Source organism: Pinus tabuliformis, chromosome 2_2 (assembly GCF_031772625.1).
Source record: "Pinus tabuliformis cultivar Carrire ecotype Pingquan chromosome 2_2, CPIR1, whole genome shotgun sequence".
NCBI classification, from domain to species: Eukaryota; Viridiplantae; Streptophyta; class Pinopsida; order Pinales; family Pinaceae; genus Pinus; species Pinus tabuliformis.
In genome coordinates this window covers 1,073,189,734-1,073,261,822 of record NC_142300.1, presented here as the reverse complement: position 1 = coordinate 1,073,261,822, position 72,089 = coordinate 1,073,189,734, and the positions used below count along the sequence as shown (strand labels likewise).

At 37.9% G+C, this 72,089-nt stretch overlaps 1 long non-coding RNA gene and 2 pseudogenes across 1 annotated transcript; all 3 read right to left on the bottom strand.

Moving 5' to 3' along the window:
* Positions 1–38,476: 38,476 nt before the first annotated feature.
* LOC149197109 (uncharacterized) lies at positions 38,477–66,444 on the bottom strand. The gene is made up of 2 exons (XR_016254741.1): positions 66,049–66,444; positions 38,477–38,909 (listed from the first exon to the last, which is right to left on the bottom strand). It is a non-coding gene; the product is annotated as an uncharacterized LOC149197109 (long non-coding RNA).
* Positions 56,249–57,114, bottom strand: LOC149197111 (coatomer subunit alpha-3 pseudogene; annotated as a pseudogene).
* LOC149197110 (coatomer subunit alpha-2 pseudogene) lies at positions 56,574–59,660 on the bottom strand (annotated as a pseudogene).
* Positions 66,445–72,089: the final 5,645 nt, after the last annotated feature.

Here is a 72,089-nt window from a genome sequence, read left to right as displayed (position 1 = left end):
TTACCACAGGAAGGAAGTTCGTCAGAGTCATATCCGGCCGTCTATTCGGTCCCACCTCCAAGCAACCTAGTTGTTTCCTTCGACTTGAATCAACTAGGCAGACCCTGTTTACCGGCTAGTATACCATTTCGAATCATTTTTCAAATATATCAAATGGTTATGGCCGGCACCATCATAGATGAAGGGGCTTCTGTGAGTATCCTTTCCTCGACTGCTTGGAAAGCGCTTGGTTCGCCATCGCTTTTGCCTGAAATGAGAAATCTAACAGGCTTTGATAAAGGAACCAGTCGACCTTTAGGAATCCTTCCCAATGTGCCGATAACATTGAAAAGGAAAACCGTTCAAATGAACGTGATGGTAGTCCAAGGTCCCTTAGATTATAATATACTCCTTGGGCGAGACTATATTTATTGCATGGGAGCGATTGTCTCCTCACTCTTTAGAGTAATGTGTTTTCCGCACGAAGGAAGAGTGGTCAAGCTCGTATACCAGCTTTCATTCCCTGGCTCACACATAGCTAATAGTCGTACACCATTCCTAAATGGTCCTTTCACGCAAGGAATGTCTCAACATCTAGTCCGTCAACCCGATGAGCGTGAGTAATTCGGGGTGTGATTGAAACCCAGCGGGCATGCACCCTGGTCTGCTTCAGCAGGAAAACTTCAGGTATAGGGTAAGTTTCCGTGAGAGATATATGACTAGTCTGACACTCCCCTCCGTGATTGGAAATGGGGGTTGGTCTAGAAAAAGATTCACTTGTCAAAGTTATGTGGGTTGACGGACCTCGCCACTCACCTTTGTTTATTTTAGTAGACATCGCCGAAGAAGTGTTTCATTTGCACCATGAATAAAACAATCTTTGGTAACCTGTAAGAGGTAGTTCTCTCTCGGTAAAACAAATGTTTTGGCAGATAGAAGAAGGGGTAACCTTGAAATTCTATTTTATACCTGGGGGCATGCAAACCTTTTGGCATGCAAGCGAAGAGCGACCATTTATTTTTTAAATTTGTAGGTCCTCCCTTTAAACCCGTAGGCTAACCCTTTAAACTCGTAGGATTGGTCATTTCCTAACTTGCATAAAGAAAGGATGTGGGGAAAAGATCAGAAAAATTGCCATTTTTATATGAGACATTTCTATTATACGACTGGATTGATCGAGCCGTTTTAATGTGGACTTCATGCTCGTTAAAAAATAAATATAAGCAATGAGCACATGTTCCTCCAGAGTTTAAGCTCATTAATAAATGAACCAATTTCTGGTAAATAACCATCGTGAATGTAAGATTTCAGTGTTTAAAGCCTTGGGCGTGTTTGCACCATCACCTCCGTTTTGCATTGGCCGATCATTCACCTCCATTTTGATTGTTTACCCATTTTGAGGAATAGCTGCGAAGAGTGATCATGTTAGCCGTCCTTGTAACACTGTTGTGATTGGAAAATTCCAAGCCTTACCTGGAATCAGCTGCTACCCATTTCATCACTCGTTCCTCAAAAGACGAGTCTTCTTTGAGCTCTTTTCAACTGACTCGAAAAATATGAAAAGATTGCCGAGCTATTGGCTTCTCCAGCTCGTTAAAGCGACCGGAAGTGCTATCCCTCCTTTAGATTTTAATCTTTTTGGACTTGAGGGATCATTACACAAAAAGATTGAGCGTTTGTTTTGTTCAGCTCGTTAAAAGAATCGAAAATCCATCCCTTCTGTATTGTTTTATACTTTTTCAGACTTAAGGGAGTAGGTGACGAAAAAGGAATATTGGAGTTTTCTTTACATCCCTTTTCAGACTCTCTAAAATTGAAAAGGACCGAGTTATCTTTGTCGTTAAACTCGTTAAAAGCATAATAGCGACAAACTTGTCCATGGCAGACAAGAACGAGTTTCACTATCACTAAGCTCGGTAAAACAAAGCGATAGGTTTGCCCGAAGGGCAAGTTATAGAACAAGCATATGTTATCCTCCTCAAGCTTGATAAAAATAAAGAGGTACTGGTCAGCAATGACTGGGGAAAAATTGGGAAGAAAACTTGAAGAAACTTTGTTGGTAGCAGGTTGCTCTTGAACATGACACTTTCACTCTGCTTCCATGTCAGGTTGGGTTGTTTCATTTGCCGGTCGCCACCATGGTCACATCACGCCATCCACCTTTGGGGTTAATACTACCAATCCATCATGTTAGTGTCGCCAATATGTTCAAGAGAAGTCATTTAGAGAATTCACCCAGGTCTCGCCCACCACAATACACTTATACTCCATTCTTTCATGACCGCCATCCTGAACCGTATATGATCAGACAATTTTCACCTCCATAAGAATCATTTGCTCTGTTCCGTGTCATTGATGTGGGATTCATTAAGGCCCTCCTATGACGGATCACTTCTTGTCGACATCAGCTCATTATCCAAGAAGTTGATCTAGGAATACCCCCCAGTACTTTGAAGCTTGCATGCCTTAATGGCAAGTTTCTCACTTCCGGCGAAAGGTTTACATCAATGGCCTTCGACCGAAAGATTTTGCGTGGTGTTCGACGCCAAGTCCTTTATTCACACCACGTAGATTGTACTGCAGTACCTTGAGGGTCATCATCATTATCAGTGATTCCTCTCGCGCTTGTTAACAGCTTACATCATTGGCTGGTATTCAGACGATGTCTTTCCATGTTCGACTCCAAAACATTTTTCACATGGATTGACTTGTACTTTGAGTGAAGATCGAACGCGATTGAAGACCCCGGATCTAGTTTCATCCATCCGGGCTGCGATATATATTAAGGAAAATAAAAACATCAAATGTACAACATTACGGCACAGATAATCCTCCAATCAAAAGGATGATGGCTCTATCCGAATCATCAGTCTATACTCAGAGAATTGTTTGTCCTATGTACATGAAAATGAATTTATAAAGCTGAGCATGGGAATGCCCGCCTCAGCTAGATCATGAAAATATTATGAAGATAATGTATTGTGTTGTATCCTATTACAGGTCTCCTCTCGGCTTGAAAGAACTCCGGATCCTCATTATAAAGCATTTCACCCGACATCGAAAAAAGAATTAATGACCACATGCTTTAGGGGGCAACTGTTATAGATATTTTTGGGCCCTACAACCCCAAGCATAAATATCCATATCTAAGGGCTCCTAAGTCCCTAAAAGTGTTGTTCCAACCCCTAAAGGAACAAGGTAAACTGATTACAGCTTCTCCCAGAAGTTCTCCATGAAAAACTGCTTAGAATGGGTCAAATCAGGATCAGTGCACTTGCTCCATGGTCAAGGTGCACTGCAGCTCACCTAAATACACAGTGGGGGTGCGTTGCAATGTAAAAATCCCTTCTAGGGGGTGCGCTGAGTGAGAAAGAGACAAAGGGCAATGTCATTTTGCAAGGTGGAAAAGCATGGAATCTTCCATAACTTTCTCTTGTGACACTTGCCTCTCTCAATTCGACCAAGGATGAGTAAGAGATGCTCAATCTCCAAGTGGAAGCAAGGACTACCAGTGGGAGGACACTAATAAAAAACACAAAGCTGACTCATCCCCCTTACAGATATCTATATATGGATCTGTCTTCCCAGAGATCAAGAGGTTGGAATTTGGCATCTTGTAAGGAATCGCTGTTAGTTTCTTGAGGTGATATTAGTGTATGTTGGGTGATCTAAGCTTTGTATGAGGTGAAAAGAGGGATTTTCTTGTCAAGAGGATGATGTTGGGTCGGAACAGCTGGTTGTAACTCTCTTGACTCTACTTTGATTATCAATAAAGCTATTCTTGTTTTCTTCCATATTCTTGTGTAATTTATGTTTTATGCATTTGTATGGTTAATCTATATCTGACCCTAGATTATTTATGATAGTAGATCCATGTTCTTGCATAGTTTTGTGCTGCTGTGATCTTGCAGGTACTCCGTGAAGCTGGATGTACGAGAGGGCAAGCAGTGAAAGAATGTAAGAAGGGAGGAGAACCGAACAAGGAGTCAAGTGAAAGACAGAGGTTGGCCTCCTTATTATTCTTCCATCTATCTATTATAAAAGAAACCAAAGTAGACTTTTCTTTGTTGTTTCTAAGGTAGCTACCACACCTTAGTGGGATAGAGCAGTTCTATATAGACACTTTTCCCTATAACAAAATGGTGACTCCACTGGGGAGCGAATAGATTGTTTGTTCATTTACATTTGTTTGCTTTATAAACACACAGACGGAGCCTGAAACTAAGCCAGCAAGCCTTCGAACTGCATTCGTTTTACGAATGCAAAGTAGATCAACGCTACTTCAGTCAATCTCTGGGTTTGTTTATAACTTGAACATTTGATCTACAATCTCTCTACTTTCCCTTTGTGGTGGCCTTAGTAACCTCATTTAGATCTACCCCTGATTGTCAAGTTACTGATCATCATTTTCACGGCCAAAAACCCTGAACTGAACTGCAAATTGTGACCCGGAGCCTGTTCAAAGTCTTGTCTCTGGACCAGCGCACCCTCTGTTATGAGAAACTGCATTTCAGTGCACTTCCCGAGTGAGGAACCTGCGCTGCAATTTAGTTTCCCTGTGTTACAGGTGCGCTGATCAGATTGGGCTTTGCCACTGGATATTGGTTTCTAGGTTCACTCCTTTCAGTTCTATTCTTGAATTTTGCAACCTATGATCAGTAAACCTCTATTTGAAACCCTTTTCCTTGAATATATTCCACCTCTAATGTGCAAAGAACTGTCTGTTTTTGAGTTTATTTTAGTCATTTTCAGTTCTCATTTGTAAAAAAGTAACATAATCGAGCTGTCGTTAATTGATTTGAAAGTGTCGTAACTGTCGTTTTCAGCCATAGACAGCAATCCTCCTGTTTGGTAGTCGATTATATGATTTATTGTTGCATATGATTTGGATTGGTGTGATTTTTAAAGTGTCGAAAAGCAATATTTCCTTCCAAAATCGTTGAGTGTCTCTTTTACCCTCACTTATTTTTGGAAAGAAAGTTGTTAAATCGCTGTCGGTTTAAAAGTAATTCAAATTTTCACATTAAACTTTCTTTTTATCATCTACATATTAAGAAAGTCGAAAAAATACATGCATGTGCATTTACATTTAGACAGTCTGATTGGTTTGATTTAGGAAAAGTGCATATAGTGTGTGCTCTTTGCTATTCGTTGAAAAAAATCTGTCTATCTCTCTTTAGTAGCTAGGATTTTCATGGCGTAAAGAAGATAAAAGTTTGTTTATCATCTTAGATTGCATTTTAGGAATTATATCTATACATCACGTGGTGAACCCAAAAGGCAAATTTCATAAACAAGATCAACTCTAAAATAAATTGAATGAATCTAACAATGCTTTGGAACTTAACGCAACATCTAGAGGTCTAGGATAGAGACGTGTTCCGGCGTCGTAAAACGTGGTAACTATCGCTTTCACTGTTGGTTGGGTGATTCCTCCACTTTGAGATGACAAGTGCCAATACAGACCTGTGCTCCCACGTACCGTCGAGTATATTTTGGGAGACCACTATAGGCTTTATCCTTTATCCATAGGAAGCTGTGTCTGCTGCCTTATCGATCGCAATGCACCGAACACAGCATTCGGGAAGATTGACTACCGTACCGTAAAACATATTCTGCAGTTTTGCGATTGGTTTGGTAAACCCTCTACCTAGATCTCCAGAGCAATCCCTTTTGTTCCTTTTCAGACTCTTTAACATAAAAGGTCCATCTGAGCACTTGTCACTTCAGTCTCATTAAAAATCAAAGGATACTAGAGTCATCTTTTGTTTTTTCTCGACTCTTTAAAATTGATAAAACAAGTTGTGTCAAAGCGTCTTAAAATTTATTTTAAACGGAATAATCACCACCTTTCCTATGTTGATCTTGGGTTGAGAAAATGGAGTCCACCAACCAATGAATTCCCATTGGAGGTAATCCTAGTCCCTTCTCCTCTTGGGGAGATATTGGTGCCCCCCACATGGCCACATTGTCACTTCCAGGGTTGAAAATAGGCTTGCCGGTATGGCTCTTCTCAACCTCTGTCGTTATGAACACCGCAATTCCTGAACAATCAAGTCATCAGCTAGACGATCCAAGAGTTACCCCCCAAACCTACACTTCATCCAATTCTTCCTCTCTTCCTTCCTCTTCGCTTGATGGAGCTGGTAAAGCCAAGAATCAAGTACCTAAGAAGAAGAAGGAAAAGAAGAAGAGAGAGAAGAAGAAGAAGGAGCCGAAAATGAAAGGGGGCAACAAATCGTTATCTAGCGAAAATCCACACAATGCACCGACTAGGCCTAAATCGCCATGTGTCATTTGCAAAGGAGACCACTATCACAGAGATTGTCCCTGTATCCCTCGGATCCTAAGGGACTGGTCTCCTCGTTTGCACAATCCAGTGTCGTCAACCTCTGATAATCATGTTGAAAGCACACCATCGACTAGTGAGAGTGAAGCTCATGGACAAAAAGGAAAATATAGATTTCCTTGTAAACTGTGTGAAGGAGATCACGCCGTCCACCGTTGTCCCTTCTTAGACGAGGCTAAAAGAGTGCTGGAAGATCGTCCAGTTTCGCCATTACGACTTCCACCTGGATATAGAAAACTCTTGCCGAGTCCATCACTAGTCGAAAATCCGCTTGGCCCGCTGAAGTGGTCAGCCGAAGCATCTATCGTTGAAGATGAACCGTCTGAATCCACACCAGACGAAAGTCAAAAGGTCGAGACGACAGTTGACCCGGTCTTGCCTTCAAAGGTACCATCTTTGGATGATACCGTCACCAAAGAGAATAAGGATGACACCATCCAAATTCTTTTCGTGAACACAGACTCCGATGAACAAGGGAACAATTTACCCATTCCTTTACCACAGGAAGGAAGTTTATCAGAGTCATATCCGGCCGTCTATTCGGTCCCACCTCCAAGAAACCTAGTTGCTTCCTTCGACTGGAATCAACTAGGCAGACCCCGTTTATAGGCTAGTATACCATTTCGAATCATTGTTCAAATATATCAAATGGTTATGGTCGGCACCATCATAGATGAAGGGGCTTCTATGAGTATCCTTTCCTCGACTGCTTGGAAAGCGCTTGGTTCGCCATCGCTTTTGCCTGAAATGAGAAATCTAACAGGATTTGATAAAGGAACCATTCGTCCTTTAGGAATCCTTCCCAATGTGCCGATAACATTGAAAAGGAAAACCGTTCAAATGAACGTGATGGTAGTCCAAGGTCCCTTAGATTATAATCTACTCCTTGGGCGAGACTATATTTATTGCATGGAAGCGATTGTCTCCTCACTCTTTAGAGTAATGGGTTTTCCGCATGAAGGAAGAGTGGTCAAGCTCGTAGACCAGCTTTCATTCCCCGGCTCACACATAGCAAATAGTCGTACACCATTCCTAAATGGTCCTTTCACACAAGGAATGTCTCAACACCCAGTCCGTCAGCCCGATGAGCACGAGTAATTCGGGGGCGTGACTGAAACCCAGGGGGCATGCACCCTGGTCTGCTTCGGCAGGAAAACTTCAGGTATAGGGTAAGTTTCCGCGAGAGATATATGACTAGTCTGACACTCCCCTCCGTGATTGGAAACGGGGGTTGGTCTAGAACAAGATTCTCTTGTCAAAGTTATGTGGGTTGACGGACCTCACCACTCAACTTCGTTTATTTCGGTAGACATCGCCGAAGAAGTGTTTCATTTGCACCATGAATAAAACCATCTTCGGTAACCTGTAAGAGGTAGGCCTCTCTCGGTAAAACAAATGTTTTGGCGGATAGAAGAAGGGGTAACCTTGAAACTCTATTTTATACCTGGGGGCATGCAAACCTTTTGGCATGCAAGCGAAGAGCGACCATTTATTTTCTAAATTTGTAGGTCCTCCCTTTAAACCTGTAGGCTAACCCTTTAAACTCGTAGGATTGGTCATTTCCTAACTTGCATAAAGAAAGGATGTGGGGAAAAGATCAGAAAAATTGCCATTTTTATATGAGACATTTCTATTATACGATTAGATTGATCGAGCAGTTTTAATGTGGACTTCATGCTCGTTAAAAAATAAATATAAGCAATGAGCACATGTTCCTCCAGAGTTTAAGCTCATTAAAAAATGAACCAATTTCTGGTAAATAACCATCGTGAATGTAAGATTTCAGCATTTAAAGCCTTGGGCATGTTTGTACCATCACCTCCATTTTGCATTTGCCGATCATTCACCTCCATTTTGATTGTTTACCCATTTTGAGGAACAGCTGCGAAGAGTGATCATGTTAGCCGTCCTTGTAACACTGTTGTGATTGGAAAATTTCAAGCCTTACCTGGAATCAGCTGCTACCCATTTCATCACTCGTTCCTCAAAAGACGAGTCTTCTTTGAGCTCTTTTCAACTGACTCGAAAAATATGAAAAGATTGCCGAGCTATTGGCCTCTCCAGCTCGTTAAAGCGACCGGAAGTGCTATCCCTCCTTTAGATTTTAATCTTTTTGGACTTGAGGGATCATTACACAAAAAGATCGAGCGCTTTTTTTTTTCGGCTCGTTAAAAGAATCGAAAATCCATCCCTTCTGTATTGTTTTATAATTTTTCGGACTTAAGGAATTAGGTGACGAAAAAGGAATATTGGAGTTTTCTTTACGTTCCTTTTCAGACTCTCTAAAATTGAAAAGGACCGAGTTATCTTTGCCGTTAAACTCATTAAAAGCATAATAGCGACAAACTTGTCCGTGGCAGACAAGAACGAGTTTCATTATCGCTAAGCTCGGTAAAACAAAGCGATAGGTTTGCCCGAAGGGAAAATTATAGAACAAGCATATGTTATCCTCCTCAAGCTTGACAAAAATAAAAAGGTACTGGTCAGCAATGACAGGGGAAAAATTGGGAAGAAAACTTGAAGAAACTTTGTTGGTAGCAGGTCTCTCTTGAACATGACACTTTCACTCTGCTTCCATGTCGAGTTGGGTTGTTTCATTTACCGGTCGCCACCATGGTCACATCACGCCATCCACCCTTGGGGTTAATACTACCAATTTATCATGTCAGTGTTGCCGATATGTTCAAGAGAAGTCATTCAGAGAATTCACCCAGGTCTCGCCCACCACAATACACTTACACTCCATTCTTTCATGACCGCCATCCTAAACCATATATCATCAGACAATTTTCACCTCCATAAGAATCATTTGCTCCATTCCGTGTCATTGATGTGGGATTCATTAAGGCCCTCCTATGACGGATCACTTCTTGTCGACATCAGCTCATTATCCAAGAAGTTGATCTAGGAATACCCCCCAGTACTTTGAAGCTTGCATGCCTTAATGGCAAGTTTCTCACTTCCAGCGAAAGTGTTATAGACATTTTTGTGCCTTCCAGCTATAAGCATGAAATGTCCATAAACCAAGGGATCCTAAGTCCCTAAAAGTGTTGTTCCAGCTCCTAAAGAAACAAGGTCGACAAATTACAGCTTCTCCTTGAAGTTCTCCACCAGAAACTGCTCAGAACTAGTCAAATCAGGATCATTTTAGATGCTCCACTAGCTAGTTGCATTGCAAAGCACCCAAATACACTGGCTAGGTGCATTGAAACACACTTGAATGCACTACCAGGGTGTGTTGAGCGGGAAATGACAAGTGGCAGAGTCATTCCACAAGGTGGAGAGACAATGGAAGCTTCCAGAATCTTCTCCAATGACACTTGCCTCACTGAATTCGACCAGTGATGAGTAAGAGGCTCTCAGTCTCCAAGTGGAAGCAAGAACTGACAGAGAGAAGCCACTAATCAATTCATGAGCTGACTCATCCTCTTTGCATACATCTATATATGGATCCCTCACCAAGAGATCCAGAGGCTGGAATTTTGTACATTACAGAGAATTGCTGTTGGTTTTGAGATAGATATCAGAGTATTGGGTGATTTATGCTTTGTTGGAGGTGAAGAAGGGATTCTATGCTGGGAGGTTGATGCTAGATCAGGAATCATCGGTTGTAACTCCTCCTGGATCTTCTTGTTTTATCAATAAAACTATTTGAGTTTCTCCTACATGCTTGTATATCATTGATGTGTGTTATATTTGTATGTTTAGCTTAAATCTGATCCTAAGCTTTTTATGAACATAAATCCATGTCTTTGTGTAGTTTCTTTCTTCTGTGAACTTGCAGGAACTTGGTGACGCTGGGCAAGTGAGGGAGCAGATAGCTGGAAGCTGTCAAGGAGAAGAGAGATTGGATCAAAGGACTAGCGCAAGACACAGGTTGGTTCATCCTATTCATCTTCGTTTATAGTTCATAAAGGAGAATACAAGAGTAGTTTTCCCTATTTGTTTCTGAGGTCTCTGTCACAACCCAGTGGGATAGGGTCGTTCTGAATAGACACTTTTCCCGAAAACAAATGGCGACTCCGCTGGGGATCGTGTCTAGTTAGTTTGTTTGTGTTTCTATTGTTGTTCTTCTCATAAACATAGGAGTAGCGAATCGAACTGCATTTGCCATTTACAAATGCAAAGTAGACATCTGCTACTCTAGTCCATTCACTAGATCTATTTATGATCTGAACAGTTGATTCACAAATGATTTGATTACCCGTTGTGATAGCTCTTAAACCTCTTGTAAATCAACCCTCTCATTGTGCATTACTGATTGCTTTTACCCGGCCAAAAACCATAGATTAAACTGCAAACCATGACCCAGAACCCACAGAGAATTCTCGTTTTTGCTCCAGCGCAGGCTCTGTGAAGAGACTTTGCATTTCAGTGCAGTTCCCGAGAGGGCTACCTGCGTTGCAATTCTGTTTCTCTGTGTAGCAGGTGCGTTGATCAGCTCAGCCCTGTGCAGCTGAGGTTCTTTGCTCACTTTTTCTAGTTTTGCCTCTGATTTTTGCAGCCTGTGATCAGTGTGTGTGTCTATTTAAAAGCCCCTTTTCTTTGCCTTAATTCCTCCTCAGTTGTATAAAATAAATTGTATTTGTTTTTGTGTGTTTGTTACGTCATTTACAGTTTCCCATTGCAAAAGTAAACTAGTCATACTGTCGTCCTTGGATTTAGATTTGTCGTAAGTGTCGATTTTGATCTTAGGGGAAAGTTTATTTGTTGTTAATAGTCGATTACGCTTTTACTTTTTCCTTTGGCTTGAATTTGGGAATTTCTAGTGTCGAAACAAGTGTTTACTTAAAAATCATAAAGTGTCGTAATCGTCTCTACCTTTTGATTTCGAAAAGAAGCTTGTTTGTGTTTTTCACTTGAAAGCGAATTCAAATTTGTACAACAACTTTCTTTTTAGGCATCAATATTAAGAAAGTGAAAAAAAAATACATGCACAAGTGCATTTGCATATTGACAGTTTGTTTGGCTTGATTTAGGAAAAGTGCATTTACAGTGTGCTCTTTGCTCTTTGAGAAAAGATTGTGTCTTTCTTTTCCCCTTGTAGCTAGGATTTTCATTGTTTAAAAGAGATAAAAGCTTGCTTATCATCTTTAGATTGCATTTTAGGAATTACATCTACATCTCATGGTGAACCCAAAAGGAAAACTTCCTAAGAAAAATCAACCTAAAATAAATTCAATGAACTTAACAACGCTTCGTAACTTAACGCACAACATTTAGAGGTCTAGGCTAGAGACGTATTCCGGCGTCGTAAAGCCTGGTAACTGTTGTCCTCACTGATGGTTGGGTGATTCCTCCACTTTGAGACGATAAGTGCCAGTACGGACATGTGCTCCCACATACCGTCGAGTATATATTGGGAGACCCCTATAGGCATAAAACCTTTATCCATAGGAAGCCATGTCGGTCGCCCTACTGATCGCAATGCACCGAACACAACATTCGGGAAGATTGACTGCCGTACCCTAAAAAGTATTCTGTAGTTTTGCGATTGGTTTGGTACTCCCTCTACCTAGACCTCCAGAGCAGTCCCTTTCGTTCCTTTTCAGACTCCTTAACAGAAAAGGTCCATCTGAGCACTTGTCACTTCAGGCTCGTTAAAAATCGAAGGAGACTAGAGTCGTCTTTTGTTTTTTCTCGACTCTTAAAAATTGAAAAAACAAGTTGTGTCAAAGCGTCTAAAATTTATTTTAAACGGAATAATCATCACCATTCCCTCGTTGGTCTTCGAAGTTAGTCTCTTTTCATCGCAAGTTCTTGTAGAATCGCTAGAAAATCTTTTGGATAGACTAGATATGTCTGAACAACCGTCAACATCCAGGACTGTGTCATCCGACGCAGCAGCGGCAGATCCTCCTGCTGCTACTTCAACGATGTTCGATGGTATATCATCTGTCCCGGCAAGTTATCAACAACAAGCCGGAGTCCAATCAGGGACTGTTTCGACGACATGGTCAGTTCCTATTTCTTCATCCAGTTTATCATCTGGTATTTCTTATGTTGAAACTCAACAAGTTGATCCAATGTGTCTTCAAAGGCCAATCTACCCTTTAAGTACTGGATTTCCACCATATGGAGGGCAGTATGCCTTTTCATTGTTCCTTCCCAGAGAACAACCATATGGGAGTTTACAAAAAAGTTTAGGTCAAACTAGAATTACATCCAGCGGTTGGGTACCAATACTGCCTCAGCAACCAAGGGTTGCATATTCAATGCAACCAGTCCACCCTGTGTCGAATATTCCCACTATACCTGGTATGGTGATTGCGTCGCAAGTACAAGCGCTACCTGTTGTATGTCAACCCCAAGTTTCTCAGGTTGCAATACAACAACCTCTTGTCTCGACAACTCAATCACAACCTTAGGTTAGTGCCTCCTTATCTAGAGAGACTCAGGCTCAAACAAGTACTATGACTCCTCATCTTGGTCAATCATCCAGTATTGGACAACAGCAAATGGTCCAACAACCAGGGCTGGTTCAATCTCAACAACCGCAATTCCAGCAATCATATCAAGGACCTGAGCAACAAGTCTTTGTAAGTAATGGGCAACTGCATTTCCAAAGAGGTTATCAACAACCATACTATAATGGTTATGCCCATCAACCTTGTCAAAGTTGCCAGCATCAAATACATTATGCTGGTATGCAAAGACCCACTGCTCAGGCGATTCCATCTTATCCTGGGTATGCTTCGCCTAACCTGAATCAACAGTTGCCCTTTGTAGAAACTCTAGAATTACCAGATCTAAATCGGCTGACGAATGATCCAATTGCTTATGCCACTTGGTGGCCAGCGATTCTGCATAAACTTCCATCGGATATTACTAAATTTAATGGAAATCCGGGTGCATATCCGTCGAATCATGTGATGACCTTTCATCTGTGGTGTTCATCAAACATCCTAAACGATGATTCGATTAGGCTTTACCTTTTTCAGAGGACGCTAACTGGTCCGGCAGCAAAATGGTATATCGAATTTCCTAGAGCTTCATTCGACAACTTCAGTACCCTAGCCACAACCTTTTTAGCCCATTTTCAATTACCGATAAGGTATGAAACGGGAACGGAACTCCTTACCAACTTCAAACAAATGATGGCCACTCACATATATGATCATATACATGAGTGGCGACGTCGTCGTAGAATGGTAAAAACGTATGTTCCTGATCAGATTTTAGCTGAATGATTTATCAAGTCATTACTACCTTCCATCACGGAAGATGTGGCAAAAGGGGAAGTCTTCGCATAAGAGCAAGTTATTGCTCGTGCGCAATATTTGGACTTGATTTACACTCAGTCCGACACGCTCTACGATAAAATACCTGACGCCCCTAGACCGGAATTCTCAATTCCTCCTCCTCCTAAATCAAACAATGACTCTCATGCCATCGATGGTGTGATTGGCGCAACAGACACGAAATCGACAAAGGCTACATCTAAAAAGGCCTGTAAGATTTCTAGTCATAATGCAAATGAGGAACTTCTTGCCTCGAAAGTAAATGCCGTGTCGGCCGACAAGGGCAAACAACTGAAGCAATCAGGGGGCAAGAAGAAAAAGAAAGGGAGAAAAAGGAAACCCCCTGCGGGGTGTCATATATTCGATGAGGATCATCGGACGAGAGATTGTCCACATAAAGCTGAAGTTAAGAAACTCTTCAAGAGTTCAAAAACCTCAGCAGTATTGACTGATCCGTTTCCAAACCCGGGAACCAAACTTGTTGCTAATCAAAATGCTTCCCGATCCCAAGTGCTTATGTTGTCTATCTCAAAGCAGCAAAATGATGCTTTGACAAGGAATAAAGATTACGGGAATCCACAGCTGTCGAATAACAAGGCTAATGAACAACCTAGTAGTTCGATGACAACTTTGACCGAAGTTGTGCCACCCATCATTCCTGAACAAATGATAAAGTCGCCAAAGAGAGTAGTACACAAATCGACATTTAATCCTCGTGCAAAAATAGCACAGAATTATAATATAATAGAGGACCTGGCCCAATCGTCGTCCGCTATGTCGACACTTGAGGTACCGCAAAATTGCCTCTCCCAAGAGCAAGCTTTATTATCAGAAATAGGTGGGATTGACCCAATGGATTCCAATCTTGTGGCCTTTGATCATAAAGGATATGACCCTCAGTTACCAGCTCAACTAGCTTTCCTTATTCAAGTGAAAGCCCTCAACAAAACTGTTCATCGAACAATTATTGATGAGGGGGCATCTACATGCATTATGTCGATGAGTTGTTGGAAAACTTTAGGATCTCCAACCTTGTCGTGATCTTCGACAACATTAAAAGCATTCGACGGAAGGACATATACCCCATATGGTATCCTAAGTAACTTGAAAGTTGAACTAGGAGGGAAAACAGTAGAAATTGATGTTGAAGTAATCGACGGAAACCTTGATTACAACATCCTATTGGGAAGACCCTAGATATATGCCATGGCCACAGTTGTGTCGACCTACTTCAGGAAGATTGCATTTCCCTTCCAAGGAGGAATTACAATCGTCGACCAACAAACATTTCTCCCCAACAGTCCACAAGTTACAGGAAGCATTCCAATGATCCATGGAAGCAATCATTCGCTCCAAAATATCGGAGTAGGTCTCCTAAAAGACCCTGCCATAATGGGTACTTTTGCCCTACCGCCTCCGAGTAATCTGGCGGAAGTGGCCACAGTGGAATATGAAACCTTCTATATCTAATGAATTTGGACTCCGAGGACAGTTCTTATCTCGTGTCGACCTCGTTAAAAAATGAAACAAGGAGTCATGAGGAAAGTTCTTTTACTGTATCAACCTCATTAAAAAATGAAACAAACCCCCTTTCCAAATCTCAAAGGTAAACCTTCATTCCAACCACTGAGTTGAATGCAATGAAGCTTAAGGGGCATGCACCTCGATTTGCGTTATTATGCTGGGGGCATGCGAACTTATGCACCTCGATTTGCATTATTATGCTGGGGGCATGCGAACTTATGCACCTCGATTTGCGTTATTATGCTGGGGGCATGCAAACTTCATCGAGCAGTTTTAGCACATAGTTCAAGCTCGTTAAAAAATAAACATAAGACCGAGCAAATGTTTCCACCCGCGTTTAAGCTCGTTAAAAAATGAACTATCCCCCGGTAAATAACCACCGTGAATGAAAAATTTTCAGCCATTAAAGCCTTGGTCGTGTTTGCATCGTCACCTCCACTTTTCCATTGGCCGATCATTCACCTCCATTTGATTGTTTACCCATTTTGAGGAACAGCTGCGAAGAGTGATTTCACTAGCCATCCTTGTGACACTGCCGTGATTGGAAAATTCCAAACCTTAGCTGGAATCAGCTGCTACCCATTTTATCACTCGTTCCTCAAAAGACGAGTCTTCTTTAAGCTCTTTTCAACTGACTCGTAAAATATGAAAAGATTGCCGAGTTTTGGCCTTCCAGCTCGTTAAAGCGACAGGAAGTGCTATCCCTCCTCTAGATTTTAATCGTTTTGGACCTGAGGGATTATTGCACAAAAAGATCGAGCGCTTGTTTTTTTCGGCTCGTTAAAACTATCGAAAACTCATCCCTTTTGTATTGTTTTATACTTTTTCGGACTTAAGGGATTAGATGACGAAAAAGGAACTTTGGATTTACCTTTACATACCTTTTCAGACTCTCTAAAAATGAAAAGGACCGAGTTATCTTTGTCGTTAGACTCGTTAAAAAGATTAATAGCGACAAACTTGTCTTTAGGCGAGAACGAGTTTCACTATCGCTAGGCTCGTTAAAACATAGTGATGGGTTTGCCCGAAGGGAAAATTATAGAACAATCATATGTTATCCTCCTCAAGCTTGACAAAAATAAAGAGGTACTGGTCAGTAATGACTGGGGAAAAATTGGGAAGAAAACTCAAAGAAACTTTATTGGTAGCAAGTCGCTCTTGAACATGACACTTCCACTCCGTTCCTGAGTCGGGTTGGGTTGTTTCATTCACCGGTCACATCACCATGGTCACACCATACCGTCCACATTTGGGGTAAATGCTACCAATCCATCACATAAGTGTCGCCGACATGTTCAAGAGAAGTCATCCAGAGAAGTCACCCGTGTCCCATCCACTACCATACATTATACTTCATCCTTTCATGACCGCCACCCTGAACTATATATCACCAGATCGTTTTCACCTCCATCAAAATCATTTGCTCCATTCCGTGTCATTGATGTGGGATTCATTAAGGCCCTCCTTTGACGGATCGCTTCTTGTCGACATCAGCTCATTATCCAAGAAGTTGATCTAGGAACACCCCCTTCAGCACTTTGAAGCTTGCATGCCTCAATGGCAAGTTTCTCACTTCCGGCGATAGGTATACATCAATGACCTTCGACCGAAAGATTTTGCGTGGTGTTCGACGCCAAGTCCTTTATTCACACGACGTGATGTATTGCAGTACCTTGAGGGTCATTATCATTATCGGTGATTCCTCTCGCGCTTGTTAACAGTTTACATCATTGACTGGTAATCAACCGATGTCTTTCCATGTTCGACTTCAAAACATTTCTCACATGGATCGACTTGTACTTAGAGTGAAGATCGGACGAGATTGAAGACCCCGGATCTAGTTTCATCCATCCGGGCTGCGATATATATTCAGGAAAAATAAAGACATTGAAATGTACAGCATTGCAGCACAGATAATCATCCTACCAAAAGGATGATTACTTCATTAGAATCATCAGTCTACCATCAGACGATTGTCTATCCTATGTACATGAAAATGAATTTATAAAGCTGAGCATGGGAATGCCCACCTCAGCTAGATCATGAAAACAGTATGAAGATAATGTATTGTATTGTATCTTATTACAGGTCTCCTCCCCAGCATTAGAATAACTTCGGATCCTCCTAATAAAGCATTCCACCCGATAAACGGCCTCATACTTTAGGGGGCAACTGTTATCGACAGTTTTGTGCCTTACAGCTATAAGCATGAAATGTCCATAAACCAAGGGATCCTAAGTCCCTAAAAGTGTTGTTCCAGCTCCTAAAGAAACAAGGTCAACAAATTACAGCTTCTCCCAAAAGTTCTCCACCAGAAACTGCTCAGAACTAGTCAAATCAGGATCATTTCAGATGCTCCACTAGCTAGCTGCGTTGCAAAGCACCCAAATAAACTGGCTAGGTGCGTTGCAACGCACTTGAATGCACTACCAGGGTGCGTTGAGCGGGAAATGACAAGTGGCAGAGTCATTCCACGAGGTGGAGAGATAATGGAAGCTTCCAGAATCTTCTCCAATGACACTTGCCTCACTGAATTTGACCAGTGATGAGTAAGAGGCTCTCAGTCTCCAAGTGGAAGCAAGAACTGACAGAGAGAAGCCACTAATCAATTCATGAGCTAACTCATCCTCTTTGCATACATCTATATATGGATCCCTCACCAAGAGATCCAGAGGCTGGAATTTTGTACATTACAGAGAATTGTTGTTGGTTTTGGGATAGATATCAGAGTATTGGGTGATTTATGCTTTGTTGGAGGTGAAGAAGGGATTCTATGCAGGGAGGTTGATGCTGGATCAGGAATCATCGGTTGTAACTCCTCCTGGATCTTCTTGTTTTATCAATAAAACTATTTGAGTTTCTCCTACATGCTTGTATATCATTGATGTGTGTTATATTTGTATGTTTAGCTTAAATCTGATCCTAAGCTTTTTATGAACATAAATTCATGTCTTTGTGTAGTTTCTTTCTTCTGTGAACTTGCAGGAACTTGGTGACGCTGGGAAAGTGAGGGAGCAGATAGCTGGAAGCTGTCAAAGAGAAGAGAGATTGGATCAAAGGGCTAGTGCAAGACACAGGTTGGTTCATCCTATTCATCTTCGTTTATAGTTCATAAAGGAGAATACAAGAATAGTTTTCCCTGTTTATTTCTGAGGTCTCTGTCACAACCCAGTGGGATAGGGTCGTTCTGAATAGACACTTTTCCCGAAAACGTAAAGGTTTACATCAATGGCCTTCGACCGAAAGATTTTGCGTGGTGTTCGACGCCAAGTCCTTTATTCACACCACGTAGATTGTACTGCAGTACCTTGAGGGTCATCATCATTATCGGTGATTCCTCTCGCGCCTGTTAACAGCTTACATCATTGGCTGGTAATCAGACGATGTCTTTCCATGTTCGACTCCAAAACATTTTTCACATGGATTGACTTGTACTTCGAGTGAAGATCGAACGAGATTGAAGACCCCGGATCTAGTTTCATCCATCCGGGCTGCGATATATATTCAGGAAAATAAAAACATCAAATGTACAACATTACGGCACAGATAATCCTCCAATCAAAAGGATGATGGCTCTATCCGAATCATCAGTCTATACTCAGACAATTGTTTGTCCTATGTACATGAAAATGAATTTATAAAGCTGAGCATGGGAATGCCTGCCTCAGCTAGATCATGAAAATATTATGAAGATATTGTATTGTGTTGTATCTTATTACAGGTCTCCTCTCGGCTCGAAAGAACTCTGAATCCTCATTATAAATAATTTCACCCGACATCTAAAAAAGAATTAACGACCTCATGCTTTAGGGGGCAACTGTTATAGATATTTTTGGGCCCTACAACCCCAGGCATAAATATCCATATCTAAGGGCTCCTAAGTCCCTAAAAGTGTTGTTCCAACCCCTAAAGCAACAAGGTCAACTGATTACAGCTTCTCCCAGAAGTTCTCCATGAAAAACTTCTCAGAATGGGTCAAATCAGGATCAGTGCACTTGCTCCATGGTCAAGGTGCGCTGCAGCTCACCTAAATACACTGTGGGGGTGTGTTGCAATGAAAAAATCCCTTCTAGGGGGTGCGCTGAGCGAGAAAGAGACAAATGGCAGTGTCATTCTGCAAGGTGGAAAAGCATGGAATCTTCCATAACTTTCTCTTGTGACACTTGCCTCTCTGAATTTGACCAAGTATGAGTAAGAGATGCTTAATCTCCAAGTGGAAGCAAGGACTACCAGTGGGAGGACACTAATAAAAAACACAAAGCTGACTCATCCCCCTTACAGATATCTATATATGGATCCCTCATCCCAGAGATCCAGAGGTTGGAATTTGGCATCTTGTAAGGAATTGTTGTTAGTTTCTTGAGGTGATATCAGTGTATGTTGGGTGATCTAAGCTTTGTATGAGGTGAAAAGAGGGCTTTTCTTGTCAAGAGGATGATGCTGGGTCGGAACAGCTGGTTGTAACTCTCTTGACTCTACTTTGATTATCAATAAAGCTATTCTTGTTTTCTTCCATATTCTTGTGTAATTTATGTTTTATGCATTTGTATGGTTAATCTATATCTGACCCTAGATTATTTATGATAGTAGATCCATGTTCTTGCATAGTTTTGTGCTGCTGTGATCTTGCAGGTACTCCGTGAAGCTGGGTGTACGAGAGGGCAAGCAGTGAAAGACTGTAAGAAGGGAGAAGAACCGAACAAGGAGTCAAGCGAAAGACAGAGGTTGGCCTCCTTATTCTTCTTTCATCTATCTATTATAAAAGAAACCAAAGTAGACTTTTCTCTGTTGTTTCTAAGGCAGCTACCACACCTTAGTGGGATAGAGCAGTTCTATATAGACACTTTTCCCTATAACAAAATGGCGACTCCGCTAGGGAGCGAATAGATTGTTTGTTCATTTACATTTGTTTGCTTTATAAACACACAGACGGAGCCTGAAGCTAAGCCAGCTAGCCTTCGAACTGCATTCGTTTTATGAATGCAAAGTAGATCAACGCTGCTTCAGTCAATCTCCGGGTTTGTTTATAACTTGAACATTTGATCTACAAGCTCTCTACTTGCCCTTTGTGGTGGCCTTAGTAACCTCATTTAGATCTACCCCTGATTGTCAAGTTACTGATCATCATTTTCACGGCCAAAAACCCTGAACTGAACTGTAAATTGTGACCTGGAGCCTGTTCAAATTCTTGTCTCTGGACCAGCGCACCCTCTATTCTGAGAAACTGCATTTCAGCGCACTTCCCGAGTGAGGAGCCTGCGCTGCAATTTAGTTTCCCTGTGTTACAAGTGCGCTGATCAGATTGGGCTTTGCCACTGGATATTTGTTTCTGGGTTCACTCCTTTCAGTTCTATTCTTGAATTTTGTAGCCTATGATCAGTAAAACTCTGTTTTAAACCCTTTTCCTTGAATATATTCCGCCTCTAATGTGCAAAGAACTGTCAGTGTTTTGAGTGTATTTTAGTCATTTTCAGTTCTCATTTGTAAAAAGTAACATAATCGAGCTGTCGTTAATTGATTTGAAAGTGTCGTAATTGTCGTTTTCAGCCATAGACAGCAATCCTCCTGTTTGTTAGTCGATTATATGATTTACTGTTGCATATGATTTGGATTGGTGTGATTTTTAAATTGTTGAAAAGCAATATTTCCTTTCAAAATCGTTGAGTGTCTCTTTTACCCTCACTTATTTTTGGAAAGAAAGTTGTTAAATTGTTGTCGCTTTAAAAGTAATTCAAATTTGCACATTAAACTTTCTTTTTATCATCTATATATTAAGAAAGTCGAAAAAATACATGCATGTGCATTTGCATTTAGACAGTCTGATTGGTTTGATTTAGGAAAAGTGCATATAGTGTGTGCTCTTTGCTATTTGTTGAAAGAAATCTATCTATCTTTCTTTGGTAGCTAGGATTTTCATGGCGTAAAGAAGATAAAAGTTTGTTTATCATCTTAGATTGCATTTTAGGAATTATATCTATACATCACGCGGTGAACCCAAAAGGCAAATTTCATAAACAAGATCAACTCTAAAATAAATTGAATGAATCTAACAACGCTTTGGAACTTAACGCAACATCTAGAGCTCTAGGATAGAGACATGTTCTGGCGTCGTAAAACATGGTAACTATCGCTTTCACTGTTGGTTGGGTGATTCCTCCACTTTGAGACTACAAGTGCCAATATAGCATGAGACCACTATAGGCTTTATCCTTTATCCATAGGAAGCCGTGTCTACCGCCTTATCGATCGCAATGCACCGAACATAGCATTCGGGAAGATTGACTGTCGTACCGTAAAACGTATTCTGCAGTTTTGTGATTGGTTTGGTAAACCCTCTACCTAGATCTCCAAAGCAGTCCCTTTCGTTCCTTTTCAGACTCTTTAACAGAAAAGGTCCATCTGAGAACTTGTCACTTCAGGCTCATTAAAAATCAAGGAGACTAGAGTCATCTTTTGTTTTTTCTCGACTCTTTAAAATTGAAAAAACAAGTTGTGTCAAAGCGTCTTAAAATTTATTTTAAACGGAATAATCACCACCTTTCCTATGTTGATATTGGGTTGAGAAAATGGAGTCCACCAACCAAGGAATTCCCCTTGGAGGGAATCCTAGTCCCTTCTCCTCTTGGGGAGATATTGGTGCCCCCCACATGGCACCAATATCAATGGTTTTGTATGGGCTACGTGTCACCAGCTTTGGTTAATCACGTGAATCTGAAAAATACCATTTACCATTCCTTAAGCGTGCGAGATACCGCTTACCACTTGGAATATTGCTCATTTGTTTAATACATGCTTTTAATAAATACATTTTAACAAAGGTTTAGTGCTTAAGCCTGGAATAACCTTAATGCTAACCGACTATGACTTATCAATAAATGCATAAACAAGAAGTAATACCCAATTAATATCCAGAATGCCGATACATAGATTCTAGAGAAATTTTTCACAAGGAATAACACACAACACCACACTTAATCAATTATTCAATAACATAGAAATTACAGAGTCTTCGCCCTCCCAACTTGATTACAACAATTTGTCTGACCTCTGTTTTACTTGCAAACCATATCTCTCTCTCAATCTTTTGCTTTCTCCTCCCTTATTTCATTCCATCTCTATGATTACATTGTTTTCTTTCTTTTTATGGATCAAATCCTATCCTAACAACATTTGACAACTCAATCTCTATTTTTATCAGGCTAAGAATCAAGTCCCTATTATAAAGCGTCGATCCACACCTATTCTGACAAACTTATTCCCTATTCTAAAAATAATACAATGATTTAATTGTTACAATATTTGAAATAAAGATCGATTCGAGAGATCCAACCCTCTTCTAACTAATTTTGACCACTCAAGTCAATGAAATTCATCTCATTTTAGCCACAACATGTGAACATATAACCACATTGCTGGCTAAACCTGGATGCTCCTGCATCAGACTCTTTGGGAAGAAAAGAATGATCCCTTAGACTTTAAGGGTTTACTCCATACTTCTGCAACTCTATTGTTTTCAACCAACTAGAATCCTCTATTATTTGTCCTTTCCATATGACTAAATATTTAAAATAAACATGTCCTCTGGTTCTTTTAGTTACTCTTTTCTCCAGAACAATTTCCACCTCTTTCTTGACTATTTTTGGCATTTGTTCTTCCCATTATATAGTATGTTCTTAATCTTCTATAGGTTCACCTTGTAGCTCTGACTCTGTCTCCTTCTATGGGTAAAAATATGCAACATTAAAGATAGGCAAGATTCTGATCCCTTCTGGCAACTTAATTTCATAAGAATTGGTTGAAAATTTTCTCACAGTTCTACATGGCCCTACCTTTTTCAATTTCAGTTTTTTATAAGTCCCAACACGAAACCTTTCTTTCCTCAAGTATACCATCACTAGATCACCCACTTGGAATTCTTTTCATTTCCTCCTCATATCAGCTCTTTGTTTGTATTTTTCAATGCTTTCCTACAATTTGTCTTTGACATATTCTTGTATTCTCTACATTTTCTCTGCAAACTCTTCAGCCTTTGCACTTCTTGTCTCCTATTTGCTCAAATTTCTAAGTTGATACACACCTCTTGGATTCATTCCAAAAACAATTTGAAATGGACTCATCCTAGTGCTTTGGTTTGGAGTGTCATTATAAGAAAACTCAACTTGTGCAAGTGCTAAATCCCACTCTTAGGATTTTGATCCACTAAACTTCTCAATATGTTTCCCAAGCTTTTGTTTACCACTTCGGTATGTCCATCTATTTGAGGGTGATATGCTAAACTGAAACTAAGGTTGGAACCTAGTTTCTTCCAAAGAGTTCTCCAGAAATTCCCAACAAAATTTCTATCCCTATCAGACACAATACTTATAGGCAATCCATGTAACCTTACAACTTATGAAAAAACAGATTAGCAATATGTGTTGCATCATTAGTATTTTTACATGCAATGAAATGTGTCATTTTATAAAATCTATCTACCACAACATAAATGGAATCATTTCCTCTTTGAGTTTTTGGCAAACCCAAAACAAAATCCATACTAACTGCATCCCATGGTCGGTCTCGTATTGGTAATGGCTGGTATAATCCTATGTTTTGGCTTCTCCCCTTAGCATGCCAACATATCCTGCACTTTTCCACAAATCTCTTAACATCAGTTTGCATCTTTGGCCAATAGTAAAAACAATTTCCCTGAGCAAAGGTTTTGTGTTGTCTAAAATGCCCAGATAACCCTCCACTGTGTTTCTCCTTGATTGTGTTTTCCCTCATATAACATTTGGGAATGCACAGTTTGTTACCTTTAAACAGTAAACCTCCTTGGATAAGATAATCTAACCACTAGCTTCTATTATAAACTGTCAGATTTTGTACAACTGTTGAAATATGTTTAAATTTTGCATCATTTTGTTTTATTTATTTATTTATTTTTATTTTTTTTATGTTGTGGTTCACGAGCACCCTGGTCAGTGAGTGATTGCTACGTCCACGGAAAAATCTAGGCGATAGCTAGGCTAAATCGCCCCTCGGCCTACTCCAAGACCTGACCCCAAGGGCTTCGGGTGGATTCGACCCTGTGACCTCCCAATGGCGAGGCACGGCTTTGACCAACTGAGCTAACCCTTGGGGCTTATAAATTTTGCATCATATTTATACATATCAACTATTTCTTCAAATCCCACAACACCAACTCTTAATTCTTGCACAATGAAATTTACCCTGCTTAAAGCATCAACAACGTTTTTCAACTTACCACTTGTATGTTTGATCATAAAAGTAAAACTCTGTAAAAACTCTACCCACTTGGAATGCTTTTGATTTAATTTTGGTTAGTTGTTTATGAACTGTAATGCATGATTTTCAGAAAACAATACAAACTCCTTTGCTAGCAAATGTCTCCATTTTTTTAAAGCTTACACAATAGCATAAAAGTATATATCATAAGAAGAATATTTATTCTTAGCTTCATTTAGTTTCTCACAAAAGTATGCTATTGGTATCTTTTCTTGACTTAAAATTGCTCCAATTGCAACTCCACTAGCGTCTGTTTCAACTTGAAAAACTTTCCCAAAGTCAGGCAAATCTAAAACTAGTTTTTCTGTGATTTTCTCTTTCAACAACTTAAAATTCTTGTCTACAAATTCTGTCCACTTAAATGGATGATTAGTCTCTTTGATTGTTTCAATAATTGGTGCACAAATATGACTAAAACTTCTGATAATTTTTCTATAGAAACTTGCAAGACCATGAAAGCTTCTTACCTCAAATATGTTTCTTAGAATATGCCAGTTCCAAATTGCTTAGACTTTCTCTGGATCCATTTTCAGACCTTCTTTAGAAACCTCAAACCCAAAATACAGTAATTATTCTTTCATGAAACTACATTTCTTCATATTTATTAGCAATTTCTCTTTTTACAGAGTTCTTAGAACCAACTTAAGATGCTCCAGTTTTTCTTCTTTGCTTCAAATGAAAACTAGAATATCATCATGGTAAACAATGAAAAACTTGCCTGCATAGTCCTTCAAGACTTCATTCATCAACCTCATGAATGTACTGTGTGCTTTAGTGGGTCTAAAAGGCATCACTAACCATTCATACAAACCACTGTTTGTTTTGAATGCAGTTTTCCATTCACCTCCTTCTCTAATCCTTATTTGATGATATCCATTTTTCAGATCTATTTTAGTAAAATACTTTGAACCACTTAAACAATCCATCAAATCATCCATTCATGGTAAATGAAATTTATACCTGATAGTAATCTTATTTATGTCTTTGGAATCAGTACACATGCGCCACTCACCTCCTTTCTTTGGACTGAGTAATGTTGGTACAATACATGGACTAAGACTCTCTTTGATTAATCCCTTATCCATCAGCTCTTGCAATTGTCTCCCAACTTCTGTATTTTCTTGAGGGGTTAATCTGTATGTTGATTTATTTAGCAAAATTGCTCCAGGTATTATATCAATGTAATGACTAATACTCTTGATTGGTGACAATGCATTTGGAAACTCATCCACAATAATATCAGCAAAATCATTCAAGAGAGTTTTGACTTCTTCAGGTAAATCATCCAAGTTTGTAGAAGTCAAAATTACCTTAGGTCTCCCTATAATAGAAAAATGTATTTCTTCACCTTTTCCAAATTTTTGCAAAAACTCCTTTCCACTCATTAGCTTAACACTATTTCCATATGTTCCTTTGTCTGTTTCATCCTTTAATGGCAGCAATGTATGCTTCACTCCATCCTTCTCCAAGGTATATGTGTTTCTTCTACCATCATGAATGTATTTTCTATCAAACTGCCAAGGTCTTCCCAGTAATACATGGCATACATCCATTGGAATTACATCACATAATATGACATCCTTATAAGTAGCAATTTGGATTTTGCATTGTTCTGTCACAATAAGTTGATGTCCTTTTTGTAGCCATGATACTTTGTAAGGAGTAGGGTGTAATATTTTTACTAATCCCAACTTGTTCGCCATTTCTGTAGAAACAAGGTTATCAGTGCTTCCACTATCAATTATCACTTTGTAACATTTTCCTTTGGACTTACATGTAGTTCTGAATAAACTTTCTCTGAGCTGGTTCTCCTATCTCTTTCTCTACTTTAAGCAATACCCTTGTCAATAAAAAATATTCTCCTACTTTGGGTGATTCTTCCTTATTTGTAAGTTTAGATTTTTCTTCCTTTGCCTCAGCGACATTCACATTCTGTTGATTTGTTACTTTATTATGAGGATAGTCCCATGATCCATGTCCCCATTCTCCACATGTATAACACTGAATTTCTCTTCCTCGGCCTCTTCCTCTGGGTTCAAATCTTCCTCTACTAAAGTCTCCTCTCTGTGGTGGTCTACTACTTGAACCGCCTCCTTCACCCCGAGGTTGCTGAAATCTTGATCTGGCAGTTCCTCTACCTATTGCTGAACTTTTCCCTTTGTTCCTCTAATTTTGTTTTCTCAACATCTTCTCCTCTGCTTTCAAAGTTGCTTGATAGGCATCTTTAATTGTCTTCAGACTCAACAAGCTAATTTCATCCTGTATCTCATATCTCAAGCCATTGATGTATATGGCTACTTTCTCTATGTCATCCTCTACATGTATTGCTACTCTAATGCTCAGCTTATAAAATTCTTTTGTATATTCTTTGACAATCATCCCCTTTTTGTCTTAAATTTTGTAACTTTCTGAAAAGATTTAACTGATAATCATTTGGCATGAATTTACCTTTCAACCTACTCATCGTTTATCCCATTTTTTGATCTTGGGCTTCCCCTTTTCTGCTCTGGATGTTTGTAGTTCATCCCGCCAGATAGTTGCATGACCCTTCAATCTGGTAACTACAAATTTCACCTTCTTTTTTTCATCAACCTCCTCATAGTCAAAATACTTGTCCAATGAACTAATCCAGTGCATCAACTCTTCTACATTGAGATTCACTTCATACAAATGTATTTCCACCTTTGGTGTTCCACTTACTTTGGCCAACAATTTGAGAACTTTGGTAGCTTCACTTTCATCCTCTTCTTCTTCCTCAGAAGATTCCTCTATAGCACTAGCATATCCTTCATCAAGTGCCCTCCTTTGAGTAGTTTCCACTCTCTCCATTCTTGTAGGCAAGTTTCGAATCTCTTCTCGCAGGGCTAGATTTTATACAAGTCTTACTCGACCTATACTAGCTCCTCTCCTAGGCGACATGTTTACTGTAACAAAATCTAACTTGCTTAGATACCAAATGATGCCACAGTCAACTAAATCTCAAATTTTATTGGCAGAAACCCAACGGCTGGCTACCTAATTAACAGGGCATGCGCAAATTCTAATTTGGAAGTACCTCTGGCCAATCAACAAACAGTCCCACTTTGACTTGACCAATCACTGTCACTTTAATTCTGGAATCGTTGCGATGGCATATCCACCGTTGATCTTTATCAGTTCGATCCAATGGACTTTGCACAATATCGCGCTCCAACAAGCGCACTTGTTGTTGTTTTGAAATCACGTGGTATCAGTGGTTTTGTGTGGGCTACATGTCACCAACTTAGGTTAATCACATGAATGTGAGAAATACCCTTTTCCATTCCTTAAGAATGCAAGATACCACTTACCACTTGGAATATTGCTCATGTGTTTAATACGTGCTTTTAATAAATATGTTTTAACAAAGGTTTAGCGCTTAAGCCTGGAATAACCCTTAATGCTAGCTGACTGTGACTTATCAGTAAATGCATAAACATAAACTAATACCCAATTAACATCTAGAATTCCGATACATAGATTCTAGAGGAATTCTGCACCAGAAATAGCACGCAACACCATGCTTAATCAATTATTCAATAACATTGAAATTATAGAGTCTTGGCCCTCTTGTCTTGATTACAACAATTTGTCTAACCTCATTTTTACTTGAAAACCCTATCTCTCTCTCAATATTTTGCATACTCCTCCCTTATTTCATTCCATCTCTATCATTACATTGTTTTCTTTCTTTTTATGGATCAAATCCTATCCTAACAGCATTTGACAACTCAACCTCTATTTTTATTAGGCCAACAATCAAATCCCTATTCTAAAGCCTCGATCCACACCTATTCTAACAAACATATTCCCTATTCTAAAAATAATACAATGACTTAATTGTTACAATAATTGAAATAAAGATCAATTCGAGAGATCCAACCCTCTCTTCTAACTGATTTTGACCACTCAGGTCAATGAAATTCATCTCATGTTAGCAACAACATGTGAACATATGATCACATTGCTGGCTAAACCCAGATGCTCCTACATCAATCTCCCCCTCCCCATGTGAGGAACACCATCCCTAGTGTTATTTCTGATTTAAGAAAATAATGTCTGATAATCTTTTTGCATAAATTCCTCTTCTTCCCATGCAGCCTCTTCCTGGCCAAAGTACTTCCATTTCAATTTAACTTGGGTGATAGATGGTTTCTGCAAGGTGGTTTCTCTCTGATCGAGAATATGAAGATGTTATGCCAAAAACTCTCCTTCTAGTTCGACCTGCACATATACAATTGCCGTAAAAACTTTCCCAAAATAGTTAATTTAGAAGTTATGTATTCTATTAACTTATTACCTATATATTTTCCCAGTTAATTATATGCTGAGGGTTGTACACATATTTTTTTAGCAAGGAAACATGGAAAACATTGTGGACTCAGATATGGCTTGGTAATGCAAGCTTGTACGCTACAGGTCTAATCTGTTCTAAGACCTGAAAAGGTCCACAGTACTGGGGTGCTAACTTAGCACAACCCCTCCACTGTAAGGTACTTTTTCGGGGCTTTACCCTCAAGTATACATGATCCCCTAACTGGAATTATTTATATGATCTTTTTTTATCTGCATACATCTTATGTCTATCCTGGGCAGCTTTTAGATTCTCACGAACCTTCTTAATCGTCTCCTCCATTTCTGCTAACATATCAAGACCTAAGGTTAGCTTATTGACTGGACTATTCCAATCTATGGGAACCCTGCACTTTCTTCCATACAACACCTGAAAGGGACTCATACACAGTGATTCATGATGTCTGTTATTATAAGAAAATTCTACTAAGTGGAGGTAATCTTCCCACTTATGCGGTTGTTACATCACAAACATTCTTAACATGTCCTCCAAAACTTGATTCACTCGTTCCGTTTGACCATCTGTTTGTGGATGGTAGGCAGTACTGAATTGAATCTGGGTACCCAACCCTGAAAAGAGTGTTTTCCAAAATGTGGATGTAAATTTTACATCCTTATCAGAAATTACCACCCTGGGTATTCTGTGCAGATGGAAAATTTCCTTCATAAATATGTCTGCAATTTCCATTGTCTTGTAAGTGGATTTCATAGGTATAAAATGAGTGGCTTTTCTTAGCTTGTCCACCACCACCATAATTGAGTCATGCTGCTTCTTAGTGCAAGGTAAGCTGGTGATGAAATCTAGAGAAATTGTCTCCCATTTCCACTTTGGAATGGGCAATGGTTGCAGTAGCCTAGCGGGATGCTGATGCTCCACCTTCACCAACTGACACTCCAAACATTTGGATAGGTACTTGGTGACATCTTTATTTAATCCGGGCCAGAATTAACCTTTCTTGATGGCGAAAAATAACTTTTGGTACCCTGGGTGGACAACATACGGTCCTATGAAATTCATCCAATCAATTGTTTGATAGAATTTTAATTAGGAAAATATACTTGGGTTTTGAAGGTGAGTATATTATCTTAATTTATTTCATAATATGATGTTTCCCCCTTGAATTGAGCTTCTCTTGCCTGCTTCCAAAGAAAATCATACTTTGGGTCCTTAAGGGAGGCTTCCTTAATTATTTCAGGAATATTAAATCGCACCTGGATGAATTGAACTTCACAAATACAATGTCATTTTATGCTTAATGCGTCGACCACTCGATTTTCTTTCTCTTTGAGGTGTTTCATTTCAAAATCAAATTCGCTCAAAAATGTTATCCATCTAACCTACTAAGCTTTTAAGCTAGATTGGTTAAAGAAATTTATAAGGCTGCTGTGATTTGTTAATAACATAAATTTGTCCCCCAATCGGTAGTGTCGCCACATTTTAAGTGCATGTACTACTGTTGTCAATTCAATATCGTAAGAAAATTATCATTGCTCATATTCTTTCAATTTATGTGATTCATAAGCTATAACTTTTGCTTCCTATGTTAGCACTTCTCTAACACCTTCTTTACTTGCATTCGTACAAACTACGAAGTATTTCTACGGATCTGCTACCTTTAGCATAGGTGCAGTGGTAAGTAGATGTTTTAATCTTTCAAAGCTTTGCTGACATTCAATTTTCCATCGAAAGGCGTGTCCCTTATTCTATAATGAGGTCATTGGAAAAGCGATTTTTGAAAATCCTTCAATCAACCAACAGTAATAACCAGCCAAGCCAAGAATGATCTAATATTAACAGCATTCCTTGGGGTGGTCCATTCCATAATATTTTTAATCTTCTCTAGATCTATGGCTATTCCCTCTGTTGATATAACGTGACCCAAGTATTGTATCTGACTTTTGAAAAAGTCACACTTGCTATATTTAGCGTATAACTAATTTTCTCGCAGAGTTTGCAACACTATCCTCAGATGATTTTCATGCTCCTCCTGATTCTTGGAGTAAATTAAAATGTCATCAATAAAAATCAGTACAAACTTATCTAGATATGGCTGAAAAATACCGTGCATCAGACTCATAAAAGTAGTTGGGGTGTTTGTGAGGCCAAATGGCAACACCACGAACTCGTAATGACTATAACAAGTTTGGAAAGCATTTTTACAAATATCTTCCTCCTTTATCCTTATCTGGTGGTAGCCAGACCTTAGATCGATTTTTGAGAATACTCTAGCTCCTTGCACCTGATCAAATAAATCATCAATACGTGGCAAAGGATATTTATTTTTGATGGTCAGTTTATTCAACTGACGATAATCGATGCATAATCTCAAAGTTCTGTCTTTCTTTTGTACGAACAGTATAGGGGCTCCCCAAGGAGACATGATGGGCACAATAACCTTTATCCATAAGTTCTTGGACCTACATTTTGAGTTTTGTTAACTCAGGTATGCTCATGCAATAAGGGGCTTTGGATATAGGTTCTGCACTAGGAACCAATTCAATGGTGAAATCGATATCACGCTTAGGTGGTAATCTAGGAATGGATTCATGGAATACATCAGCAAATTCTTGAATAACAGGGATATTTTCCAAGGAAGTCATTTTACTCTTGGAGTTTGTGTATCCTTCTTGAACCCCATAAATATGACAACCTTTATTAATACATTTTCCTAGCTGACTAGCAGTAATAGGACACAACTTAATATTTTTCTTGATTCCTTGTATTTCCTTTCTTTGCCCTAACTCAGTGATATAACTTATAGTTTTCTCCTTACAATCAACTAGGGACCAACGTCCTTCCAACCAATCCATCCCTATTAGAATATCGTATGAACCCAAAGGGAGTATATTAAGGTCAACATAAATTGGTTGTCCTGAAATTGTTACAAGACAATGTTCTGTTTTTGCAGTTACCCTTCTCTTTGCCTTGGTGGCTAATTGAACTAACCAAGGTTTTTGAAACTTACTGCTCTGCAGTTGACAACTCTCTACAACCTTAGGAATAACATAGCTTAGGCTATCACTGGGATCAAACAAAATAGAGACAGGTTGATTAACAATCATACCTTCACACTCAATCATGGTGGGTTGGTATTTCGCTTGATGGTCATCCAGAGTAGCATTAATTCTAGGCATACTCCTTGCCACCTCCCCAACTGTGGAAGTTTCTTGCATATTCGAGAGTTGTTTTGTTCTTGCTTTATGCAGTCAGATTTTGTAATAATACGGTTCTTCACATCCCTGGTATTGCAGAGGATGTTTTAGCTGTTGATCATTAACATATTTGTTAACCCCTTTCGATTGTCTATTTTCAGAGTAGGCAATTTTGGACTTGTTCCTTGCTAGAAATTTACTGAAGGGTTTTTGCTGTACATTCCTACCATTAGTAATTTTTGTCTCTCTATTTGGGGGTAAATTCCTCCCCCTCCTGCTCAATCCTCCTTTAGGTCCCTCACTTTTTTTCTTCATTTTTTGGTAGGAGATATGGGCTTTTCACAACGCATCTTCGATGGTTCTTGGGTAATCAAACTCAAGTTTCTCCTTCATAAAATTGTGTAGGCTACTAATGAAATGCTGAATCTTGGCCTTTTCTTCCTGTATATATCATACATATCACAATAAGGAGGTGAATAATTTCATATATTCATCCATGGTCAAGGTTCCCAATCTTAACTCGTGAAATTACATTTCTTTTACATCATAGTAACATTTAGTTAAATACTTGTCCTTGAAATTCTTTTGAAATTCCTTCCACGTAACTTGTTCTTCGTCATTTTTTCTCACAGTTTTGATTTCTTCCCACCAAAGAGTAGCCTTACCCCTTAATTGATAAACTACTAGACGTGCCTTAAGTTTATTAGTGTAATCATAAATCTGAAAGTATTTACTCATGTTAATTAGCCAAGCTTCCACTGCTTCTTCGGATTCTCCTTCAAAGAGTGACAATTTTATCTTTTTGAATTCCCCTTGTAATTATGATTTCTGTCTTTTGGTCTTTCTCTGGTCAGAGATATTATCCGAACGTCCTTATTCATCTTCCCCATGTCTTTCAGCTGACTCAGCATTATCTTCTCCATGATGGGCCATCGAGGTTTTCTCTCTATCTTCAGCAATGGGATCTGGTTCCCGTTGATTCTGTCGATTAGATAGACTTTTAAGAATTCTCTCATGTTCTTGTCGCAATCATTCATTATTTGTCCTTAGATTTGTCATCTTAGCATGCAACTGTTGAATGGTTTCAAGTAGGACAACATTGGCTTGACGATATTCCTCTCCTAGCTGTATCCATATGTCAGAGTTGGCTGCCACATAAGTTGCCTTTGGCTGGTTCGATGGTCTAGGACTCGTCTACAATCTGTGTTTTTCTTCTTGATGTCGGTCTCTGTGTTCACATTCACATTTACTTTTTTTTTATTACATTACATATAAATATATACCTACACAGATTTCCCAAAAGTCTTAGTGTGCGAACCTGAGCTCTCATACCATTTGTAACACTTATAACATACATACAATTATTAAATATTAAAAAAAAATACCATGATTGCTAGCATTAACATGGAATTTACCTTATAACCATTATTCATTACTGTGTATCACATTTCCCAAGGTTTACTTACATCGAGGGTCGATGCATATCAATGCATGGTTCATGTTGGTCCACCATTTATGATTCATGTGAACAAACATTGGGGTTGACATACATAAATTGATTTTTGATTTAATTTTAGTAGTATTGTAACATATGTGGTACAAGAATGGTTAATGCCTCTACATGTACTCGCCATAAGGCTTTGCTAATATGCAACAACTGGTGGATCTTCCACCTCTGATCTGGGGTTAGCGATCCAACGACTTGTAGGAGCTAATGTTTAACCTCCTAACTACTTCTCCGAAGTTCGGTGGTGAGTGGATTCATTTGGCGATGTTGAGTTCCAAGTTCGCTGCTCTGCAACGGTTTTGGTCATCCGCTTCCCTGCAAGGGTTTGTGCTCATTTTGTCTAGTTTCAATGGAGAGTTACACTGTGCCCCCTTTAGGAGTTACTCCATCGCACTCAATTTCTCACTATTATTGTGTTCTATGTTGCTTGTTGATGGATTTCGCTTCAGTATTTCGTTCAATTTGGGGGTTTGATTGTTTTCCAAACTGAATAGTGGCCTTTCATCGGCTTTCCCATCCTATGGAGGACAACCTAGATAGTTATCAACCTTGAAAAGGTGAGCTACAAAGCCTTTACCAGTTTTGGTTTAAGATCTGATAGTTCTTACTAGTTTCAATTTCTGTTATCTAACTTTGAGTTCGTTTGGTATAGGTGGACTACCATTTACTGGAATTACCCACACTCAGGTATTCTCTGGCAGAAATCTCCATGTTTTTACCTTTAGGCTTGATGGAGATCTTTTTGGTTTTCCCACAGTGATTTGTAATCCTTTTCTGTGCATGGTGCAGGTACTACGTCATGTCATGTTCATGATTTTCATGACCATGATGACTTTATTCTCGTACTTAATGCTCATGGGTCCTCGTCAATATTTACAGGTTGGAAACAACTTTTCCCACTGATTTATTTAGATGCTTAGATGAAATATGTGCTTGTGGTTCATCTTGTGAACGTGCTTGAAGTTTTGGTGGAGGCAGCGGGTACATAATATGGGATTTTAATGGAGGGTTCTGGTAATTTTATTGTGAACTATGCTACTGCCCGTTCTTTACAGCATAGTCTGAACACTTTTGTCGAGGGTTAAGTTGTTTAAGTTCTCTGTTGAAGAATGTTTGATTCAGAGGTTTTGTGGCACAACTTTTACGTTTATCTGCCGTCAAGGCATGATTTAAATGTGTTAAGGGTGTATTTATTTCTTTCCTTTGAAACTTAATTCCTTCTAAAGCGAACAGGAAACTGTCAACTCGACTTTGTTTTATGATTTACAGTATCTGCTTTTCATTAATAGGATGAATAGACTTTCGTTTAGTTTATTCCATTCTGGAACCGAATGCTAGAAACACATATTTCATTAAATTTGGAAGTATTCTATTACAAGGCCTTCAACAACATTCATTCTTTTGTAAATCTCCATATTAACTTAATTCAATATAAAAATAATTTTAGTAATTTCAAACCAAGTAGAGATCATGAATAGGTCAAACACGGAGTTTTTATTTACAATAGTATCAATACACAATAGGGGTGTGAAATCAAACTCTTAGAAGCAATTGATTTAAGCTAAATCATATTAGTATGTCTAATATTCAATAAAGATATTATAATTATGGATAACATACTAGATTCCTCAATGTTTGAATTTTGTGTCTGATGACTCTAACCCCCTTTCCCACAACCTATGAGGGATTTATTGATTGAATGATGGTGATGTGAGGATCTTAGTGAAAATGGAAAGGATGTGTGTCCCTTGCATTGCATTGAAACTATTCTACAAAAAAATTAGTAAAATGTTTTTGTGCTCAATTTCCTACGGTCCCTTCATGCCCTTATGAAGCACTAATGGGGGGGTGATCATTCATCTTCATAACATCAAGGGATCCATTATAAAGTTAGGCATTGTTGATTTAGGTATTTTAAGAAAGTTAGGCACCTTTGATCTATCTCCACTAAAAATCCAAGTACATCAAATGAGAGTTCTTAAATGGGTATTCAGGTCATTCCATTGTGATGGACAATGTAACAAATTGAAGTAAACAAGAATTAGTGGTCTTCTTGTAAGTAGTGGAGGCAAGGGTTTTCAAAGATTAGTAAAGTTGATGGTAGTGTGGATATTGATATCTTCTTGTAAACATTGTCAAAACCAATAATAGTCTCAATGTATGTAAATAATAGTCTCAATTGTATGGAAAACCATGATTGACCATTACTTTCACTAAGAGGAGAAAATTATAAGAATTTTTAATGGGGAAGAAATATTTGTGAAACATAACTCATGAATTTTAGTTGAAATTTATATAAGTCCTCATGTTCTTTAATTATTAAATACTTAATGTAAATACAAATAAATTATCGTTAAGATATTGATTTTGAAGATTAAATATGTATTAAAAGGCATTCATCTATGACACTTGATTTTTGATATAATCTGAATAAACCACTTAAAGTTCATTATCAATTAATCCTAATTAGTTTTGTAAAAGATATATCTTTACTTACGTTAAGAGCTTTATTTCAAAAATAAATTACATTTATAAACTTATATCAATACATATAAGTAAATGGAATTGAATAAATAGCTTCTAAGTCTTGTTGGATTCTATGAGATTATTTTAAGTACAAATAGTTTCTTTAAGAAATGAAATTTACAAAATGTTTATCTTGATGGGAAAATCATATCATATGGTGCAAAAAGTTTAAAGACATTCATTTATGGCTCATCTATTGAATGAGCTTAAATAGTCTACTTAATGCTCATTGTGAATTCATTAACAATGTCACATTTATACATTCATATTAAACCACATGATAAATAATGGTTTCTTGACTTATTCACTTATATGACATGATTACATATAGAGATAATTGATTTAAGAATGCGTGGTTAGAAAAAGTTGTCAATTCAAAATAGAATAAATTAGTTAGAACTCATCAAAGATTGATTTTAAATTATTAATTTTCTAAAAATTATATTTTTACTTACATTAAGAACTTTATTTCAAAAACAAATTGCATGTATACATACATATATACTAAATAGAATTTAATACATACTTGTCTTATTGTATTCTATCAGATTATTCAATTACAAATAATTTATTTAAGAATTGAAATTTACCAAAATGTTAGGGGTGGGAAAATCAAATGTCCTATGTTGCAAAGAGTTTAATTACATTTATTTATGGCATGTATCTTGAATGAACTTGAACAATCTACTTAACATTCATTACCAATTAATTATTCTGTGTGTTGTTAGGAAAACCATTTAATTTTACATGGAGTTTTATTTCAAAAAAAATGTCACATTTATACATTTATATAAAACCTCGTGATAGAAAAATAAAAGTCAATAAATGCTTTTGTATAGATTAATTAGAATTCATTATCAATTACTTATATATATATATATATATATATATATATATATATATATATATATATATATATATATATATATATATATATATATATATATATATATATATATATATATTAAGCGCTACATTAAAAAAATACATTACATTTATAAACTTCTATCAATGCATGTAACCAAATAGAATTCTTCAAGTCCTAATGGGTCCTATGAAATTATTTAAACCACAAATAAACTATTTAAAAAATGAAAATGACAAAATGTTAATATGAATGGGAAAATCAATGTCTTATCGTGCAAAAAGTTTAGATACAACCATTTTTGACCCATCTCTTTAACGAGTCTAGATGGTCCACTTAACACATTGTTAATTAATTATTCCATGTTTTATGAAGAAGATAATTTTGTTTTACAGAGTTTTATTTTAAAACAATACAATATGAAATTAATACTCTTAATAAATTAAGTGATAGGATTATGGATTAAGAATTTCAATTTATTTAAAATACAAATTTACAAAAAATTAACTTTAAGTAATGAAATTAAATGTCTTAAAGTTCAAAGATATAATTCATCCATTGTTAATTAATTATTCCATGTTTTATTAAGAAGATAATTTTGTTTTACATAGAGTTTTGATTTAAAACAATACAATATGAAATTAATACTCTTAATCAATTAAGTGATAGGATTATGGATTAAGAATTTCAATTTATTTAAAATACAAATTTACAAAAAATTAACTTTAAGTAATGAAATTAAATGTCTTAAAGTTCAAAGATATAATTCATCCATGATAGTGTCTAACCAAACCTTGATAATCCACTTAGCAAACATTATCATTAATTATATGTTTTTTTAAGAAATGCAAAATTATTTACAATAGATTTTTATCTCAAAAATTACAAATCATATTTATGCACTCATATTAGTGCATTTTATATGTAAACAATAAATAACTAACTTTGTGCCTGGTTGATTTTCATTGTTATATGATTGCAACTACAACCATTAATTGATTTAAGCATATAAATTTAGGAAAATTATGAATTGAGAAATCACATATCTTATGCTTCAAAAGGTTCAAATCATTCATCTGTGACACATTTCCCATTAGCCTTAATAGTGAATAATGCATTGTGAATAGTAAATAGTGCACATAGCATTTATCAAGTAAATTATTATAAATCCTTGAGTAAGAATTACACCTTTGCTTGCAAGGAGTTCTATTTCAAAACTTATATTTCACATTTATATATGATTATTGATGCATATAAGTAAACAAAAATCATTAAAAATAACATGTCTCAATGGTTCATGTAAGATAATTTAAAAGGCAAGCAACAAAATCATTGCAAAAGAAATTATAAATAATAAGAAATATACATATTAATATAATTGGCAATTCCCATATATTTCAAAAAATATAAAATCATACAAATTGATACAACAAAAACTATGTCCAAAATGTATTGAAAATTTGGAATGTACTTTTCAACAAATTTATAAAGGAAATTATCTCCATCCACTACAATGAAGTACATGTTCTATTGAACATTCGAATGTACTCATATTTTTCTTTGATACAATGAGGTGTCTTAAGAAAGGGGAATAAAACTTGCATAAGTCAAGTACCTTGCTCTTTTCCTGTATAGGCTTTTATCAAGATGTGGTTTGATCGATATCCAATGAATTGAAAAGTATGCTTTGTTGTATCATTAGCAATACATTTGATTCTTTATAATTATCTCCATATTGGGACCACACATCAGTCAACTTTTTCTCATAAAATTGTCTTGTTCTCCATGCTTCCAATTTTGTTTGCAAATAACAATGAGACTTGTCCCATGCAGATTTAAAGTACTCTATATCAATATTTGACTTTTCAAGTACTTTTCGGATGTACTTGTCAGTGACATTAATGTCCATATTGTGACATCATAATTTTTTAAGCAACATTTTAATATTTATGGCCCTTAAAAAATAAGACCTACCACCAAACTATCAATCTAGTTCTCTTTGAATATGAAAATTGTGTTCATCTTTGGTGTATGATTTGAAGAATACTCCTTCCATTTCAAATATCAACATCTTTTGACTTCTAGTAATGCCCATCTGCATCTGCACTGCAACCACATGTATGATATTAAAATATCTACACTTCATTGCTTAAGGACATAAACACCTACCAAATTAAAAATGATGTTAATATTTATTATGAATTGTTTCCATTTATATGCAAAGGGAATTAATTTTACGAGTTAATAGTAATCAAAAATACAAATACAATGGCCCCATTAAAATGAACAAACTAATGATATGTTTAATTTATATATACAACCTAGTACCTTTATTTAATTTGTATGAAATACAATTCTTCTAAGAAAGCGTTGACCCACCATTAAAATCATTGATTTTAATACTTATGAGGATTTCTTTAATTGCAATTGAAAAATATAATTACAACGGTCTAGTGCAAGTAAACAAACTAATTATATATTAACTTCCACATACAATATAATACAATTTTTAAATTTCAAACCTAATTAATTATATGCTAATTTCTAGAGTCTCTACCTTAGTTGCTTTTGGTGCTTCTTTTAGTACAAATTGTATGTTTATTGTTGGTGCTACGTAGAACCTAATATAGTTTTTCAACTTATATGGAATAAAAAAAGTTATAAGAATGCAATGGGTCATCCTTCACATTACTAATTTCTAAGAGGAATAATGATAACTTAAACCACGATTGAAACAAATAATTGTAATGATCTAATTCAAACAAATAGACCGATTATCTATTAATTTTTACATATAATGTAATCCATTGTAAAAATTTCTATAGCATGGGAAATTTTGATATGAAAAAATTAAATGACCATTCAAATCAATAATTGTTATCAATACAATATCTCACCAAAAATAAATAAAATAGAAATATTTTATTTTTAGTAATGACAAACCAAATCAACAATTATTTTATTAGTGTTGTGAAATAAAAGCAATAATTCATGATGTCATATATATAATAGCATGAAATAGACATCGCTCATCTTAAGGTACTTCTAAATGTAATTCGTGGCTATGTATTCGGTCTTGGTGGTGCTTATAACATCTGACTTACGTTTCCTGCTCATCCATGATATCGAAGCAGAACCCAAAAAGAACCAACACTGAGAAGTGCTCTAATGATCCTCCACACTGGGTGCCCAGTTAGCATTCGAATAATCATGCAGCGTCATATTTCCAACAGTTTATCTCAATCCATGAGAGATTGTGCCCCAAAGATATCTTAGAAGATTCTTGGCACCAATCCAGTGAGGCTCAACCAAATATGAGCTCACCATGCTAATTGCAAAACATATATCCGAACAGAAGTTCACCAAGAACATCAATGCAAATGAGTTTATGAAACTCAGAGCCATTTCCCAAATCTGGTCCGGCATCACCACCATATAACTTCTGAAAGTTAAGATCCTCGAGGTAGTCACGGGCTTGCAGTTTACCATTCCATATCCGGAATCCAACTCCCTCTTACTTCTGCAAGTGAGAGGGTCTGCACCTGTCAGAAATAGGTTGTTCTCAGAAGGCACCGGTATGAGAGGTCTATCATCCATAACCTTCAAACAATGGTTTGGATCGCCTTCACTCTCAGTGAATCTCAGCTTCATCTGATAGCTATCAATCCTCTCATATCAAACCTGGGGTGATTTGCTTCAAGCCATAGAGGGCTTTCTTCCACCTACACACATGAGATTCCTGGTCATGAATCTCAAACCTCCTCGGGTTGTTCCAAACCTATGGACCTGCTACATGAGGGAAATGGTCCCCTTGTGAGATTTTCCTTCGGTACATCTCAGACATGTACCTTCATGCTCCTTTTGAATTCAGGGATCCCTGTCATCATCTGACTCATAGACCTCTGGTGCTATGTGTCAACTGACATGGTCCCCAATGGACTTTCTGCAATTTGATAGAAATTGCCAACCCTGAACCCACAAGTAAAAGCATCCTTGAAAATTCTATTTTCAAACACATACCTTTCCATCGATGAATGCCACGCAGAAACCTTGCACTTCCATTGCCAAAATGGACACCAGGTTCTTCTTGCGATCAGGTACATAAAAGAAATTATGTAAATGAATCGAGTTACCCTCATTCAATTGAGGGGTAACACCCTTTCCGGGATAGGCGACATCAGCTCCAAGTATAATCCCATGAATGTTTCCATCTATACCAAATTAGAGAGAGAGCAACCTTCTATCCGATGGAGTGCCTTGAAGCACCACAATCAATAAGCTAGATTCCCAAAGAATCTGAAGGAGAGGGCCAATACAAGATAACACTTCTTTATCTTATCATAAACAACATTTGATTCTTCATACCTGGGGTTCCTTGGTTTCTCTAAAGAGTCGGTTGTGTCCTGTCATTCCTTTGATCATTGAAGATGTCCCTGGAATGATTGTTATCATCATCAAGTGATGTGTCCCTGCCAGTCGAACACTCCTTTGCATAATGGTCGAACTTATTTCAACCAAGGCATCTACCTTTCCTTCCACCCTTATATTCGGACTTCCCATTGAAGTGATCTTCAGGTAGGCCATCAGAAACTTCCGCTGCGCCATTTTGATAATATTCTTTGCTTCGACTTCACCCTTGGTGAATTAGAAGAGGGATGAGGAATCCATTGATCATTTTGTCATTTCCCAGCTGTCTTTGGTGGTTGCTCTTTCACTCTTGCTTGGGCTTTGTCTTCATCTCAGCTCTGATACCATGTTAAGTTTTGGGTATGTTCTATTCTAGAGCAATTTATTTCAATTTTCACAGTTAGCTCAATATTTTTTCCAGATTAGCAATCACATCAGCATTAAAGTAAACTACAGATAGAACATAAATATAAATCGCAGAAGACAAGCCAAGACAAGAGGACACAAGATGTGGCGCTAGCCAGGGACAAACCCCAATGTGGGGAAACCCTTGATCAATTCTTCTTATATGTTCTTCAATAGTTCAGCAGAGAGAGAGAGACAGAGAGATAGTACATATACAACTAAAGTCAACACTTTGACTTATCTAAATGAGAGCATAGATCATCTCTAAGAAGACGATGCATGAGATCAGTTGAAGACATACTGCTTCCACTGATTCTCCAAGGTGACTCCTTCACCTATCATCGTGTTGCATCTCGTCATCATGCTGCACCTCGCCGTGTTGCACCATGTTGCACCCCACCGTGTTGCACCATGCTGCACCCATCATCACAATGTTGGACCTCATGACTGCTGCACTTAATGTTGTATTGTTGTCCCATGTGTCATAGTTGAACCATGTTGTCCATGTTTGTTGTCCCATTGCTTGCTTGTTGTCCCTTGCATGCTTGGTGTACTTGTTGCTAAGTACCATACAGTGGTCCCAATGTTAGTTTGATGTCCCTTACATGTTGATGTACCATTGCATGCTTGGTGTACTTGTTGCTAAATACCATACAGTTGTCCCAATGTTAGTTTGTTGTCCCTTGCATGCTTCTGTACCATTGCATGCTTGGTGTACTTGCTACTAAGTACCATACAACTGTCCCAATGTTAGTTTGTTGTCCCTTGCATGCTATTGTACCAATGTGCTATACCTGCAGCACCATGAACTTGCTACATCATATTGTTGCACCTCACCATTGTGTTGCCCCTCATTATGCTATGATACACTTCGTCACTATAACCATCATGCTGCAGCATTCATCATCATGTTGCTGCAATATATCATCATCATGTTGCTTCAATGTATCATCATCACTGTTTTGGGGCTTTTCTATTTGCTGCATTGCTGGACTGGTTAGGGCATTCTAACAGCAGTCCTAACAACCTTCAAAATGTGGCCAGAATAGCCCTCCACAACTGCATCTGCCTTTCTAAGAGGGGAGGAAAGCCTTGGCTGCAATGCTCGGCTGTTCCAACCCCTATTCCATCCTTCGGCCTCCTCTTATCTATTGTGGCTTGCTACAGCAAGTTGTCCCTTAGTTGCGGCAGCCCTTCTAGGGGATATTCCTTCACCTAACCACCCCAAAACAATCCCCCTGCCTCTCAACCTCAAGATGTGGGTTGCGGCCTTCTTCAACAGCTCCTCGGCCTCCTGGAATATCCTCCTAACTCCTCATTGTTCTCTTCTAGACTTTTTGCGGCTAGGGTAGATCCATACCACCCTTAGGGCAGCGTATAGGCTTCTTCATAGGCTACGTTAGGGCTTCTCCATAGGGCAGCGTTAGGGCTTCTCCATAGGGCAGTGTTATTCCTTAAGATCTCTCCTCCTACTAAAACCCAAAGACAAGTAGAGAGGAAGAGATTCCAAGTGTGTGTAGAAATGACTTGAAGGCCACATCTATTTATACTAAAACGTTGGGCACAAGTGGGGTTTATTTGGTTGTTCGCTGATCTTGACGAATTGTCCCATAACACAAATAAATTCAGATCTCCATGAATACTTATCGAAATCGGATGATCTTTAGATCAAACCTACACCTCTCGATGAGAGAGATCCAAGAAAAATATCAACTACCATTAATAAGATGACCCACGTGGAGTTTAGCCCTAGTTTCCAATTTTAACAGCATAAAAACAAACACATAGAAACATTATAGGGTGAAATAAATCTAGCATGTGTTAGAATTACGTTCAGCAAAAATACAAACATGTTTCCAACGACAATATTGCAAAGAAAATTAAATGTATCACATGCTAGATTTATTTTTAGTTCAGACAAAAGCACATTGCCAATAACAACATTAGAAGGGGAAAGAAATTTAAGCATTACAAGAAAGAAAGAACGAATTCAAAACAAAAACAAAACAAAACAAAAAACAAAAAAAAACTCATATCAACATTGGTAGGTGAAAGAAATCTAACATGTGCTAGAAAGTAATAACAACATTAGAAGGGGAAAGAAATTTAAGCATAAGAAAAAAAAGAAAACTCATATCAACATTGGTAGGTGAAAGAAATGCTAGATTTACTTCTAGCACAAACACAAATATGTTGTCAACAACAACATTACAGCAAGGTAAAAGAAACTCTAGCACATGTTATATTTCCTTCTAGCACAAACATAAGTAAACAACATTATTGTATGGCTAAAGAAACCTAATACATGTTGGATTTACTTCTAGCACAAACACAAGCATATTACCAATAACATCATTGTAAGGAAAAAGGAATCTAGCACCCACAAGATTTTCTTCTAGCACAAACAAAAACACATTGCGAATAACATTGTAAGCTAAAAGAAATCTAATGTGTGTTATATTTCATTCTATCATAAACACAAGCACATAACAACATTGCAAGGTGTCAGAAATCTAGTATGTGTTAGATTTACTTCTATCACAAGCACAAGTATATTGTCAACAACAACACTGCAAGAAAAAAAGAAATCTATTACATGCTAAATTTCCTTCTAGCATAAACATAAACACATTGCAAAATAAAAACAATGCAAGGCATTTGATTTCCTTCTAGCATAGACAGAAACACATTGCAAAATAAAAACAATGCAAGGCATTTGATTTCCTTCTAGCATAGACAGAAACACATTGCAAAATAAAAACAATGCAAGGCATTTGATTTCCTTCTAGCACAAATAACTATATTGTCAAAAATAATATTGCATTGTGAAAAAAATATAACACGTACTAGATTTCCTTCTAGTACAATTTCACAAACATATTGCCAACAACAACATTACCAAACAAAACAAATCTAACACATGCTAAATTTCCTCCTATCAAAAACACAAGCACGTTGCAAATAACAACATTACAAGATGAAAGAAATATAATGCATAGTATATTTCCTTCTAATGCAAACATAATCACATAACAACATTGTAGGGTGAGGAAAATTTAGTCTGCATTATATTTACTTCTAAAACAAGCATATAAATATTTCCAATGACAACATTACAAGACAAAACAAATCTAGCAAAAGCTAGATTTCCTTTTAGCCCAAACAAAAACATGTTAGCAATAACAACATTGCAAGGTAAAAGAAAATCTATCTAACATGTGTTAAATTTCCTGTTAGCACAAACACAAGTACATAGCAACAATGTAGAGTGAGAAATCTAGCAAGTGCTAGATTTATGTCTACCACAAATACAAGCACGTTGCCAACAACAACATTATAGAGTATAAGAAATATAGCCTGTGCTAAAAAAAAATTCCAACACAAACACAAGCACATTTCAATTTGAAAGAAATCTAACGCACGTTATATTTCCTTCTAGCACAAACACAAGCACATAACAACATTGTAGGACTAAAGAAGTCTAGTGCATGCTAGATTCATTTCCATCACAAACACAAGTAGATTGCAAGCTGAAGGAAACAAAACACATGCTAGATTCCTTCTAGCCATTGTTTTAAAAAACGACCAAGTCGACTCCGACTCGGCCAAGTCAGAGCGAGCCAATGCTCGCCGGGTCAGCTCGGCGGCCGAAACGGAATGGCTAGTCGGGTTGTTATCGAGCCAGTCATTGACTCAGTCAGCTCGATAACAACTCGGTCGACTCGATAATGACTCGGTTGGCTCGATAACAACTTGGTCGGCTAGCCTCTTTGACAAAAATCCTAAAGCACATTTGTCAAAAGTTGTTCCGCCTCCTACATATCAATGGTTGGGTTGTTATTTATTGCATATTTATAGCCCTAAAGTAATCTATCGTTGTGAGAAAGTTTTGAAAATTACAAGGTTGAAGTATGGTTATCCTAGTGGCATGAATTAGAAAACTGAAACAATGCATTGAGCCATACAATGTTTTTAAAAAGGCAAACGTTTTGAGACTTCAGTAGGGGCAGAGAATTGGTATTATTGTTGTTGTAGTCCAGTGATTGTCCTTAGGCTGAGGCAGAAAAGAATCCTGCCAGTGGTGGCTAAGTATGAACTTTGTAATGGATAGTGCACTAGGTGCCATTTTGATATAATGGATATATTCATGAGCCTACTTTGATCATATGTTGTCTTCTCTCTATATTCTAAAGCTTTGTGTTTGGAAACATGAATGAAAATATTCAAAATTATGTTTTTTATAAAATAAAATAAAAATATTTAATGTATTTTTTACAACTACCGAGTCATTGAAATCAAACCGGTTGAGTCGATACCGAGTCGGAGTCGAAGTCGGAGCTAACCCTCGACCGTTTCTGAACTGGAGTCGGAGTCGAAGTCGGAGCTAACCCTCGACGGTTTCTGAACTGGAGTCGGAGTTTTAAAAGATTGCTTCTAGCACAAGCAACCATATTTCCAAAAACATTGCATTGTGAAATAAATCTAGTGCATGCAAAATTTCCTTCTAGCCCAAAGATAAGCACATCGCCAATAACAACATTGCAAGGTGAAAAAAATCAATGTGTTTTAGATTTTCTTCTAGTATAAACACATGCAGACACAAACATTGTAAGGTGAAATAATTCTAGCTCGCGTTAGATTTACTTCTAATACAAACACAACCATGTTGACAACAACAACATTACATGGCAAGGAAACCTAGCGCATGCTAGATTTCTTTCTAGCACAAACACAAGCACATTACCGTATGAAAGAAATATAACCCGTGCTAGATTTCCTTCTAACACAAACACAAGAACATAACAACATTGTAGGGTTAAAGAAATATAACACACACTAAATTTACTTCTAGCACAAACTGAAACATATTGCCAATAACAATATTGCAATAAAAGAAATCTAGCGTGTGCTAAATTTCCTTCTAACACAATCACATGCAAAATTCCAATAACAACATTGCAAGGTCAAAGAATTCTAGCATATTTCCTTCTAGCACAAACAACCAAATTTCCAACCACAACATTGCATTGTGAGAGAAATCTAGTGCATGCTAAATTTCCTTATAGCTCAAACACAAGCACATAAAAACAATGTAAGTTGAAAAAAATCTAACATGTGTTATATTTACATTTAGCAAAACAAAAACACAAGCCTATTGCCAACAACAACATTATCAAGCAAAAGAAAGCTAACATATGCTAGATTTCATTCTATCATACACAAGTGTATTGCTAATAACAACATTGTAAGATGAAAGAAATCTAACGAATGTTAGATTTTCTTTAGCACAAATAAGCACATAACAACTTTAACCCTTAGTAGCTCCCACACACATACTTTTATTTGCATATTTGTTTTTTGACACCTAACACCCCTCAAGTCATTTCATGGACTTTTTTGAGAAGCCAATGCACTTTTATCATAATTATTAAGTTATATGAAACCCACTTTGTATGCACATGGGGTCTTACCCCCCATACTCTTTTCATCTTATTTGGTCTGCAATGCTAATGTGTTTATTAGTGTGCATGAAATATCATATTTGCAACACCAGACTTTTTAGCCTCAAAACATATAAAAGCATATGCACATCGATACTCTGGTCCCAAAACATATACACATACATACACATGGGCATGATACCCCCACTAGCCTAATCTTTGCATGTACATGTTATTTACAATTGAGGGGTTGGAATTGGGGTGTTAGAAAAATCATCCAACATAGACAAAATTTTAGAACCTAAAATACACTAGAGGATGTGTTCCACGGTTGGAACAAGGTAGTTATATTTATCTAATGCTTTATTGATATTTTTGAAATCAATGAAAATATCGATTTCTCCATTCTTATTCCTAGCAGGTACCATATTGGATACCCATAGGGAATGATGAATGATAAAAAAATATTTTTCCTCTTATATTCATTTTCATTTGTTATTATATTGTTGAATACATATCTAGGAATGTTTGTTGAATAGGATTATATATTTCTTGAATGCTATCACATCCTGAATGATTTTAGTGTCATGGGTTTTTGAATCAGTGTAATTCTACGAGAAAAAAGTCTTTATAATTCCTTAAGGAAATGAAAAAATGTAGCCCTCTCAATAGGCACGTATCCAATACCTAGATTAATATTTTGTGGGTATTATTTGTTACAGAGATTTGAACCACATATTTAAGAAATAAGTTCTCACTCTTTGGTTTTGCATCTAGAGGCAATGTATTAATTTATTGATCGCAATGTCAATTTTCATCAATGGTTGATCCCCTAAAAGTATCTCCCTATGTGAGGAATTCTAAAATAGGGGCATCATCAGCAAAAAATATCTAGTTTGTAATATTGTTTGGTATAGAAGGTCTGGAAAATTGTTCATTAGAAAACATGTCCATAGAAAAGTTTCCCAATGGTATAAATATAGGAGTTGTGTTCGAAAGTTAATTTGCATTTGCATTTTGAATTTAATGTACATAATTAATATTGAATGTTTCAAAATTAGAAATAATAAACCATGCCTCATCTCTATAATTCCTAAGGTGATTAAAATACAATGAACCGAATTTCCTAAATGTTTGATAACTATTTCTAAATCCTTATTAGTTGGAGCTATTTAACATCCAAATCTATCACTTTTTTAAGGCATTGTATCAAAGCCTCATACTTAGTGACATTATTTGTGCATGGGAAATACAAGCGACAAGACATCAAATATTTGTATCCTTTAAGATCTCTACGAGTGCATCTAGACCTTGCTCATGAACTCAACTTAGAGCCATCAAAAAATAAAAACCATACATTTTAATTTACATCTAAATTTAGTAATTTTAAAAATAACTTTGTACATGTTCTTACATAATTACGCTGATAGGCGTTCTCTTTGTTGGCTTGGGGTGGGCAAACATTGTTCACCCCTGGCCAATGGGAAAGATTAAATTTCGCCCTTCTAACCAATGGAAATTTTCCATTTGTCCAAATTGCTTTCGGTATGTTTTCTCATACCTGCGTGTTTCTACAGCACTTTATGGCATCCTCCGCCCTGTTTTGAAACCTTCTACTCCTCTCTAGCAAGTTGTACCTGTTGATTTTAGGTATGTTCTATGCTGAGAGCAAATTTACTTCAATTTTCCATATTAGCTCAATATCAATTCCAGATTAGCAATCACATTTAGCATGATAGTAAAATGCACATATAACATAAACATAAATCGCAGAAAACAAGCCAAGACAAGAGGACACAAGATGTGGCGCCATCCAGGGACAAACCCCAATGTGGGGAAACCCTTGATCAATTCTTCTTATGTTCTTCAATAGTTCAACAGAGATCTTCACTAAGAATATAACACATGACGTAGTTGATTTAAACTCAAGTGAAGGCATACTACTTCAATTGATTCTCCAAGGTGATTCCATCACCATGCTGCACCCATCACAGTGTTGCACCCATCACTGTGCTGCACCCATCACTGAGTTATTCTGATCACTGTGTTGCTCCCATCACTGAGTTGCACCCATCACTATGTTGCACTCATCATACTACATACAATCATCATTGCGCTGCACCCATCATGTCGCACTTCATCATCACTATGTTGCACTATATAGCACTATGTTGCACCATTCATCATCATTATGTTGCACCATTGTCATGCTGCACTATGTTGCACCATTCATCATCATTATGCTGCACCATTCATCATCACTATGTTGCACCCATCATGCTGCACTTCATCATCACTACGCTGCACCATTCATGTTGCACGATGTTGTACCATTCATGTTGCACTTTCATCAATATTGTCATGGAACAGCCTTACCTGCTTGCTATGGCTTGCAGCCTAGCAAAGCAGCTAGCTACCAAGTTCTTAAATGGTAGCGATACCCTCATACTTCTAATATAGAGACAGTTGCCCCCAACTTACCTATGCCTTAGAACAGTGGTAATTAACATTGTCGCTGCTAGGCTTCCTTTGCAACGTTAGCTGTATTTGTGACAGCGAATTAAGTCTTCTTCAGGCTTGAGATTATGGCCTCTTCTAGGCAGTGTTTTAAAAACCGTTTTGAAAAATCGGTAACCGGTCAAACCGGCCAGTTAGCAAGCTGGCCGGTCCGAGCCAGCCAAAAAACCCGATCAGACCTTGCCTTTCGCCGATTTTTGGGCCCTAACCAGTGAAAACCGGCCGGTTTGTATCAAACCAGTCGGTTTATGGCATGCCCACCGAATCATGGAAAAAGGCATTGGTGGTTTGTGGTTTAGGGGTTTTCGGGGGGAGGTAAAGGTATTTTCCCTCCAAAAACACCCTCTCCAAGCTATAAGAGACCCCTCTTACTCTCATTTGTCTCACACAACTGATTTGGAGTGTTTGTGTGAGCTTGGAGAGTGTGGAGTTTTTGCTGAAGTAGTCATCTTGGAGTTGGAGTTGGAGCTATTTTGGAGATAGTGTGTAGCTGTCAGTGGAGTTGCCATCTTCAAGAGGAGGCTAAGGGAGCTAGTTTGCATTTCCAGGTAAGGATTTGCACATGATAATTCCTCATTTGAGTCCGCTGTCCATGAATTTTTTTTAATGTTTTATACTTATAAACTTCTCACTTCTATGATCTGTCATGTATGCTATAAACTCTCTAGCTCTATGCTATCAAATTTTGTAGCTTAAGCCTTGCATGTGCATTTGTTTTCCTACATTTATCTTTGGTTTTCCATTTTGCTTAGCTGAATTTTTTTTTTTAAATTGCAGATTTCTTTGCAAATTGTTATTATTTCAAGCAAACATGGCTCCAAAAGGAAAGGACAGTGCATGGGCTCATTGTGATGTAATTGATGGAAAAATGATATGCAAATTATGCCATAAATCTATTGGAGGTGGGGGTATTCTTAGGTTGAAACAACACTTGGCTGGGATAAGAGGCCAAGTAAAGCCATGTGATGCACCAAATGCACTATTAGGTCCTATTAGGGCAGAATACATTTCCAAGCTTGAAAAATTTTACGAGGATAAGGCTAGGGAGAAGGCCATCCAAGATGACATTGCAAGGAAGAGGGAATTATTAGAAGCCATGAAAGAGAGTGGGTATGATGATTATAAGATTCAAGACTCCACTTCTATCCCTTCCACCAATGACCCCTTTCACTATGTTCATCCTTCTGTTGGACTTGGCCAACCATCAAAAGGAACAAAGAGAACAAACATCCAAAGTTATTTCTCATCTTCTGCCAACATTGCCTCTTCTAATCCCACTTCCTCCCAACCAAGTTCTCAACCCACTTTGGATCAACATTGGAAAAGACAATGCAAAGAAACTTCTCACCAATACATTGCTAGATGGTGGTATGATTCAGATATCCCATTTAATGTTGCTTGCTCACCTTATTACCAAGCTATGTGGGACTCTGTTATAGCTGCAGGAAAGGGCTTCAAAGGCCCTAGTATGCATGACTTGAGGGGAGCTCTTTTGCAAAAAGAGATATCTTCCATCGATGAGTATTTGGTTGATTTTAAAGAGTCATGGCTCAAAACAGGTTGTTCCATTATGTCAGATGGATGGTCTGATGGAAAGAACCGCACTATCATTAATTTCCTTGTTTCTTGCCCTCAAGGAACCATGTTTTTGAAATCAGTTGATGCATCTGATAAGGTAAAGGATGCAATCCTTCTATTTGAGCTTTTGGATAATGTTATTCAGGAAGTTGGGGAGCAGCATGTTGTGCAGGTCATCACTGATAATGCCTCAAACTATGTTCTTGCTGGAAAGATGGTTGAGGCCAAATATAAGACCATATTTTGGACTCCATGTGCTGCACATTGCATAGACCTCATGCTTGAGGATATAGGCAAAGTGGAGTGGGTAAAAAACACTGTAGAGCATGCCAAGTGCATTACAAAATACATTTACAACCACTCATGGGTATTGAACCTAATGAGGAAACACACTGGAGGCAAAGAGCTTGTTAGGCCTGCAATTACGAGATTTGCAACTCACTTCCTCACGTTGCAATGTCTCAATGGTCAACATAAAAACTTGCAGAAAATGTTTTCCTCTGAAGAATGGTCTGAATCTCGGTGGGCTCGTAGACCAGATGGAAAAGACACCAAAAAGAAAGTGTTAGACACTTATTTTTGGAAAAGGTTTGTAGAGCTTGTGAAAATTATCGAGCCCCTTGTTAAGGTGCTAAGGTTGGTGGACACTCAATGTTTAGGGCACTCAAGGACAATGTTAGGGTGACTGTGTATTCCCTACAATTAGGTCAGCTTATAGATCTCAATTCAGTGGATAGAGTCTCCATTATGACAGCGGACATTAGGAGTTGTTCAGACATCAGATTAAGGCTCTCTTTTACTGCGTTTTGAGGGTCCCTTGTAACAACAAATTGTGACCAGCGGCTAGGGCATTTAGGCTTATCCTTAAGTTGAGTGTAAGCCTCTTTTATGAGGGCTTACACTTCACTGCCCTCCTTGACATCGTTATGTGTGCAGCTAGGGCTCAGGGCTTTAGGGCAGCGTTAAAAGCCTATCTTCATAACTGTGTTAGGCCTTCATCTCCATGCCAGCGTTAGGAGCTAGGGAATCTTCTCTTACGGCAGCATATTCTCTTAGGAACTCTTCCTTCCACTAAAACCCAAACAAGTGGGGAGGAAGAGATCACAAGAGGTGTGAGTGTGTGTCTCAAATGACTTGCAAACCTCTTCTATTTATAGTAAAACGTTGAAGATAGATGGGGTAATTTGGTTGTTCGCCGACCTTGACGAATTGTCACATAACACAATTAAATTCATATCTCCATGAATACATGTTGGAATCAGATGATTTTTAGATCAATCCTACACCTCTCGACGAGAGGAATCTAGGAAAAATATAAGCTGCCATGAATAAGTAGACCCACATGTAGTTTGGCCCTAGTTGCCAATTTTAACAGTACCCTTCTCCTTGTCGTTGGTCAGTTTATCACCATTCACCATACCATACCTTCGGCATTGAATTATTGCACTGGGCATAGGGTATTAGTTGCAGGTGCCACAGAAAACAACGGAAAATGGATTGTAACCTAATTCTTATCCAAAGGATTCAATATCAGGGTTGGTGTTTGCAATGTGGACAGTGCCAAGAACAGGGTGCTGCTTAACTGAGTGAAGTAATGGGCAATGTTGAAGCTGCCATCTATGCAACAAGGTTACGCTCTTTTTTGGATTTTCTAGCTCCTTTTTTATGCATTCCAGAGTTTACAGCTCTATCATGTTTGCAGCTTTTACCTAACGAAGCGTGGATGTGTAAGAATTGTACAACATTGAAAGACCTAAGTTCCTCTTCTCCCCATTGATTACCTCTGTCTTCACTATTCCAGAGCTCTGACGCAGGCGCCAAGCATAAGGTTAAGATTTTTTTCATCATAGGCCTTGGATTCCCAATTTTCCATTACTCTTTTTGAGAATTGCGATTGATAGGTTTAGCAATCTCAGTTTTTGGGTATCTGGGTACTCAACAAACTATTGATTTACTGTGTGAAAAGGAAGTGGGTCTAATCAAGCACGTCTTCTACAGGATAGAATTTGGGAGGGTTTTCATCGGATTTGGGCACCTGCGGTTGTTTGGCATGCTGGGGAAAATTGCCTCGTTCTTTTCCTTAAGGGCCCAAATACCTCTTTTGTGATACATTTTCGATTGTTTGGCATGCTGGGAAAAACTGCCCCCGTTCTTTTCCTTGAGGGCCCAAATAACCCTTTTGTGATACATTTTCGATCTGAAAAAATGACCTACTCCCCTTATCAGTTCTTTGTTTCTTGAAACCCTCTGCTTCCCATGGTAATCTCTCCTTCTGCTGCTGCAGCAATCTCTTCCTCTGATATCAGCTACAAAAAACGGCTTACTATGAAATGCTACAATTTTACTACTAGTGTTCGGGATTTAAAAAAGGTTTGGTGCACCTAGTTTGGTAATAAAAACATGTGTAGAAAGTAGTGCTTTTTCTTTATACGCCAAGTTTGGTCCCTTGGATCCTAATATAACATGCATTGAGTTTCAAACGACCTTGCCTCCAAAGAAAAAAGAAGACCAAAGAGTCTTAGATGTTGAAGCCCTAAAGGCCTTATAATTTGTTCCTGAGATGAAGCAGTGTTTGGCTGCGAGGTTTAGTTTGAGATTAGGAATGAGGCCACATGGTGTAAGTTTCCTAGGCAGCATGAATACAATATACCCCACTACTAAATTTTCAGCATATAGACAGGTAAATATACAAATAATGCAAATCTAAATTGTGTCACAGCTTTCCTTCCTGCTGTGAGTCAATTGCATTAAAAGATGCCTTGGTTTCAGCAAATAAATGACACCTTTTCAAGTGCGTGTAGCACAAACAACTGGCTATAGAATTTCCAAGCCTTTCTAGTGTAAAAGTGATGGTTATGTTCTGAACTTAGAATACGCGTGTAAACAAAGATAGAAACCCAAATCTAAAGCCCTATGGCCAACATACAAGTATAGACATGAATACTGTTATGTAGATGCAAACCAATTCTTTTAAGCATTTTGTAAAATAGTTTTCATTCAAACACATAACAACTTCAGAGTTATAAATTTTGAGTCATAATTAAGAGAGGATTGTTATTTCCAGGCATTAAGAAAAATTCACAAATGTTTACTTTGCATCTATAGTCATCATCAAAAGAATAAACCAACTTTGTTGTGCATGTACAAGAAAATTCATTCAGAAATTTCATAAAAATTTAAGTCTCTTGTCCAGCCAATTAGGGCCAGTTTGTACTGGTTAGGTACCAGTCTAGTCAGCAGGCTGGTTCAAAACCATGCCCAGTCCAATGGGGCGATTTGACCAGTTCTGATTCTGACAGGACCTACATATGAAAAAGCATTCAAACAATTGCATTGCTTTCTGATGTTGAATAATGAGACCCTAGTGCCTGTTTCTACTCAGACAAACCACTAGAACACTTGCATGATAAAGATAGGATAAACACCCAGGGGGTTCTATAAAAAATTCTCCAGACCTAAAGCTAAATTACTGGCACTTTTCATTGTCTGAGACTGAGAAAGGGAAGCAAAAACACAGACTGAAATTTCAAATTGTAAACAATGAAAAAACATGGAAAGTTTTACTTCCTGAGAAAGGGAAGCAAAAACACACTGAAATTTCAAATTGTAAACAATGAAAAAACATGGAAAGTTTTACTTCTACTGTCACTTCAGTGATCAATAAATAGCCTCCTCCGGTCTCTTAAGAAGACCCTCAAGTCTGTCCAAGACTTGTTAGTGATTGTCCTGCCATATCTCTCAACATGGCTCTCAAAGGAAGAGAGTGCAATATTGATATGGAAATATGCATGGGTAATGAAATTTCTTGAAATAAAGATGCACATTCAGCACCCAGAAGCATCGGAACCCACAATGGAAAGCTCACATATAGGGAAGATATTTCCTTGTATGACTGGAACAAAGCATGTTGTACAATATGGACAGGACACATCCTTCTGATTGACCATGGTATATAGGTGTAAAATTTGCTGCACCACCAACAAAAGGATTTCTGAAGTCAAAATCATAATTCAATTTTTTGGCATCCTGCAGCTGCCTTTCGCATGCCTGCAGAACTTCTTGTACCTTTGTTGAATGGTTTGCAGGGGTTCACTTTCCAATAGTCATCAAGCAAAGTTAGCTGTTGTACTAAAGCTCCATCCCTTATAACAAACACCCATGGTATTCAGCAAATCCAACCTCAAATGGAATTTTTGAAGGTTGCTATGACTAAAATAAACTGCAAGCTCTTTCTGTTGAACAGTATCATCCTTAACTTCCTTTCTCTTGCGCTGCAGCTAAAGACCCAGAACACAACTGCAAGCTCACATATAGCACATAGATTTCCCTTTATGATTGGAATAAAGTGTGGTGTACAATGTGGACAGGACACATACTTCTTACCATGGTATAGAGGTGTAAAAGTTGCTCCAAAAACAACAAAAGGATTTCTGAAGTCATAATTCAGTGTTTTTAGCATCCTGCAACTGCCTCCCACATGCCTACAGAACTTGCTGGGCCTTTGTTGCATGGTTTGCAGCGAGCTCATTTGCCAGCAGTTATCAAGCCAAGTTAGTGGCCCTGTGGAGTTCCGTGCAGGGGGGGTGACGGCGTGAACTTGCTACAGCAAGGTGGCTGAGGACTAAAGGAGTAGGCCAAGGCTTTGAAGTCTGCTACAGGAGGACTGAGAAAGCAGACCATGGCCTACAGGATGTAGCTGAAGAACTGCTTGATGGGCAGATTGCTGATTGAGTGTACAGGGGGCATGCCAGGAGGGCTGCCAAGTCACTAGGAGCAGTCCAAGGTGTCCAAGGAGTTGGTTGTTGGAGCTGCTAAAGGAACAACAATTGTTGCATGTTGGGACTTCAGTTTATACAGAGCTAACAGCTGTAAGTATTGTCTCGTATTTAGCATTTTGTGCAGGGATTGTAAAGGGCCATTATCCCTAGTGAATAGAAAAGAAATTATCACTAGTGTTTTATTTCCAACTGGAATGATGATATGGTGAACACTGAAGACCTTGTTGTTGTAGTTAAATGTACTGAAAAACCAAGCTTTTATGTTTTCGAAAACTTGAATTTCCCTAGCAAACACCTATGGTGTTCAGCAAAGCCAACCTCAAATGGACTTTTTGAATGTTGCAATGAGTAAAATAGGCTGCAAGCTCTTGTTGTTCAACAGTATGATCTTTAACTTCCTCTTGACCCCCATTTGAACACCCATAACACATTCTTTAGCAATTCCAATCAATTTCTTCAGCTTCTCAACCTCCTAAATGGAATCTACATCAATAACTGGAATTGCGTGCAAGATTGTAAGAAATAACCTTAATGCTTCACTAAACTTCCCACCTGCTGTGGCTTTGTAAGCTAACTTCCCATCTGTTGTGGCTTTGTAAGCTAGTCTAAGTTTCTCATCTAATTGAAAAAGCTTAAATACCAAAGCTCATGGACCTCTGACATTTGAGCTAGCAGTCTCACTCCAGCCTCCCTCTATTGCTAAGAAGACCACAGTGCAGAAACAAATGTAGGGAGGTATGTATGGCTGCCCATGTAAAGATCCAAAAACAAAGGTTTTAACTTTTAATGGAGTGAAATTCTTAATACCAAGTTGTTGACTTGAGAGCTGCATCGCCATATTAATGTTACTAGCAGCTGCATTCTCACCTGCAAGAAAAGATTTTGTGTATCCATATTTGAATTACTGGCATACGTGGTGATGGTGTAACTAATGACATTATGAGTTGTACCTGCAACATTTGCAGCTTAGACATCTGTAGGGAGCTTCAAATCTTCTACATCCCATCCTACCTCATCGTCATTGTCTCCTCTCACTTCTCTATCACCGACCACTACAACCTCGCCATTTTGTTTTTCAACTCCAGAAGTGTCAAGGTCTTAACCCCTATTGGCTGCAGCTCCTTCATCCTCTTCTTCATGGACTGCACCCCCTGCATTATCCAACCCACCAGAAGTGTCAAGGTCTTAACCCCTATTGGCTGCAGCTCCTTCATCCTCTTCTTCATGGACTGCAACCCCTGTGTTATGCTACCCACCCCCAAAAAGGCCTTTGGTAACCCTCAATAACAGCCATTCATGATTGCAACAAATTGATGGAGGTACAATAAGTGATGATTTCTTTCCAGATGGCAGAGTGGGCAGATTGCCACCTAACTATTAAGTACAAGCATATCAGCAATCTCTGTAAGCCCATGAACTGCTGCACTCACATATGGGCATTGTGAAACTGACCCATAACATCATTTTATATTTATGCAACCCCCAACATCTTCAAAAACTTATCAATATTGTCCATGACAAGATACAAAATGAAAGCCTTTCAAAATTCTTTAATCTTTGGTAAGCATATTCAACAATGGCAGCATTTCCTTACCAAAGGGCCTCAGTTCCAAGTGTATACCAGTGACCTCAACATCTCTCTGTTTTGCAGAAGCAACATCAATTTGAATAGTTTCACCCTACACTGCTAAGTTAAATCATGCCTTCTCATCTTTGAAAAAGTGAAGAGCCGCTTCTGGGAAGCCCTTCAGATGCAGCTAAGCAATCACTGCCTGTCCACAAATCAGTTCCTAATCATGCTCATAACATTGTCATACTTCCTTTTTATCAGTGCCAGCTTGAATATATACTCATGCATCAATCTGTATGACATGGTTATTTCCAACTCATTCATGCAATTGACAGAATTCTCAGACACCTTCAGTATACATACTTGAACATCAAGTGTTCCAATAAGACCACAGTTTCTGTTTGGAAGACAACAAAACACAATTGTCACCCCGAGCACCACTCTTAAGTTTTAACACAAATAATCTTATGTAGAGAACAATGTACAAGCTCCTTGCTTCCAATGATGATTGCATGCTTGCTCAGCAAGGCTACATTTTCCATGTCATCTGACTAAATGTATTTAGCAAATGGAGTATGGAGGTCCCCAGATACAATCCTCTGTTGCAAACCAAGGTTGCTATCTTTTCTTCCTGTATTGTGTCACTCTTCTGTCCCAACACTATTTTCTGGCCCAAGAAGAAGGTTTTATGTTCCTGCACAGAAAATTGTATCCACAGTTACTGGACAACTAGACTTCTTGATCACCTTATTTCTGCGATTTTTATCACTTGGTTATGACTCATGTCAGTGACTGCCGATTGATTGCAAGCAAAAAAGGCAGCAGGTCCTCCAAGTCGTTGTCTTTTCTTCTTGCATTGCGTCACTTCTCCCAAGTCCCAACACTATCCTCTGGCCCAAGAATAAGTTCATATCACCCACCATCAACATCCAAACGTATTAGGACAACATCCTCCATGGGGCTAAACAACAATGATCATCATCCTTGATCCAATTCATGGATCCAGCCCTACTTATCTGTATAAGTTGAGAGTATTTTTGAGTTGCAAATTGATGAGCAAACAAAAAATGGTCATTGTTGCAGTATAGGGTGCCCTCATAAACAACAAAAGCAGATCTTTCTTTTTCTAACTTGAAAACAATCATCCCACGGTCATGCCCAACAGCAAGAAGATTCATATCAAGATGTGCTACAAGGATCTAGAAGCAATCATGGTCTCTACGAAATGTTTGGACACCTCTACAATACTTGGATACATCTCAAACTCAGATACTTTTATCTTCTAAATGTTAACAATAATGTCATGGCGTGGATGGAACATCACACGAGACATATAGTTCACATGCCCTCTTAAAAGTTAAAATATCCAACTTCCCAAGCTTGGTACCCGAGAACAAAAAACATACTAACTTTTCACAAATGAATTATCTACAAATTTTTCACGTGCCCTCCTAAAGTATTCAACTTCCCAAGCCTTGATCTCTGAGAACAAAACTAACTTTTCACAAACGAATTATCTACAAACTTTTCACATGCCCTCTTAAATTATCCAACTTGCCAGGCCTTGGTATTCGAGAACAAAACAAACTAACTTTTCACAAATGAATTACATGCAAACTGAGATGCTACTCAATAAAAAGGAGTAACAGAAGAAAAAGATAAAAGAAAAAAAAGTTAATATATCTCTAATGAAATAGATATAACTTCACCAAGCAATTGAATCTGCATGCCATTCAATCTGCTTGGTGACCATCTGCTCCTGACACAATCAATGGCAAGCTGGGATGAAAAGCAGCAGCCCAGTTCACTCCATGGTCATGACATTCCAAAACATATTTGACAACAGCATCACCCTCTCCAAAAATATCTGTGTTCATTTGTGTCAACCTTAATATCATCAGCAGACGGTTTTCCTCCTCGGAGCACAAATATCCCATACACAATCAGTCTGATCCAAGGGGCTTCAAATGAACAAATCTTCCTTAGGATGAAAAGAAACACACATTACACAAAAAATGTTGCCAGTAAGGTCAGATACAAGTTCAAGATTGCCAGTTCCATATCGTTTTTGTTTGTTCATCATTGGCACTGACAATCTAAGGATACTCATTGTGGAACTTAACTCTCCGGATATAGGCAGCGGTGCATATTGTAGTTCCATATATTGATCTTAAAGACATTCCCTGTAACATTAACAAGTAAACTGGAGTTAACAACTTTTCATAATTGTATTTTTGACTGTTATGTCAGATGACTTGCAGTTAATATCATTTACAATCGAAGGCACTACTCTTTAGATGTCCTAAATATACATGCACAATGTCTACATAAGAAGCTACATGGCTGGGAAGCTTCGCTAAACCTACCAATTCTAAAATAACTTTGTTCCTTGGATGGGAGAGGGTGGGATTTTTTCTTGCAGTTCTCCTTTGGCTAAGTGGCTGCACTATGAGAGGCATTTCTAAGCCTGCCAAAATCACCAAGGACTTGTCATCTGGCCCAATCCCCGCCCATTCAGAAGGTTTTAGACTAGGTATACCAGTTTGATTACCTTGCGACCTTTTTCCTTGCGTGTAATTTCTCACCCCACCCTCCATCCGGTAGTGACACTGAGATATTCCTCATAGCTCCAAACAACAATTGACTCTATTCCTCATAGCTCATGAAGAAGAGCTCCAAACAACAATTGATTCACAAACAGGGAAAGATAACATTTTCTTCCCAACCACCCAAGCTAAACCCAATTGACACCACTACAAAACTTGCCACTAGACGTGTGTAATTTCCAGACATTTTACAATACAGAGCAATTAAAGGTAATCTCCTAGTTGATCCATGAAAATTTTGTCAAAATACATGAGGGACTCACACAACACCAATGTGTTCAAGACCCTCTCCATGTCACCAAGGTGTTAGACACCCACCATTCCAGGATATAAAAATGTATCCATTGAAACCCATATCAATCGTCCAAGATTTTCTGGAAAGTAGACTCGACGAGCTTTCCAACGAGCTATCCCACACCCAATTTGGACATCGAGAAGGCACTCAAAAGTTGATTTGAAGTCAGCGCAGAGCATTTCCTTAAGGCGTTGTGCGTTTGTCCAGGAGAGGCGCTGCACGTTTCCTTCAGGCGCTGCGCACTTGACAAGCAGCGCAATTTTTCACTATTTCTTTGGTTTTTCGCTTTTCACCTATGGAATTTTAATCTTTTCACTAATGTAATGTAAAATCATGATGTAATTAAAGTGTATTTATGTTACCTAGGGTAGATACATTAGATGAAAAGCTTAAATGAGATGAATGAATCAGTTTGCTTCATACTAGGAATGTTTCAGTTTCAGGCTTTCAGCATCCTAGTCTTCAACTGTCTGCTCAACTTTTTGTGCCACTGACTCCTCCTCTCATGGAATTCGACCCCTGAGGCTAGGATTAGTTGTTTGGGGGTCTATATCATGTATTTTCTCAATCAGTGTGTGGGTTGGACTCACTTGGATGCTCAGAGCTTGATTGTACATCATTGTAAGCAGTTTGGCAAGGAGATTAATAAGATTTGCAACTATTTTTATGGGATCTCTGTGGTATGGAGTTTTAGGACAGATTCTTCTTTTGTAATCATTTGTTTATATGCTTTATGTATGCCATCATTCATTTCATTGCTTCTTATTGAATGTTATCAAGTTTGATGGGTAGAATCCATTGTAACAGTGCTCTACCTTGGGAAATCATTCAATATTTCATGTTTTCTACTGTTTGATAAGGATCCATGATTGTCACATGCCCTCCTCAGCTCCTCATCAGTGTTAAACACCTCACACCATTAAGCCTAAAGTGCTAAAGCCTATGCCTACCTCGCCCCATAGAACACCCTACATTAATGACCTAATTTCCCAGACCTAAACTGCCCAGCTCCATCTGATCCAGCAAAACACCAACAAATTCAATCAAAACCTTTCGTGCTACTATACCTAACCTAAAATCCTTTACCTGATCCAGTCATCTTGACTGAGACCTTACAGAGAGAGCCTTCTCCCGGCCTAGTAGGGCTAGCTACTAGGCTAAGCTTGGTTTGTGGTTACCTTAGAATTGCCTCCCTTCAGCCTGAGGTCAATCTAGGTGATAACAGCCATAACTGAATAACCCCATCGTGACGACTGGCCAGGATCGATGGCCTTTTCATATAAAAGCTCAACCCCTTTACCCAGTTACTCTGGCACTCGAATTTGGTCGACATTGCAAATGATCTTCCAGCCTATATACCATAAAAGGGGTTGAATCAGCATACAGAACCAGTACAAACCCTAGACCAAACCCCACATGCAATGTCATGAACGATCCAAACCATTTGCCCCATATTTATGTGGTATTGTAGTGATGCGTTATTATTTCTCCTTAAGATTCTTATTTATAACAAACATTTTGAGGCATTCCCCTCCTTTATGGGGAGAAATTGCTTAATGTGAATTTTATAGATGGCCTTGCTCTCACTACAAAGCTCATTCAGTCGTTTAGTGGAGGGAATGACACAATATCTTGATATCGTCACTACATCAATAGGCATCATGGTTAATCAAGAAAAGATAGAGGCCTTTATTATTTGGGTAGGAAGACTTTCTAGATTGGCTTGTCAATTAGGGGATTATTGTTTCTTAAGAGAACTTAAGGTTGGGTTCCCTCACTTGCCTTGATAGTTCCTCTTCATAGAAACTTGAGGTAAGTGAATTCAAAGAAACTCTTCAAGTTATGATCATTTATGTGTTATTTATGTTGACAATGCATATGTTGGTAATGCAATCAGCGTTGGTAAGGAAAATTCTGTAGCTCTCTCAATAAAGGAAATCATTTTCCTTTTCTACAAGGAAATCCCTTTACTAGTGAGGGAAGGATATTCCTTTCCTCTAACTCAAGGAATCACCTTGCTAGTATAAAATGAAAGTCCTTTTCTTACAGAAGATTAGAGAAGTATAAATCTCAAAAATAATTAAAAATTAATTTGAAGAACGAACTTGAGAATTGGTTGAAACATGTTCTTGAGAGGAGATCCTAGAAAGAAGCAAAGTATAGTTAATCATTAAAAAAGAATGACTTCTAGAGACAAAAATGATAACTACCAGTACTACAAAAAATACTTTTGGGGGGGCCATACGCTGCCTCCAAAAGTGGGAATTAGAAGCGGTTTTAGCATTAGTTGCAGTTTTTTAAACCCTCACTCACCCCACCCCCCGGCGGCCCCTAAAAGCATCACCTCTAAAAGTCAAGCCTTTTAGGAGCGGTTTTTTAAGAGAGATGAATTGCCCCCAAATGTATCACTTTTCAAAGGGGGTTCCAAACTTGAAAAGTGACTTTTGGGTGCAATTTTTTAGACGCCCCCCCCCCTCCCTTCAAAGCATCACCTCTAAATGTCAAGCCTTTTAGGGAAGGTATTTGAAGAGATAGCGTTGATGGGTAGCCCAAATGGTTGGTGAAGCCCCCCTGCCAAGTCATTGGCCCTCTATTATGAGGCGTTGGTTCAGTTCTCCTTGGCTTCGCCAGGGTCAAGCCCCAAAAGTTGGGTCAATTAGGTGTGAGGGTCCTTCAGGTGGGCTAGCCTAAGGGCATTGTGAGGACAAACAAAAAGTTCTTTTAAGAGATATGAACCAGCCCCAAAAAGTGACTTTTAGGGGTGATTGCGATAGCCCTCAAAAGTCATCTTTCAAGGTTGGTTGTAAATCGCCTCCAAAAATTCACTTTTGGGGGCGATTTGAAACCCCCTTGAAAATTGACCTATGGGGGCAATTTAAAACCCCCCTCGTAGCAACCTACAAGGGCGGCTTACAACCCCCCTTGTAGCAACTTATTAGGGTGGTCTAAAACCGCCTTGTAACAATGTTTGGGGATGTTGGGAGCCCCCCTCGTACTAACTTTTGGGGGAGTTAAGAGCCCCCGCCGTGGCAACTTGTGGGGGCATTAGAAGCCCCCCTTATAGTAGACTATACATACTTTCAAATTTTTAGATTGTGATAATTTCACACTGTTATGTTGGGCACGAGTGAAGAGGATCAAAAAGTTGGGTAGTTGTATCCACTTGAGGTTGGCTTACACGACGCGTCACTGAATTCATCAAATCAAGGAGAGTTTGCAAATGGCATTGAATCAGCTTTGCGCAAACCTCCATTCGAGCATACGATCATCTCTTCACATTCACTCCATAATGAAAGCACTGAAGAAAATTGATGATGTCATTGAATATAGTGTTGATCCCGATGTATTCTATGGGAATCTTAGGAGGTGTTTGGGAATGTTCTTTCTGTTGTTGTTGATTTGTGTTAAAGGACATGGAATTATCAAATCATGAAGGGGAAAAAGCTTTGCATATTGCCCAATAACAACCAAGCAAGTTGAAGGACCAATCCCTCCTAGCCTAGTCCCTTTACCTCTTTGCATTATGTTTCCTTGCCAACAAACTCCTGCGCTTTATTTCGATAGCCTTTGGTAGGGCATCACTCGTAGTAGAGTTTGTTTAATTCTCAAGGAGCTTTCTCCCCTTAACACAAAGACATTTAGGTATATTGCCATATAATGAATTTTCATTTAGTATCTCGCTGTTGGTTTGGTCTCTAACTCTTTGAGTTTGTAGTCTGTTGGGTTGTTAGTGCATCTATCATATTTACCTTCCCTCCAAAGTGCATCCCTCAAGTCCAATAATTTCCCTAAAGTTCTTTCTCCTCACTCTTTCGTCCCAAGGGAGAAATGCAAGGGGTGGTCAAGGTCGTAGCCAAGGCCAGGGTTGTGGTTGTGGAAGAACTCAAGCTCAACCTCAAACCACCCGAAATCGAGGTCGTAGAAATAACAATGATTTAATCTTGAAAGCCTTATCTAACTAATGCACACCCACGGGCTCATTATATTATTTCGGGTTGGGACAATGAATTGAAGCAACAAGCAATAGATAATGAACTGGAGCTAAATGAATGGCAGGATCTCATCCCTGACCCCGATACCAAAGGTTGATACATACAAGTCCAGCAGACCCTTTACCTTTTCTGGATGATGGAAAATCTCTTGGCAAAAAGCTTTAACGTCCACCTTTGCAGGAATTTTGGAGTTGGCAACAAAAATACTGGAAATCCACAAGGAATTCTAGCTCATTCAACGCCATATTCAATAGCAAAACGCTCATTTAAGTCGTATTGAGAATCATATTCCCTGCCTTCCACAAACTGAATAAGGACACAATATCCCTTTTATAAAGTAATAAGGAAAAAAATGGAAATTCATAGAAATTCATTGCTTAACATTTCCTAATTCTGATTTCCTTCAATTCTTTGATTATTTTGATTTTGACTTATTTGGGGTATAGTGATGGGATTTTTAACTTTCACATTAATAGTAAACCCTTAAAAATAATCCAAATCCTGTTACAATCCTTCATGCTAGTTTATCATTTGGTTTCTCATTATTTTGTTGCTAAGATGGAACACTTGAAGAAAGAAACTAACAATCAATTCCTTGGTGAGGAGCATACAATGATCTCTTTGATTTCAGTGGGAACAAGTGTCAAATAATACACAAACTCCTCAACATTTTTGCTATAAGATAAGTGTTGACGAATGTACAGGAATGTATCAAAATAACTAACAGCATAGTTAAAACCTCAAATTCGTTTACAACCCTTTGGAAACAAAATGTTGTTCATAAATGCATCTGGATAACTAGCAACAGAAGGTAAAACATAATGTATTTTTGATAGCCCTCTGGATAACAAAAAGCTAAAACCTACTATATTTTTGGCAACCCTTCAAAGTTTGGACCATACTGATCCTACCAGCCATTCATGTCTTGATAACGCTCTTAAGCCACTTTGGAAATGAAACAGAAGAAACCCCTGCTAAAACTGAAAATACAAACTTAATAAAAAATTCGCAAACGCTAGTTATGGTCGTTTTATACTTGAAGGAAATTTTAGGATTATTTCAAATAGTATCATTTGAATTAGTAAAACGAGATAGGTTTCCTATAAGAAACCATCCATTTTGCATGATGTTATGTAATTTTCGTCTTAATTCCCGCAAATTTTATTATTCTCTTAAAATAGCTCCCAAGGTTCTTTAAGAAAATCATTACCCTTGCAGTCGTTCCCCGAGGTTCTTTAAGAAAATTATTTACCCTTGCAAACCCCCAAGTTCAGGGGCCGGTTGCCAAGTTATTCAATCTAATTAAAGTACCACTACAAAATGGCAGTTAAGCGACCCTATCTACTCAACGTGGAAACTTATTCTTCGTCATGAGGTTGCATACAGAACTACATTGTCATTGTCGAAGCTTAAAATAAACCAAAAAACTGCAAACCCTAAATTTATCAGACCCTGATGATTTTAATGAGACCTCCGAAAAAAACACATGGAAAACCACAGTCTATTCCTTAATGGTTTTTTTACTTAAAAAAAAAATTGAAGACCCAATACATTGTTCGATGACTAAAATGTATAGCCAGAAATGGCTGACTTAAGACAACTTCATTAAAATTACTGGGTATGAAACCTCAAACTAAGAAGAAAACAGATACGAACCTCGCGTCTAGAGAAATATTTTGGAGCAGAAGGATAGTGGGCAGAGTGGAGCGCATGTCTCTGAACCTATCTCGCTCCCTGTATTGATCGCACTCCCTGCAATCCTCGTAACATCTTCTATGAGGAGGGCTTCGGCCCCCCTGGGGACGTCGCTTCTGCTGCGTCTCCGGTTTCCTCCCATTTCGCCCCCTGCGGAACTGTTTGATACGAATCAAATGTGAGAGAATCTATGAACAAGTATTTAGACAGATAGCTTTGCTCTGTCGCTTGTTGTGGCTATCTAGTGGATGTATCAAATGCTTTCTTGCAAGTATTGTGACAGTCCTCGGCTTCGCAAATGAAGAGAGGGCAAAGGAATGAACGTGTGTGGGATAATGGGTTATCTCAATTCTTTAACTCATATTAAATTGATATAAATTAAGATTATACATAAATCATTTATAAATTAGGTAATTATTTATTATTAAATTGGGATTTTATAAAAATTATTTATTAATGTTAATTTATGGTGATTTTTAATATATTTTTGTTAAATAGAATTATTTGAATTATTATAGTATGTAAAAAAAAAAATTTGTTGATTTTTCTATTATTATATTTTAATTAGCTTTTAACATGTTTAAATAATGCTTTCATCTTTATGTGAGGAGGTTATCTACTTGCATATTCAAAGCGTTGTTTTTACCTTTATATGTGGAAGTTATCTATTTGCATATTCAAAAAGTTTTGATGTAGCTTTTGCCTTAAAAAATGACTATTGTGACTGTATGGTGAGAAAGTAATCTATAAATAGAGTTAAGAATTATTTAGAATAAATAGGAGATTCTTTCCCATTATCTATGACTAATCTTTGAGAGATTGGGTATACATTCCCTAATTATCACATAAACAAGAGTTCAATCTTGCATTTAGTGTTTTATCTCCATGGAGGTTCGCTAAACAAAGGGAATACGTCCTCCTATGTGACGTTGATTATCTCTCCCTCTTAAAGGATTGCTAAACATTAAGAATTGAATCTTCATTACTTTAAAGATGCAGTCTTGTCGAATATACCAAAAACATAGTAGGATTCTTTCATTGTGGACAAACTCAAGTACATGTTAGAGGGAAGTATTCCTCTATGGATGGTTAACAAGTTGATCAATAACTACAATCAAATGCTTCAATCTATATATTTAATGATCTCTAGTCATCATCTAAAGAGTTCAAGAATCAAATAAATTCCAACCTAACTTCTAAGTATATAGTATGCTTGTACTTTAGAGGTTCTATTATTGTAAAATTTGACAATTATGGAAGTTGTGGCAAGGTCTTGGAGGAGGGACTGTCATTTTGGAGCAAAGCTAGCCTCTTTTTAAAGGATAGTTTCTAAAATTGAATCCATCTTCAATGTTTGTCTCTTCAACCCCACTCTAGATTTGAATTTTGAATATCCCCCCACTTATTTTGGGATGAGATAATCTTTCAAAAGCCAACATAAATATGTTGGGGATGTATAACAAGATACAAACCAGTCAAGGAAGGTTATACACACGTGCTAAAATTTGCATTGAAGTTGACTTGAGCAAAGCTATAGCAATGCATATTTAATTAAATATTTGTGATTTTAACAACCCATCCATTTGATTACAATAATGATACTTTATGTGTATCTATGTGCAAAGAGAATATACTCGAAAAACACCTTCCCAACAACAAAATGATTATAAGAAAAATTGAAAAATAACAGCGAATGGGTGGTAGGACTGAATGAGGAATCAAAGATCATGAAAGAAGAGGTGTCCAAGTTTAGTCCCAATAAAATATTCTATGACACCTTCCAAGGAGTGTGTTATTAAGAGTGACACAAACATGATCATGGATTACATGCCAAAATCTTATGGGAAAAACAGGAAGCAACATGAATGAGATATTATAGATTTCAAAGAGAGCATTTTATTCAATCCAATAGAAGCAAGGCAGTTGGTGCTACTTGAGCCTCCCTAAGCTCTAAATAAATTGGTTGAAAGCAAGAAATCTAAAAGAGAAATGCAAAGAAAGGAATATTAAGTTGTTAATATGTTGAGAAGTATTTTTAATTATTGGAATTTAGTCTTCAAATCAAAGGGGCCATATAAGAGTTCTACCATTTTCTATTGCACATGTTTAGAGATATTGAATTCTACATGAATTGAAATTTTTTGAGATTTGTGTCCAAGAGACCTTCAAATAAAATAAAATGATCTAGTTGCTTTGTAATATGAGCATTTCTTTGTATATCATTAGGCAAGTTGGCAGATGCTTTGTAGGGAGGATATCACAAAGGCCAATGTCATCAAAAAGGTATATAAAGAACTTCGAGAGAGGGTCTTCCTGACCATATGGATCCCAAACTTAAAAACCCCCCAAAGAGAAATTTAAATATCCCTTGACAGTAATGTAACCTGTTACCGCTCAAACTAGCGGGGGTCCTAAAAGGGTTACTACTAGCCTAAGGGCAACAATGGATCGATAGCCCATTGTCACCTTGGCTAAGGCTCCCTTCTCTCTGCAAATTTTCATTGATGGGAGGAGACCCATTATGATAAGGATCACGAAATGGATGGACCAATGATAGGGTGAGGGGTGATACTAGAAACCTATTCACAAGAGAGGCTCAAATATGTGGCTTGCTTCTCTTGGAAGACAAGATGTAAGGCTCTTTATGAAGGGCGTTGGGAAAATTTATAGGGTTAGGTTTTAAGTATCTGCCTTATAAAGGAGATCCTTAAGCCCTATAATTATTGTCGAAACTTGGGTTCCACGTGATCTTTGAAGAATTAACCTTGATAGTGCATGGGACCACATGGGACCAAGTGGACACAAGGTTCAGTCAAGGGGATAGGATTTAGCAACCAATGATATGCTTGACCTAATTAGGGAGGGGAAAGGGATCAATGAATGAATTTTCAATGAAAGACAATGCAAGGATACCAACGATGTTTCTAGTCTAAGAGAAACCAAGGGAAAGAATTGGTCTTCGAGCTATGGCTTGCGATATCTCAAGATCCCACCATCAAAACCTCGTGAAATTTTGAAGGGCTTATTGAGGAAACAAATGTATGCGTATGTATTGATTGTATGCATATGGTGTCAGAGTCTCAAAGCTATGTATGGTGAACTCTTATCTAGTGGGTATTTGATCCAACCTTGTGAAGGCAGAGGAGCATTGGTCATCATGGTTGATCACATGACTTAGAGGCTTCAAATGTACCTGAATCACTTCGTACCTTATATGAGTCATCTACAAACTTGTGAGCACACTTTTCAGATTTATGCATAAACCATGTGAGGGACATTGGTTTGCTGCAAAAAGAGTCATGAGATACTTAAAGGGGACTCAAGATTATGGGCTTCAGTACACCAAGGTGGATGACTTCTATCTTGTTGCACATTCTAATTCATACTTCAATGGGGACAAGGAAAACATAGTATCAACTTCAGGATATCTCATGAGTCTTGGATCAACAATGGTTTCATGCACGGGGCTTCACTCAATGAACCTCTCACATATCACGTGTGCTTGTGGCATACTAAACGATACCCCTAATTTGATTACATATTGAAAAACACATCTATAAATCACATTATATAACCCCATTATGAATGAACGTGGTATGGTATTGCTCCCCAAATGAAGCCCTCGTGGTCTCCTAGAGGTCACGCAAACAATCAGTTTCGATAGATTCAAATTTTAAAATTTTACATTCTCTTGCACCTTCCTTGTGTGACCACAATATCTCCACAATTTGAGTAAAGGAAAAATAAAATCTATTTATGCAAAATAGAGAGTATAATTATTCTAAATTATTTCCTCCAAATTTACTAATTTGAATTATTGCCTCCAAATTTATGAATTTGGTCAAATTTTCACAAATCACTAAACCACTGTGCAATCCAAATTAAACCATGTGAAGAGTTTTAGATTTTTCCCCAGTGAGGGAGAGAATTCTATAGTAATTGGATCCCCTTTTCCCCTCCCCCATTGATTCTTGTATAATGACAATATGAGGGTAGTGAACTTGATTAATTTGTTTATAGCTAAGTTTTTTATAGGGTTGGCTAAGGACTTGCAATTCAAGGATACGATTTTCATTTCGAAAGAGATTCAACGCTTGAAGCTCTAAGGTGCAAAATGATATAATATATATATATATATATATATTATATATATATATATATATATATATATATATATTCATGGAGCAAATTTCAAAATTTGCATATTTATGTTCCATTGACAAAAAGGATTTTCCCCTTCTCTTGGGGACATTTAGATGATCATTGCTACGAGGCCCCAACCCTCTACCAAAGTCTAAAAAAGGGATGTTCGACGAGTCTAAGAAGGGGGAAACAAAAAGGCGAGAAGAACATCATAAATTGTAACAAGGAGGAAGGCTAAAGAGGAGGAGGGTAGTAGGGAAACAAAAGTAATAGGGAGAGAAGGGGGAATAGAGGGGAGGGAAGGGACGAAGGAGAACATCAAGGAGGAAAGAGAAAAGGAGAGTCTTTGGAAAAAAATTAGGTTGTCCCTAAGATCCAAGGGGGAGGAAGTGATTCATGGAAGGACACTAAAGCACAAAAACACAGTAAGAGATAGGCAAGGAACTAGAAAAAGGAGGTTGTTGCTTGGGGAGGGAGGGCCCTACTATGAGGTTGGTGGAGCTTATCTAATAGTGTCTAGCAAACTCGATTAAAGTTGAAGATCAGGAGCACTCTTCCGTGCATGACACAAGGGAGAAAAATAGGCTTTAGATTATGATATTCAAGGAGACGCTTGAATGTGTGGAGTTTTAAGAGTTTTGCCATTGATGCTAAAGAAAGGGTCATTGCTGAATTGGAGGTAAACCTTAATATGTTGCATGTCTCATGAGTCTTATTGAGAAATGTTCAAGCCTTCTTAAAAGACTGCCACCAAGGAATTCACTATCCCCTGAAGTATGAATAGTGTAAACATGTGCGTAGATCAATAAATAATAAACATATGTATGTCTATGTGTTGATTGTATGCTTATGGCATCACAATCTCAAAGATGTGTATGGTGAACTCTTATCTAGTGGGTATTTGATCCGACCTAGTGAAGGCAAAGGAGCATTAGTCATCATGGTTGATCACATGACTTAGAGGCTTCAAGTGTCCTTGAAACACTTTGTATCTTACACGAGTCATCTACATTCTTTGCATAGAAGATGACAATTGAGGTAGTGAACACATTATCTAATGATGGTTGGATGTCATTGTCGAAACATGGTTTGGGGGATGTCACTATTTGTATAAAGTCTTTGTCAAATTACTTAAACGATATATCATCGTTAAATAGCCTATGTTCAATAGACATGAGCACCTTGAGTGTAAAATCTTCCCTGCTTTTACAAGAGGTTTATGGTAGACATCTTGAAGGAATGATTTTGAAGTATTTTGATAAAGTTTTTTTGTTTTTGTTTTTTTTAAGTATAGTTAAAGGCTTCAACCTAAGAGGATTGATGTCCTCATATTGACCAGGTTGGTGCCTGGATTGGCCTAAGAGGTTTTTTGTCCTCATTCGTGGTTGGCGCCTCGAAGAATTAAAGAACTTATGTTACAAGTTGGAGCTCATATTTATAAATGAGAATCAAAGTCCTCACTATATTTAATAAAATTATTATTTTTGTTCTACTTCTTATGTTCTGGCTTAACCTTTTAACTAACATAATATAACAATTGTAAGAAGTATCAATTCACCCCCCCAATATTTCCAACAAGGGTTGAGACATATTTGGACATACCAAAGCCCATGATTATGTTGTTTATCTGATAGATAAGTATTTTCCACCTGCGTGTCCGCTGAGACCCTTCTATGGCACTGTAATTCTATAATGGTTAGTAATGGCAACAAAACTACATGTACAAACTACTTGCAATATGTTTCAACATATATTTTTCTAAGTTGATATTCAGATTTGTCATTAGGTAATGGAGAGATTTTGCACTGATTTTTCAAACTAGTTATCATTCATAATTTCAAACCCTCATCATATAGCCT